Raw genomic sequence first — 71,614 nt, forward strand, 5'->3', positions numbered from 1 at the left:
GGAAGAATGGACTACGAGAAATGGCGTGAGCCCACAGACTACAGCATGAGTAGGCTGCTCATGCAGAGTTGAGATAGAATTTAGTGCAGAGCATGTGAGGGAAGGTGATGAGACTGTTATGAGAAAACTGTGAGCCCATGTGCGTTTATATGAGTGAGATATGCGTGCATGGGAAACAGATGTAGACATGCTCAAGCCCAGAGCATGTGCGTGTGAGAGTGCATCAGTGAGTTGTACATAAAGTGTGTTGGGCTATAGGGACAGATATGCAAGAAGTGCATGACCCCATAGTAATTTGGGTGGGCTCTGTGTGGGGCATCACATATGCCATGGGATATAGGGAGATGAGATGTGCACGGAGGGGCATGTGTCAAGAAGAAACAAGGATGGTGCAAGTTCATCAGTCAGGACATGAACACACACTAGTAAGCTGAGCATGGAAGCATGCATGCGAAGGCAAGGGGGAGAGGAAGAGGATGCCGCACACAGATAATGCTCAGAGACAGTGTGGATTACTGCTGTTAATACCTCTGGTAAGAACAGAAGTCTGCTGGCTGGGAGCAGGAGCTGAAAGTTGAGCCCCTTGTAATATTTCCCTGTTCCTGCCTGCACTAATCCCTTTGAGCCCCAGGAAAAAACTGCAGAGAAATCAAACAGGCTGTTCATGCTGCCCCAGTGTCCCCGGGATTAATTAATTTGGGATTTGTGAGAGTCACAAGGTCACGCTCCCCCCACTGGCAGAGCTAGCTCTGCAAGGCAAAGGCAGGGCTTGGCTCTGAGTCTTTCCATCCAGGGAAATGCCCCATCAGCCACGTCAAGTGGAGTAAATGGAGTAAGTCAGCCACCCTGGGAAGGCTTTGAGCACTGGGTGATGCAGGCTTACCCAGGGTGCCAAAGCACAGGAAGGCACAAGGCTGGGGGGACTGACAAGCAAGAAGTGTGTCCATATCTCAGAGGATCAGCCTCCAGCTAGGGGCAGCCACTTGGACGGATTCTGCCTGCATCTGGCCCAGTGCTTCTTGTCTCATCATCAGTACACATCTTTGGGCCAGCACAGAAGCAGAAACACATCCAAAATGGACAGAGAATCCCAAGAAGTTGTTTCATCTAAGATGTGAGCCTTTACATTCTATGGCACAAGAGGATGAGAAGAAAGGATTGAAGACAAGGCAAGATGATCTGTATGACCCACTTATCCATTCCAAGAAGGGAACTCTGCCATTTGAATATTCTGTCTTGGGTGCCAGATCCTCACTTTCCTCCACTAGTGGTTACTTAAATTATTCCGAAATTCATTTTCAGGGAGCAATTGAGCTTACAATGTGGTTTTCCTGAGTGTTTGCCTATGAAAGTGCATTTTTAAGAGAGTAGGTTGGCACAAATGCATTTCAAAGTGTAATTGAATATTTGTGGTCAATTGTCTAGGCAGTACCTGCTCAGCATTCACAAGGAGAGTTAATTCATTCTTACCCAAAGGTACTTTGGGATCCAGGATCAGCATCTGTCCCAGCTGTGCTGAGGATTTTTCTTGGATGTGGATGCTTTGCAGCCCCTTTGTAGCAAGAAGGTGCAGAGCTTCATGGCACTGAGCCCAGGGCCATGAAGGGAGCATGAAGGAAGGAAAAGATGGTGATTTCTAGCACCTGGCAAAGAGGATTGGGAAACCTGGAACTTTCCTTTGGTGCCAGGGTTGATGGAGTCATTAATTCCACCCATTAGCACCCAACACCCAAATGAAGAGCAAGAAAGAGTATCATGAAGGCAGTCCAGGATTAACACCTGGTCCTCATCCCCTAGTGAATCGCTCCTTGCCACAGTAAATAATAATCCCTCAAATACAGACACCTTGAAACTGTCCAAATCGAAGTGCAAGGTCCCACTTGTCCACATGTCAGCTTGCTCCAGGAGATTCCTCCTGAAATTTTCAAGTTCTTAAAGGAAACGTGCTGTCCCAGTCATTGGCTGGTGCTGCAAGAATGAAGAACTCTGAACAAAGCTGGAAGCTGGACTTTATCCCTCAGAACCACAATGTCCAGCCCTGGACATTCCCCTGGCTTCTAGGTCTGTGCTGTCTTCTGTTCTATCTCTGCTCCAAGCTTCTATCAAGCAATTGAAAACTCCTTATCAGCCCAGTATGGACAGCCTCAGACTGTCTGTGTGGAGAGGATGGCAGCTCCCTGCCTAGTTCTAAGGATTTTATAGTTAGAGAAGACTCTGGTAGCATGGGAAAGCCCTCATCAAACAATGACGAAGTGCCCGTTTGATGAGACCCTGGTCCCTGACCTTCAGTCCCCTGGCAACATCCCAGCTTATCCCAAAATGAAATGCTGCTGCACAGTGGGATTGGAAAAGTTAGCCAAGGCTTGGTGTAGACTATCACTGTCCGTAGAGTCCATCCAGAGTGATAACCTGGGGGGACAGAGACAAATCAGCTTCCCCCTATCTGACTCTGCCTGCTTTGATTCAATCTATCCTCTTAAAACCAAAGAGTCTGCTTTCCAATGGTCACAGAGGTTTATCTTTCCTGTAGTCTGGCTGAGGTGGTGTCCAAACTGAGAATACTGAGGCCACCAAAAAAGTGTTCCCCACACATAGGAGGAGTGGGTGGTATATAAAGCCTTTGCCTTCTCCTTGGCATGAGCAGCTCTCATGGGAACAGCCTCTGGAGGCAGAGGCTTCCCCAAATGTGGATAGACAAGAAGCAGCTTCCAACTTGCCAAAACTCAGAGCTCATTGAGCCACTATTCAGTCCTTAGGTCAGTGTACATGACATTCTCCACATCTGTGACCAGGGAACATAATTAATCATTGGTGCAAATTGCTCATGTGAAATGGTCAGGGACTCAGACCCAGAGTGCTTGTGAGTAACTCCATCCTAGTGACTACTTTGGGGTGATGGAGAAACAGAGAAGTCTGAAGTAACAAAATACTGCGTTCTCCAAGGTACCAGCCTTCCTGATGCTGGCCAGCTCTTGGACCAGCATAGCCACCTGCTGCTAGTCCACATCTCTGAGCATACTCAGCACCTTTCTCACAGCCTAGTTCTCCTCCATTCTTTATGACACTGAACAATCCACACCCCACACAGCAACAGTGGATTTTCTGCAGGGCTGGAATACATCCCCTTTACTACACTGTCTGATGCATATTGTTATCAACATGGTCATTCAAACCCAAACTCATCCCTCCTGAGCTTGCCAGGCCAGATGGTAAGAGTATGTTGTATGAAGGGTCCTGTGCAGTATCAAAAGGTGAGTGAGTTACAAACCATGTCACCAGCAGGTATGTTCCCCACTGCTCTGGACTTGATTGAAATCTGGGTTTACAAGGGCTGTGCATTGAATGTGGCCAAGTAACTCAAGGAAGGATGACTGGGGGTCAAGTGTACGAGGCTGGGTCTTTTTTCTTGGAAAGCAGCAGCACTAAAAAGGCCTTAGGCAATTGTGGAAACAACTTGAGCTGAGCATAAGCTTCCAGGACAAAGGAGAGCTTAGGTGGCAAACAGTCTTAGTGGCTTTAGCAGAGGGACAGTGAATAGAGGAGAAGCCTATCCCTGAGCATGGCAGGAGCAAGCCCATCACTGCCATATGGGCACAGCTCCCTTGTTTGCACTTCAATGAATTTGTTGGCAACATGGAGGAAACAAAGGAGAGGGCACAAGCACAAGTCAAGGTGTAGAAAAGCTGCCTCCAAGCAAGAAGCAGCAGCAGCTTTGGGTTATCAAAGAGATGCTCAAGGTGTGGCCCAGCTGCTCACATGCAAGGTGTTTGAGAGCAAGTAGGTTTTGGTTCTGCAGAGAACAGATGCAGCAGACACATATGCTTTGCATCAGGGAAAGCAATAAAATACAGGAACAAGTAACTTGGGGACCTGGTGGAACACTGCTTCTCTGGGCTTAAAGCTGACTGTCCCACTTTCAAAGCCCTGTCCTGGGTTTAGACATAGATCTGAGCTTGAAGCAGGGGATGCACTACCACAATCCTACAGCAAGTTCCTGGCAGAAGGACAGATCAGTGCATCAGAGCTGTCTCTCTGTGCCACAGTCTCTACCTTGCACAGAGCAGGGAACAAATAGCTTAGGAGGGTGTGCAAAGCACACACTGGGTTTTTTTTTTTTTTTTTCAGACAGAGCCTTTGATAAAGAATGGAGTCAGGATTAATGCAGCTGCTGCCCTCAGGCCAACTGCACTACATGCTTGTCTGCTGGAGCAAAACATTCAGGCCTGACCACCTTTGTCTAGCAACTGATCTAAAGGCTTATCCCTCCCCAAATACATGGCCCCCTGGCCTGGCTTGAATGTGTGTCTTCTCCAGCACCTGCCATTCATCTGAGCATGTCTCTGATGGCTGGTTTTAAGGGTCTGGAAGCTCCTGGTATGGCAGGGTCTGGGGCTGATATTCTGACCCTACAACTATCTCCCCAATACTGTTATCAATCTGGTGTGGCCTCAGGCTTTGTCGAGGCCAGTGCTGTCCATCAGAGTTTGTAGGGAAAAAACTGCTGGGACAGCAGCACTGCCAGGGCTCAAGGGGCATCCATCTTCCTAGGAGTCCTTCCTCACCCCCATGGGAACCCCAGGTCTTCAGGGTCTGAGCCACTGGACTGTCATTCCTGAGCTCTTCCAGAGGCACCCTCTGTATCACACAAAGCCAGCTCCCTTCACTTCCTCATGTGCATGCCCTGCCCTGCCCCACAGTCTGCCCTAGTCTGTGTTCAGGAGTGCTCCAGAAGCACAGGGATGTCTCTGCATCCATCCTTGAGATCAGCCATAAGCAAAATAGGTCTTTGAGAGACAAACACCAAGAAAAGTCCAAGTAACTTCAAAATACAACTAATGGAGGTATGGGGCACAAAGAAAAATTGAGGTCACTCATCCCACCTGGGATGAGTGAGACATGTCCCACGTGGGACATGACATGGGTCAGCACAAATCACAGAAACTGAAATGCATGTCCCATCTGTGTTTTGGATGCGTCCCAGCTGACAGACTGTGGATATCGGATTAATTTGTCCCCCACGGCTTTATCTGCTTGCTTTTCTAGACTTTAATGCACCTGGATTTTACCAACCCTGCATGTCAGTGAGTGCTACTGTTTAGTTATATACAGTAGAAAGACCCTTCCTTTAGCTGGATTTACACCTGCTGACACCCCCCCTTGGCAAATCAGCTTCTTCACCTGTTCTAACTTATAAAATTTCATTCTTGCTCAGGCTGTGACAAAATAAGACCTTGTAGTGATGGAGCTTTTGGAAATCCAAGGACACTTTTCTGAGTGATTCTCCCTGATTTACATATGTTTTTTCCTTCAGCTTGCTGCCCTGGAGATGCACCACCTCTGCAGCAAGCTGTCATCACAACCTTCTTCCAGGTGAATATGCACATGTCTATTAATACTATTTTCTATTATAGTATTGATACTTTGCTCGGTGACCTTTAGTTTCCTAGGTTTTTATTTCAAAAACCTGGTATCATATTTACATGCCTTCTGGGACAGAAATTTAGACAGCAGGGCCCACTGAACACCTAACTTGGCTCCAACCATGGTGAGTTCCATATGCTCTGGTGATTTTCTGTACCATTTATCAGCTAGTTTTTAAACTTTCCCACTTGACTCCTTGACACCCGGCAATTTCTTGTCTCTGTTTTCCTGGGAGGCAGTGCTGCAAACTCCAGAGACAGGCAGGGATTTCCCACACACCTGTGATCACCTCTTCCAGTGGTGGGCATAGGGCATCACCCTGCCCAGGAAGCATCACTGCTGGGATACCTAAAACCCCTCCCTTGAGAAACAAGCCACAGCATCTCCTTGGATTGTCTGTGGGATTCCACAGGGCAGGAACAGGTCTCTACCTATTCTGGGGGAGCAGGATACACCTCAACAAAGAAAAGGACAATTTCCAGGTGCAGATTTCAGCAATTCTCCTGCTCCAGAGGCCAGCCTGTTCATATACCCTGTTTACCCCATCTCACCACGCAGCCTGCAATATTTCAGGGTGGTAAGGTAAGAGCACACCTATGCACGTGGCTCACACTGCAGAAAAGTCTGGGTGTGCAAGGTGTGCATGTGACCCATCACCTATGGATTTCATAGCCCTCGGTGATGCAGGCAGGGAATTATCCAGGTGCAGCCTCTGCTCACACCTCTCCATGGCTATTACCACAGCAAAGTGAGTTTCTCCCATCCCAGGACCAACATTATCCTGCAGAAAACCCTTCCTCTTCTTCCCCATGGACAGGGGTTGAGCACTGGTCCACCAGGAGTAGAGCAGGTGAAGCCAAATACTTTTACTAATCCCACCTCTGAAGAGCTGTTCTCAGGTTACAGAAAACGTAAATGGGATCTATGTTCAAGGGTGATCAGACTTCCTGGAATTTCTGCAGGACCTGTTATCTGTTCCTGTAACCATCTGCAGCTGAATGTGCTGGTATGGCCCAAGTCCAAAATGCCCCCATCTTCTCAGCACCCTATCTGAGGTCTTTGAGTGAAGCATGGCTGGCAGCAGAAAAACTACTCTCTGGCCTCACACATGGGTCTCCTGACTGAGCAGCTCAGAGCACCTCAGAAACCTGATCTCCGCAGCCTTTCATGGCCCAGACAAGAAGAGACAAAGAGCTCTTGGCCAGTGGATGTGCTGAGTGTGACTCCCTGACTTTTATCCAGCCACAACCTGACACTGACCGCATGGATTCATTTAGGGTTGACTCAGCTCCGTAGCATCACTTAGAACTTGTAGCACTCCTGAAATGTCCCTGAGCCATCCTATCCCTGGAGGAGTGTCTTAGATCAGGAGGAATCCTCATGTTGTGGCCTGTTCTTTCCTAGTAAGTCTCATGACGCCTTGGGGTTTTATGCGACACTCTGGGCTGGGCTGATAGTGGAAGCTTGTCCTTTGATGAAGGCAAAAGGAACTGCAGTAAGCAAACAGCTCAAGCCATGTGAATCCAGACAATTAATATCTCTCCACACTGCTTGCAGAAGATACTGCACTCTCCACTGCAGTGCAGACTACAGTATTTTCTTCCCATCATTACTAATGCTGGCTTCCTGAACAAAGTCTTAGGGCTTGCAGGCATCACTGCAGGACTTGAGGAGGGCATTCAGGCTGGCATATACACCCTATTCACAGGCTCCCCAGCTACACAAAAGGCAGTTTTCAAGCTTCTGAGCACCTTTTCCTTTCACAGCCACCTATGTTACAGCAGCAGAGATGAGCAGAGATGCTGTCTGTCACCCATCAATCTCCTTTAAGGACCAGCAGATGCAGTTCTGCCAGCTGAAGGACACCATTACATACGCATGAAAAATGCTTCACAGAGCACTTGGGTCTAGTCTTGGGCCTGACTGGAGTAGCAGCTCACAGGCAGGAGGATGGAGCTGAGTAGCCATGGTTCACAGAGAGACCTCATCCCTGCTCTGCGTTGCAGTCACTAAATCCAGTAGCACTGCACTTATGATCCCAACCTGGGGACACGCTCTGAGTCCCTTCTGGCATCAGACACCTCCATGAAGGCCACAGTGCAACTCCGTTTCCCTGCCCAGCTCATACCTGGTCATTCATAGTCTTGTACTTCTTGCTTCCCTACAAAAGACTCTGCTTGCCCATGAATTCACCTCTCTGCTTTCCAGCCTGAGAATCTGCAGACAGAAAGAACTGCCAGGGAACCATGAAGAAAGCATCCTCTTTATCCCATTGTCCACCATCCTGCAGCCCTGACACTACATTTCTCCAGCATTTCCAGCCATTATATACATGGTGACATACATCCCTAGTTTTTCCTCTGGGTATCCTTGGATTAGCCTAAATAGTTGCCTGACAGCACAGCCAGTCTGTCCTCTCATAGAAAATGCTGCTCAGGGCTTCACACATCAATAGACAGCAATTACCCACGTGAAAAATTACAGAAAAGTCCATGGACAGACAGTCACTTTGATCTGTGCTTCCTGCTCCTCAGCAAAGCATGTTCTTTGCTAGATTTGCAGGGGAGAAAACACTTTTATGTGCAAGAAGCTGTGTCTGCCAATAGCAGCCTCAGCAGCATGAGACATAAATCTTATGGCAGAGCATCCTTAGCCAGATGAAACCATCCTGCAAGGACCCTGTCTGCTGCTCCTGGGACAAAATCCCACAGGAGGAGCTGGAAACACTTCATCGGAGCTTTCCAAGAAGAAAACAGGGGGTCCAGCTCCCCTACCAGCAAGCTCTGGTGCTTGCTGTAGACCCTGATCACCTCAGCATCTGAGCAGTGTTTTTAGGAGAGTACCATCCTTACCACTGCTATCTGGCTCCCAGGGAGTGATCTGTGTCCTGAGGAATGTGGCTCTTGAACTAAACTCCAAAGGCTTTTGCAAGCCTTTCAATACCAAACACAGGGACTGAGAAGGGGGTGAGTGCCCCCTGAGGAGGGGAGAGCAGTGGGGTGGGATTAGAGCTGGCACTAACACCCTGCTCTCCACAGCAGCGTCTGAGCAGCACAGGGAGAGGTCAGGATTAGGGGAAATCCTTTGAGACCAAAGGAGAGTTAAGCAGCTCTCTCCTTGCACACACAGAGAGGGTACCTCCAAACCTCCACCAAGGAAAAGGTCATGCTGGGAGCAGAAGTCAAGGGGCAGTCTTTGTCCCTTTGATTCAAAGCAGAGAGCAATTAGGTGATGGACTTAGAGCCTAGGGAGCACCACTCCATGCCTCCACAGCGATCTTTCTGTTTCTCTGCTTTTTTTCATTCTCCAGCCCAGCTCCTAAATCCATCTGAGCTAGGCCTTTAATTGAATTTGCCCAGCACCTTTCACTGGGAACAACTTAAGATGGTTTCAATAGAGTGCTTTTTACAGCCCCAGGACAAGTTTGACAGCAATCACAAAGAGTGGTTTAACAGTTTAACACTGAGAAATTTATCCTGGGTGCCCATTACACCTAATGTACAGTAGGTGCTCTTAAAAAATCAGCCTCTGGAGCCCTGTAGCAACCTGGAATCACAGGTTTCATAAAAAACACACACATATTTTGTGATAAGACAGAGCTTGAAGACAGGAATGCCAAATGGACAAATCACTGCCTCCAGTCTCTGCAACTCTGAGAACCTGATGGCTTATGTTTGCAACACTGAACATCATTTATAGGCTGCTTTGGATACAACTTTGGACACCCTGGCACCCCTCAAGCTCCAGAGACACAAGGCTGCCAGGCAAGCACTGTGGATAATGCAGCCTCTTGTGGGCTGGGAAGGTGCTGCTGTCCCCATATCCTACTCCATCCTCCACTCCAGTGGTAGCTTCTCCACCCCTGTATAGATCCAGGTACCAATTGCTGCCAGGTCTTTGGGAAGGTAGTATCAAACCAGCCTTACACTGCTTCCTCCTATTTGTTTCCTATGATCCTTACCTGGCAGTGCTTAATAATGAATGCACCACTACCTGTGATGGACACAGGGTGCAAGTCAGCAGCTTCATCTGATCAGATCCCAATCTCTGCTATTTGGTCAAGGATGGGAGTTCTCTCATTGTCTGGGAATGCCCACAGAGCCACTCCATGTCCAGTTCCCTTTTCAGGTCAGGTCTGAGAGGCTAAGAGCCCTGCAGGGCCAAAGGAAAATGCTCCAAATAGCTCACAAGAACCAGTCTCATTTTCACCTAGAGATTTCATTCCCAGTGCTGTCTGTTTGCATTCATCCCATGAGCTGGAGCTGGTAACATGGAAGCACCAAGGAAATTTTTAACAAGAGGAGAGCAAGGAACATATAGACCAAACTATGCAATTGATTATCCCATTAACAGGCTGAAAACATCACTTTATCCCAGCCTAGAGCTGTTTGGTGTAAACCTCTTCTATCTCTTCTCAGGCTCCACTGTGTGGTCTTGCACCCTGGACCCTTGTCCTCATGTCCCAGAGGGGACAGTGCTGAAAGGTGAGTGGGTCTAATGGGATTTGGAAGCATTTGCAAGTGTGATTATACACCTTATGACAGGGAGTGACACATGGGTCATAGGCACCTAAGGACTGAGAAGACCCCCCCAACCCAGTCCTTCCTTTTGTCTAGGTATGTGAGAGCCAAGAGCGGGTAGATGAAGAAAATGGAGAAGACATGGCAAATTCAAGGGATTTCACTCTCAACCTGCCAAAACATTGTCTCCACACTTCCTCCAAGGCAGAGATACACAGTCCAACATTCATCCTGCCACTTAGGTGACATCAGTGGCATCTTACCCTACTCCTCCCAGCACCTTGGACAAGATTTGAAGGTGGGTTTGGCTGGAGATTGAAGGCAAAGAATAGTAATAGGATTGAAGGCAAACAATAGTAATAGGATCATTGGCCAGACAGATGTTCCCATATGACAAAACAACATTTGCAGGGGTGGAAGTATGGCTGATGCACCTGAAAAGCCCGATATGACTTGAGCAGTTTGTCATGTTATAAACTCAAAGGCAGTTGACATGCCAGATGCATTATTGCTGTGTTTGTCACAGGAAGGTTATGGAATATATAAGAGCTCCATTTTATACAAAGACATGACAGATCTGCTCCTGGTCCCCCTGTGCATGTTCACAGCAGTGGGAAAATCTCACCCATGAAAGCAGAGAAGTGCCTAGGCACAACCTTCTTTCAGTATTGGACAGACTAGAAAGATTTTTGCCTCCTGATACTACCACAGTATTTTTTCCAATCCCTACTGTGCAAAAAACAAACAAACAAAAAAAGAAACAAACAAACAAAAAAAACACCCAAACCCCACCATCCAGATCTCTTTTTGTTAAGCTGTAGAAATGCACTTAAAGTAAGTGCAAAGTAGAAACTATTATCACCTAGAAACTTCTCCAGAACCCCTGAGGGCACAAATACAGGAGCTGAATTAAACTATAGGGCACACCCCTATCTAATACCTTAGCTCCAGCCCACTTTCCTGCTGTCTCTCAGTTAATGCACACTTGAGTAATTACAGATGTTCTGGGCAAACTGCAGGTTATGCCTCTAGCTGCAGCTTGTGATTTGCAAGGCAGCATATGTACAAGTTAAAATACTCATGAAGAAGCAATTTGCAAATTATTTTACATGGTTAATTATAGAAATGAATATAAAATGTAGGTTAGATGGGCCCTCTGGAGGTCTCTCATCCAAACCCCATCTCAACACGTGGCTAAATTTGTATTTAGATCTGATTGCTCAGAATTAGGCTTTGTCTAGGGTGCCAAAATTCTCCAGTGATGGAGATGGTTTTTGGTCACAGCCTCTCAGAGTCTCTTTCCAGTGCTTCACACTTCCAGGATGAAGACATTTTCTCTTACATCCCATCAGAGTTTCTCTCAGTGAAACATGTTCTCATGTTTCTCTGTGCACCTGAGTTGGCTTTTTTCTTTCTGCACAGGTGTATTTAGTAGTAGCACAGGCAGTTAAATCCCCACCAAGCTCCTCTTCTCCAAATGCAGCACACCTCTGTCCTTCTACTCAGATATCACGTCCTCCAGCCACCAACCACCTCTGTGGCCCTCAGCTTGATCCACCTCAGTTTGAAGACCCCTTTCTTCTGTAGAAGAGCCAAAATGGGTGATAAGGTCCTATTTGTTCTTCCCAGCTTCCTGTTGCATGATGATACTCCATCCCAGGATCTGCATTTGCCCCACACCTTCTAAATTTTCTGCCAGCCTCCTGAGCATGTCAGTGTTCCTCTAAACAGCTCTGACCTCCAGTGTATTTCACTTCCCTCAATGTGGTGTCACCCTCAAACTTTCAATGGTTGCATTCCCTCTGCTCATTTAGATCACAGTAACACAGAGTATCTTCATTTTGTTATCCTAAAAAGAAAATCTAGACTTTTCCAAATTAAAAAAAGGCCTGTGATTTTGAGCAAGCACGGTGTTGGTCAGTGCATTGCCCAGCCATGCCTTTGGCAAACAGGGATGGGATGGTGTCATTGAGCAATGGGACCAGCCTACCCTCCACAAGCACAAATAAAAGGATGAAACCTCCCACCAACCTGAAAGTCCACAAGTCCTTAAAATGCTGCAAAGGAAATAAATACCCATCAGGGGTACAACATGGAGCATAGGTTGGAGGGTAGGATGCTGAGGGGAAGCAATTTATCAGGAGTGCATAAGGAGGCATGCTGGCTGATCTTTCAGACTATGGTGACCTCAGCAAGAGACCTTGGTTCATGCATTTCTTCCCCCATAGAGTGGTGGGGTACTGAACAGACTCACCAGGGAATGGTCATGGCCCAAGGCTGCCAGAGCTCCAGGAGCCTTTTCACAATGCTGTCAGGCACAGGGTGGTATTGCTGGGATGTCCTGGGCAGGGCCAGGAGTTGGACTCAATGACCCTTTTGGGTACCTTCCAGCACAGGATATTTCATTATTCTTATTCTTGACAGGTTACAGCTTGGCTTCATCTCTGAGGAACTAAGATTGTACAGAGTCCAAGAAACTGCTAGACTGTAGCTCCTTTGGTATCTATAGGAAAAAAACAGGTCAAGATGGGCAGCACAGCCTTTTCTATCCTCTCCTCATGGAGGAAAAAAAAAGGGGGTCTTAAAGGGCAACAGGATCTGGGAACCAGAGACAGTCACAGACAGTAGCAGAAGACCTAAAAGGTTCAAAGGTGCAAAGATTAAACACCGCACTCCTCTTAGGGTTCCTTTAGCTCTTTCCATGATGAAGTCTTCAGGCTGCTAGCACATTGCATTATACAGACAGCAAGCAACATGTCAGTGAGACCTGTCACAGTTCTGCCTTCTCCAATACTGACAGTGTTACCAAAACATGTGTGCCATTGCCTTCTGAATGCTCCCACCACTCCCTGTCCAGATGCCAGCAACCCCGGACAGAAGCAACAGCCCCTGCACATCCGCACAGTGAGCAGGGTGCACGCAGCAGGGTGAGCAGGGTGCAGGCAGAGAGATGAGAAGGGAGCAGGCAGAGAGGTGAGCAGGGTGCACACAGCAGGGTGAGCAGGGTGCAGGCAGAGATGTGAGCAGGGTGCACTCAGGAGGGTGAGCAGGCTGCACACAGCAGGGTGAGCAGGGTGCACGCAGAGAGGTGAGCAGGGTGCAGGCAGAGAGGTGAGCAGGGTGCACACAGCAGGGTGAGCAGGGTGCAGGCGGAGAGGTGAGAAGGGTGCAGGCAGAGAGGTGAGCAGGGTGCAGGCAGAGAGGTGAACAGGGTGCACACAGCAGGATGAGCAGGGTGCAGGCAGAGAGATGAGAAGGGTGCAGGCAGAGAGGTGAGCAGGGTGCACTCAGGAGGGTGAGCAGGGTGCACACAGCAGGGTGAGCAGGGTGCAGGCAGAGAGGTGAGAAGGGTGCAGGCAGAGAGGTGAGCAGGGTGCAGGCAGCAGGGTGAGCAGGGTGCACTCAGCAGGGTGAGCAGGGTGCACTGAGCAGGGTGAGCAGGGTGCACGCAGCAGGGTGAGCAGGGTGCAGGCAGAGAGATGAGAAGGGTGCAGGCAGAGAGGTGAGCAGGGTGCACTCAGCAGGGTGAGCAGGGTGCACTGAGCAGGGTGAGCAGGGTGCACGCAGCAGGGTGAGCAGGGTGCAGGCAGAGAGGTGAGCAGGGTGCAGGCAGAGAGGTGAGTAGGGTGCACGCAGCAGGGTGAGCAGGGTGCACTCAGGAGGGTGAGCAGGGTGCAGGCAGAGAGGTGAGCAGGGTGCACGCAGCAGGGTGAGCAGGGTGCAGGCAGAGAGGTGAGCAGGGTGCAGGCAGCAGGGTGAGCAGGGTGCAGGCAGAGAGGTGAGCAGGGTGCAGGCAGCAGGGTGAGCAGGGTGCACTCAGCAGGGTGAGCAGGGTGCACGCAGCAGGGTGAGCAGGGTGCACGCAGCAGGGTGAGCAGGGTGCAGGCAGCAGGGTGAGCAGGGTGCACTCAGGAGGGTGAGCAGGGTGCACACAGCAGGGTGAGCAGGGTGCAGGCAGAGAGGTGAGAAGGGTGCAGGCAGAGAGGTGAGCAGGGTGCACGCAGCAGGGTGAGCAGGGTGCACTGAGCAGGGTGAGCAGGGTGCACGCAGCAGGGTGAGCAGGGTGCAGGCAGAGAGGTGAGCAGGGTGCAGGCAGAGAGGTGAGTAGGGTGCACGCAGCAGGGTGAGCAGGGTGCACTCAGGAGGGTGAGCAGGGTTCATGCAGCAGGGTGAGCAGGGTGCATGCAGCAGGGTGAGCAGGGTGCACTCAGCAGGGTGAGCAGGGTGCACGCAGCAGGGTGAGCAGGGTGCAGGCAGAGAGGTGAGCAGGGTGCACGCAGCAGGGTGAGCAGGGTGCAGGCAGAGAGGTGAGCAGGGTGCAGGCAGCAGGGTGAGCAGGGTGCAGGCAGAGAGGTGAGCAGGGTGCAGGCAGCAGGGTGAGCAGGGTGCACTCAGCAGGGTGAGCAGGGTGCACGCAGCAGGGTGAGCAGGGTGCACGCAGCAGGGTGAGCAGGGTGCACTCAGGAGGGTGAGCAGGGTTCACGCAGCAGGGTGAGCAGGGTGCACGCAGCAGGGTGAGCAGGGTGCACTCAGCAGGGTGAGCAGGGTGCACGCAGCAGGGTGAGCAGGGTGCACTCAGCAGCTAGCCAGTGGCAGGGGCCCACAGCCGGGCAGCCCACAACTGAGAGCTGTCAGGCAGCTGCCTGTCAGGGTGGGCTGGGCCAGCCCCTGTGGCAGGGATATCAAATGTGGAGGGCGGGAGGTGGGCAATAGTCTATTTTGGACTGAGCAGGAAGGATCTTTTAGAGGAGAGTGGCTGAGCAGAGGATGACAGAGCCTGCTGGAGGAAGAGGGAGGTTTATAAGGAGGAAGAACCTGCATCGTGCAGCAGAGCATCTATTACAATGTATGGGGAATCTAGGCTCTTCCCCACCAGTCTGGTTACCACAAGACACTTCCCACACATGTTCAGGACAGGACAACATGAGGTACTGAAACTTTTTCATGCCATACCAGATTGTTGTGCAGGGTGGGGTAACCCAAAAGAGCCTGGATCTGGCCAGGGCTAAGGCTCCACAAATAACCTCAGAAACAAAGAAGGCAGCCAAAACATGTAGTATAATCACAAATAAACACATAATCTACTGAGGTTACATTGAGGGGAAAGCACAAACCACAAGCAGACAGAAGAGAGCAACAACAAGCAAAAGGGAAAAAGGAAAATCCAATGTGAAAGACAAAAGCAAGTAAGTAAAACATGAGGGCTGCTGCTCTTCTCTTGACCCTCTCCTTGGCTTCCCTGCCTTGGAAACTACATCCTTGCAAATTTTGCAAGGAGGAGCTCAGAAACTGGTAGTATGAAGCTCAGGCAGGAGCTCCACCAAGAAACTGCCTGACAGACATCTTTGCTGAGGTGGATGGAGAAGTGCATGGAGATTTACTATTGGCACCCAGGGCAAGAGAGATGCTGGCAAAGCTCTGCACTCCAGCAATATGCTCTGCAGGGCACTTCAGTTCCAAAAAAACAAGGGTTTTGGAAATACTGTGGAAATAGCCATACTGGTGGAGAGGTTCTGTTCCCCCTGCAAATCACAATTTACACAGTAAGAAGCCAAAAGGATGCCATGAGCTGGACTGAGTGGAGACCACCACTCTCATCCAGGGAAGACTTTTCAGAGCACATTGGACTGAAGATGTGCAGATGGTCCAGAGTAAAAAAACTACAGGCATTTCCTCCTTTCCTGCCAGAACCTCCTGCCCAGCTCTGTGCAGGTCTGCAGGAGCCGATTCACAGATGAGTGCAGGCACAGGAATGCAGTGGGAGTAGAGACTTCTTTGAAGATTCCAGCCACAGCATGACCAGTGGGAATGCATAGCTGGAAAGGATGAGCTGGGAGATAGCCTCTGCTTATGAGATTTGCCATGAAATCAGTTCCTGGGAACATTCTGCCAACCAGCCACAGCTTTCCCAGCAAGGGTAAACATCCACCAAAACAAAAGATTTTGTTTTTCTTTCAGAGATATGGCAGTAAATGCAATACAAGTAATATCTTCACACACTGTGCTTCTGCGCCAGCTCTCCATGCCCTGGGTGAGCTTCAGCAGGTCCTTGTAGGGTGGATGGTGGGGGATGCTTCCTGGAGAAGTCCTTCCCAAAAAAAGGAGCGTCTGGCATTAAACACCCCACTTCTTTTGGGATTCCCTTAGTCTTTCCATGGTGCAGAGGTCTTCAGGCTGCCAGCACATTGTCTTATCCCAACAGCAACACCAGTGAGACCTGTCACAGTTCTGCTTTTTCTGATACCTGGCAATGTTACCAAAACACAGACACACTAGAGAGTTAGGCTTAGCTTTTAAGGGACCCATCTGATTAAGGGACTCATCTGAGACAAAAAAGGTGATAAGTAAAAACATGTGAAGTTGCTGACTCTTCTGGCACTTGAGGGCTAAATATCTGTCCAGGTGTAACCCATTCAGCTGCAGCCCAGACACCAGAGCAGGAGGCTCAATAACTCACAATAAAACATCCTCTCACCCTAGAAAACCTGGTCCTACCATTGGGTGCATAATCCTGTTCCTCTACATGCCACTGTGGGATCCTTGAATCATAGAATATCCTGACTTGGAAGTGGCACATAAGAATCATTGAGTCCAATTTTTAACCCTACAGAGGACAACCCCATGAATCCCACCATGTGCCTGACAGCAATTTCCAAATGCTCTTTGAGCTCTGACAGGCTGGACTCTGGACTGCCCTTCCATCAAAATGCTTTGTCCCAAGTGCTCCAGAGGAAGCCAGAACATTCTCCATGTCAGGAAAATGGTTGGCCTGCATGAGAGTAAGCCATGCTCTTCTGGGACACAGCTCCAGGTCTGCAGCAAGGCTGCTCAGATCCATTTCCTCTGCTGTGCTAACAAATATACAAAAAAACCACACCAGAATATACAGAATATTCCTGAACCACCAGCCAAACATCTCTCCTGTTAAATGCATGACCTCTCTGCATTACCAGTTTTCTGTAGAGACCACACATAATGCCCATGGATAAATCTTGCCTCTCTGGTTTCCTTTTCCATGAGGCTGGCTCACACCTTCCCCTGCTCTTCACAGGACATCATGCCCTGAGTGAAAAAGAAAAACCTACTGCTTTGCTTCCCTCCCAGGACAACCACAAAGACCAAAGCCTCAGCCCTGTCATGTGCCTCTGCAGCCTGGGCAGTGCTTAGGAAGCTCCAGCATCCATGCTGAAGGATACTTGTGAAAGAAGCAGTTCCTTTTTGCCTATCTCTGGAAAGATGGGGCATTGGGAAAGCTTTCCCCATGTCTATGAGTGCAGGCTTCTTGTCATTTTCCTGAAGGCATCCTTGACCTCCAGCCCACCCTCCATGGGACAGAAGATCAGAGCATGCAGCCAGAATCACCCTAGACGGGTCTGAACCCTGTGGGAAATTTATAAGGAAAGAGAATGTAGAAGGATGTCAGATACTGGGGTATGTGGATGCACCTGATCAGAAAACTGGAGATACGAGGAGAGTTCTGTGGGTGGACTGGGACCTGAGAGCTGAAAGGAGGAGACAGTCAGAGGGAGCATGGGAGGCCCCATCTGGCACAGGGACAGAGGTTGCTGGTGGCCTGTGCAAACACAAGAGGAGATGTTGGCAGAGAGAGGTGGCAGGGAGTCCTACCAGGGTCTGTGACTGGAAAAAGGGCTGCCGTGTCCCCAGGAGGGCAGGCAGCTCCCAATCACACAGACAGCAATACAGGATTTGCATGGAAATATCTCCTGATCAAGGGCTTTGAGGCCAGTGAGAGTGTCTTCACAGCCTAAATCCTGAGTAGAGGGGCTGTAGAGACCATGAGATAGCTCTGTATTAATAGCAAGACAGAAGTCAGGCAGGTATCAGGGGCTAACAAGGTCACAATAGACACCATGCTCCCCTGACCTGAGAACCTATTATTGCTCCAAGAAGTTAATATTTCCCATGGTCCAGATCCCTACCTCCTTCCTTCAGGATCTTGCTCTCCTCAGCAACTCCTATGTGCTGCACCAGAAGCATGTGACTTCTCAAAGGAAGGGACCCAAGGTCACCATCCCAGGAAGTGGAGCAGTTTGAGGAAGGTTGAAGAACTAGCTCCTAAAAAAACCTGGAAGGCAGGGGAGCTTCCTAAATGCACACCCCCCCCCCAGTCCACCCCATCCATCTAGTGCATCTCCCAGAGGCTCTCGGCATGCTGTCATGGAGGGCTAGGAAAGCCTTGACTCACAAATGCTACCCAGAGTAAACTCCCAGCTCACTTTCACCTGTTTCTGATAAGCTCACTAATCCATCCCCATAATGATTCTTTATTAATGGATGCTGCTGTGTTCATTACATGCCTTAATTAGTGTTTTGTGAGCAAATTCAAGGGGGTAAGAAGCATGTCACATTTTCCAGTGGGGGCTTTGCACAAAACTAGTACCAAAATAACTTTGTCTGTGAAGCTGGAGTTCCTATTTCACCCTGGCCATGAGCTGTCACCATGAGAGCTGTTTCTGCCTAATCTGGCAAGCAGTCTGGGTGAACTGAGCGGCTGCTCACTGCCCAGCCTCCCCTCCCCTCCTCCCTGGCTGGGCTCACTGAGCTTCCACAAGCCAAGATGAATTTCAGTCATGCACAGACTTGAAGAGAGATTTGTCACTGGGAATCAAAAAATCATGGAAAAGTCTGGACCACTATTGCCATGTTCACTGGAGTGCTCTCCCCCCACCATACTGTCTGCCTAGGAATGGACCTCAGGGCAGTTGGGGTTGCTGTGGTCCGTGATGACCAGTGCTGGACTAGCTGGTCACTTAGGCCTAAAGTTTAAGGAAGTTTCCTAAGATATCCCCAGCATCCTTGGAGAAATGGCAAAATCCCTCCAGAGCCCCTAGATCCGAGGTGGGAATGACCTGAGATGGCACCATCATGGAGCCCCATTACCAGCAGAACAGCACTGGCCATCACCAGCACTTCTAGGTAAAGAAGGATTGGCAGAAGCCATTTCCACGCAGTCAGTACCTCCAGGATGGGATCTGAAGCAGCCAGACCTCAGCTCCACCCAAGAGGGAAAAAAGCCAGAGCAGTTGGCTTATGTGACCAGCACCCCTCTAGGTGTCCTCCCCTGGCTGTTCCACACCCAGCTACCTACTGAATACAGCACAGTCCCTGTCCCCCTTGGGCACTTTAGGACCAGCCCCTGCTCCTCACACATCTGAGACCACAAGCAGGGACACAGCAGAAGTGCTTCAATCATCCTGATCTGTGTCCTAGAGCTGGCCACCATCCCACCAGATGAACATAGAAGTCTGGAGACCCACACCTTCACATAGCCTTTACCCAGATATGCAAACCCTCTTTATCTGGATTCGGTGAGTGCATAGATGCCAGGCCTTAGCATCAGAAATTTCCTGAATCTAATTTCATCTTTAAAAATAACCCATAATTTTTCCTTGCCATTTGTACCTGAGCTGTTTGCAGCAACAGCATGAGCATCCCCCTGGCTTGTGCTGGATCCAAGGGTCGTTATGCCAAAAAAAGGCAGAGGATACTGCTCCTGGGGGAGCTCTCTCCCATGATGCAAGCAGATCCTGGGTCTGGTGCATACCAGCCCTGGCTGCATTACAGGTGGGATCAGCTCCCCAGGTGCTGCAGTGGTTCCCCCTGCATTAACCCCTTGATATTCCTGCCAACACATTTAATTTCCCATTAGGGCTTTTCCCACTTCCCCAAGAGTGAAATGAACCAAAACTTGCCCCTTCATCATGGCTCTGAGGAGAATTTAATTACAGGGTTCAAAGCTTCTCCATCTCTTCACAGATAAAAAGGCAATCAGTGAAAGGGGATGAGCTGGTTAATAAAAGCCAAAGAAGAAAGCAGGACTGAAGGGCTGTGCCTATAGAGCAAAACCCAGCAGGAGGGAAGCAGCTTTTCTCTGGACAAGCCTTTCCCCAGTTAATAATTACAAGCCAGGCCTGCCAGTTCCAGCCCACTGCTCCACAAGAAAAGGCAATTAATTTAAGACTAATAGGATTTTTAAATCAAAATAATCCCAAGCAGGTTTGTGTGGCAGGCTGTGGATGTGCTGGAGAGCCAGGCGGGATGGAGGCTGGATTTGGCAGAGCAGATGAAGGAACTAAGGGCCAGGAGATGAAATCTCATGTTCTGCAGCCACCGGGCTGGTGATGGCAGGTCCCCATTCAGACAGCAGCCTGGTGGGAGCTCTCCTCAATAGGAGGATGGCGAGGAGTTCTCTCATTGAGCTCATGATAGTGGCAGCAACCAGACACAAAGAGGAGCCATGAGCCCATGCTGAGCCCAGACTACTTCTGGCACTGGGAACAAGGGACTCCAAAACCCATCCCCATCAGAGACAGCTGTGCCTTGGCCCAGGGACCATGACCATCTCCTGCCTCCTCATAGCAGGTCCTCCATGAGGTAAAAGCATGGCCCAGCAATCCTTATTCTGACCTGGCATGAACTGAGTGTTCAAGGGAAGTCAAAGTAGGCTCTTCAGATACCTTCAGCCTACCTGCCAGAGCAGTTGGCTTATGTGACCAGCACCACTCAGGTGTCCTCCCCTGGCACAGGCTGTTCCACACCCAGCAACATACTGAAGCAGCACAGTCCCTGTCCCCCTTGGGCACTTTAGGACCAGCCCCTGCTCCTCACATGAGCAGATCTGAGATCACGAACAGAGGTGCCTTCATCATCTGGCATGCTGTCAGACCCTGCAGACACCTTATGGCTGTCTTTCCACCTTCCACCCCAGATGGGTTGGTACAAAATCTCCTACCAGTCCCTTCAGGAGTCTCCAGCAGCACCCAGACAGACTGAGCTCAGAAAAAGGGAGCAATGCCAGCCTGTGTCTGAGGAGAGGGCTGGGAGGGCAGGAACAGGGGACTCAGCTGTTGTGGGAGTTGCATGGTGATGGTGGGGAAGGGACAAGCACAGGGGCCCTGCCCTAATCCCCTCCTTGGCAGCCAGAGCACTGCTCAGTCACCAGCATGTGTTAGGAGATGCTGGAGATGAAATCCATGTGGAGCCACACAGCACCAGAAGTGTGTCTAGAAACAAGAGAGCAAAGTGCAATACTATGGGCTGTGCTGACTGGGATCTGCAGCCACACTGGCCAGAGCCATGAATGGGGTTTGACCCAACAGTTACTCTCTCTTCACACTATAACCCCAAAAGGTATTGGATTTACCATTTTTTCAAGGGTAGATTACTTTAAGTCTGACTGACAGAGTCTCTCCTGAAGTATTTTAGCATGAACACGTCACTTCACTCCAGAGCAGCTGGAAGTATGGGCTCAGCCTCAATAGGGGTTTAAATGTCACAGTATGTCCTCATGAGTCTGGGTTTTGGCATCTGGTGTCACAAGAGCAATCCCCTGCTGTGTCTGTAGTGACTCTGGGGACACAAGGATCATCCCATGAATATTTGGTGGCATCAGCCCATATGGAAGCATCTGCCACTTGCAGTGCATTCTCAAGGCAGGAAAAGGAAGGCTACATTGAATACATACCTTTTCTGTAAGTGTTTGAAAAACATTTTAAAGAAAGTCCCCATGTAAAAGGATTGGCATTAAGTCCTCACAAGATCCCAAGAAGCTCAGCCTGGTAAATAAGGACTGTTGGTGTCTGTGCAGTGTCCTTAATCAACCTCCATGCCCCTGGGCAATGAAGAACCACAGCACTGAACCACAGCGACCCTGTCCCCTGGCAGGTCCCCAAGGGAGCTCTGTTCAGACTGGGGGCTGAGGTCATGTCTCACACACTATATCCACTATATCTGTCTCCAAGACAAGACAGATACCAGGCATGGAAAATGTTAAAGAGGAGGATGCAAAAGAGCTTCCCAACACCAGAATATTCCTTCTTTGACTTTTCTACAGTCTCAGGCTCCTAACCTGGGTCACACAGTACACTTCTCCCAGTCTTATTTTGAGAGATTGTTTTTATCCAATATCCCACTTTCTTTAGGAAAACAAACCCCAAACACCATGCTAGGGATAATTCTAGCCTCAGCTATGAGAGCTGGCAGGGTTGCAAAGCATTCAATGGCAAGTCTTTAATTGTGGGAAACACTGAGTGACCTTTGTGTGATGGGTGAAGTTTCTCCAGGCAAACAGAAGGGATTTATGGACCTGGCCACAGGCCAGGCAAAAGCTCCCATGAAATGTCTTTGTCACTAACTACAGGAAGGACATGACCTATGGCACTGCCCTCACAGGCCAAGGGTCTGCGGCTTGTCCTGCATGATGATCCCACATGAATGAGATTAAAAACCAGGGATGTTGCTAGCATTAAATGAGTTCTAGCTAGACACGTTTAGAAGGGAGATAGAGGAATGGAAAAGGTTGAGACCCCAAACATACAAGACTGTGACTATGGAGGAAGATGAATGTAGGCTGGTTTGGTCCTACTACAAAAAGTTGTTTGTCCCTGCAAAGCTGATGAAGAAAGCTGTCCAGATAGTAGGTGAAAATAGATCAGCAAACAAGAAGGAAGATTCTGAAGGCCTAAGGAACTGTCAAGGCTCCCCAAATCTTGCTGCATCTTCTCATGTAAAAACATCACTGTGAGAAGGAAAATGCAGTGGCTTGTAAGATGGCCAGAAAGTCACAGAGAAAAGGCCATGTGGTTCTAGTAGAGGAAGGAAAATAAAGTCTTTGTTGCAGATTTTGATTAGGAGAGAGTGGAGCATCATTCTACTAATCCAGCACCAACAGCCAGACAAGGGAGCTCTGGTCTGGTTGGTTGTTGATGGGAAAGCAATTAGCTGTTCCTCTTCCTCTGCAGGAGTTGTGTCCCATCTGGACATCATAAGAAAGCCAAAGCCAAACAGGCACAGTGGGCAGAGGGTCGTGAGCCTTTACAAGTTTGGAACTGGGCATGAAGAAAGTTTGGGGAAAACACAAATGCAATGTTTATTGGAGCAGGAAGTGGACCTCACAGCCCAGGTGCAGAGACAGGCCAGACTGCTATTAGAAAGCATCACCCAGCAGGGAACAGCAGGAGCTGTTTCAAGTTGTGGCTTATGCCACTGTGGGGAAAACTAAAAGCTAGCAAGAAAGGCAGAAAGAAAACATGCAGTGGTTCCAAGATACAAAGAAGCAAAAGTCTCATGGCTGGAAAAAGAGAAGACTGTCGGGACATGACATAGAGCTCTACTGCTGTCTTGGGGTCAGCCAAGCTGAGAAGCCCATTCTCCTGGGTCAATAACTGCAATTGGGTTTGGGATGCTCAGAGGACCAGTGACAAATGCTGGCTACAGGCCATTCAAATAAACAGTAGGCAGCCAGTTGGCCAGTGGCCACTCAACCAGCCCCAAGCTAAAAAAATACAGTAAGCTAGTAAATTTAGTAACCTAAAGAGAAACATTCCACTACCAACCAGCATGCAAATAAGCCAGAAGGGGATATAGAGCTGACACAGTCCCCTGTTCAGCTTTTGATATTCAGTGGCCCTTATCCAACTGGCTGCCAGTTGGTTATTTGCATTGGAACAGGAAACAAATTTTTCTTCTATTTATACTGCTTACCTCAGGAATAAACTAATTACTGTTATAAAATCCCATTCCCACAGTGTCCAGCATACATCTGTAACCTCTGGAAAGGACAAATGCACGCAACTTGCCAGCTGGACTGTTCCATCGAAATGGCCAAATCCCAATGCTTTTTTGTTGGCTCTCCTGACTGGATGATGAAGTAAAGCCTTCCCTGCAAATGCCTCCGCTGCATCAGCTGTTTACCTTGCTTATAAACAGATCACTGCTACAAAATTCTCTTCCAAAGCTGTCCAGCATACAGCAAGACAGCCTCAGGATAGAGAAGAGGAGCAGGGAGAAATCTGCTGGTGCTTCAGTTCCTGTGGCCAAGGACAGGGCCAGCTGGCTGTTCCAAGTGTCCAGGCTGTGGAGCAGCTGGAATGGAGGTGGTCTGGCCATGATGAGATCCACACATGCAGCTAGATGGAGTTTGACAGCAAGACAGCCCCACATCCCTGTCCAGCTGCTGGGATGGTCTCCACTGGAAATGGTCTCTGACTGTGATAGCAGAAGGGCATTTCTGAGGTCCAGCACTGGCAAAGGACTTCAAGTCCCACCACAGTGGAAGCCATCCCATCCTGTGTACATATGCAAGTGTCACACAATGTGCCCTTGACAGACAGACCCTGCAGTGGGAAACACATTTCCTAGCATGGAAATCCTACCCAGTACCTTCCCACCAGTTCACACTCAAAAGCAAGCACCAACATCAACTACTGCCCTGTGTGCATGAAGGGACCTAATAGCCATGGCTGTACCCAGAACTCCCAGCTAGGATGGACCAAGCAATGCCCAGCAGTGCAAGAAGAAACCAGTCATCCAAGGACACTGAAGTCTGGCCAACTCTCAGTTCTCATTTTGGAAGACTTGCCGTTTCCTTCATGACCCAGCTCCTGGAATCAGGGGATTACCAAAGGAAGACTGAGTTCTTCCTCTGCATCAAATCCACAGAGGTTTTTTTACAGAAAGCTGCTGGCAGATGGCATCTACGAAGCATGTAGAGTGTTTCTTTGCTTTCATCTAATTTTTACAACCAAGCTTGCCAGGCCCTGATGCATGAACACATTGCAATCACATGCTAAATCCACTTTACTCACTGCAAGCTCCCTGCTGCCTTTGGCTCCCTTCCCATATAGACCTTGGCAGAGACAAGATGTGCTGTGGTTCTCTCTTGCCAGACCACCACTCACCTGAGCCAGCAGACCCTCAGATCTCTGTTGTGGTGCCATGCCATGGTGTTTCCCCTGCAGATCTTTGCAGTTTCACATGGATTTAGAGGCCAGGAAGAAATTATGGGTGATACTCAGTCCCCTGGCCGAGTTGCCCACAGGTTTTGGCACATGTAGCCACCTAGCCCAGTCTGAAAAGCTGCTCCAGAGGGCTGGGAACAGGTGTAATGAAGTGCATGTGGCAGGGGGGCAAGTTCACAAGGAATCCTGAACTATCTCCTTCTTGGGATGTACCTCATCTGGCATTCTCCCTGCAAGCTTGTGAAGGCAGCCTACAGGAACAGACTAGCAAAGATTAGGTGAGAAGATAAGGAGAAAGGTGAATGGGGGGATAAGGAACACAGTGCTAGCTAGGTATTGCATCCATAGGCTTTTCTTCTGGGATGTGAGTGGAGCAGCAAGGATAGGCCTTCTCTAGGATCACCTTGTTACTGAGAGCTGGTGATCTCCTCTGCTTTAAGTACTTTAGCACTCTTTGCATGCCAGGTGAGACCAGGCAGAAGTGCATATGCATCTTCAAAAAGTGGCAACACATTATCAAAACTGTACACGGCTGCAAAGGGCACAATGGGACTTTTTATTTTTTTTTTTTCTTTCTGTGAGGTGGAGTATTCCTTTCAACCATTTAGAAAACAAGTTTCTATTCATATATATGGAGATGCCAGGAGGAGCTACATCAGGAAAGAACACACGGTTGTGCAGAGCAGCCTTTTGATATCAGAGATAATTATTTCTGAAAACATTCAACTTCTCTTTCTACTCCTAAGTGTGAGCTGTTTTCCATCTCCATTCTCTTCTGACATGTTTGTCTGCCTACATACAGACAATACTTTCCTGCACCTATGGCCCACAGCATCAGCAGAAGGAGAATAAGAAAAACTTATACAGTTTGGATGAAATACCAGTTATGACCCACACCAGTGAGCCTGGTCTGGATGAACCTCCCAGCACTCCGTGACTCTGTCATAACAATCCACAGTCAGCCCAGCAAGGTGCCCTGGCAGTGATCCTCATGGTGGGTATGAAATCCAGGAAAAGGCTTGGGCAATATTTTCCTGAACAAATTCCTATGGAGGCTTTGCCTCAGGGGCTTTAGGACCCACAGAGGGTCTTGGAGAGCAGCTCTAAGTGTTAACGGCCTGGGTGAGGAGATGCTATGTGGCTACAGTTCATCATCCAGTCCCTACTGGAAATCTCATGAAAGTTGCTGGCTGACATAGTTGGGCCATGATGCCTGTTCATCTGCCAGGTATCCAGACAGATGAAATGAACTATAAAGAGACCCAGACAGATAAATCCAGCCCAAACAACTTGCTGAGCTGACCAGCCAGGCCCTGGCAGAAAGCAAGGCTGACAGCAGCTGAAGGGTCTGTCCTGGTCTTCCTTGGAGCTTTTGGAATTCCAGAAGCTGGAACAGGAGAGCAGAACTCACAACTGCAGAGAAGGATTGCCCTTTGCAGTTGGGCAGCATGCAAAAACAGGGCAATGGCAGCCTTAGTGGTGGGGTAAGAGGAAGAGCTGTGCTGGAAAAGAGAGGCAGGAGAACATGGACATGTGGAATGGAGCCAGCTGAAGATGGACTATGGGAAAAAATGAAGATTTGTCATTGCAGATGTAGGCAAGGCAGGTGGGATGGGTGCACACCTGGCCCTGCAGGAGGAAAGCAATAGGTGAAGATGGCATCAGGATGGGTGATGGATCAGTGATGTTCCTGGATCCATTTGCCAGTGAGGTACTGCCCTATTAGCCCTCCTATCTCATGTCCACCATGATATAGCTTCTGGTCATGAGCGGGGATGGATTAGAAAGGCAACTCCCATGATGCAGGAGGCTGGAGGATCTCTGTCATGCATGCACCAGGACAGAAGGTTCCTTGAGCTGGCAGCAGATTGGAAGCTCTGTGCTGCAAATTTTGAGCTATTTCTGACACAGAAAGCCCAACCCAACAGAAAACAAACCCCTCTCACCACCCACAGGTCCCACATCCTGACAACTTTCCTGTGGTCTGAGCAGAGACAGCATCTCCCTAGGGGCTGAAGTCCACCCCAGAAGGAGAAAGAACTTCTGAGGCTGGGTGAAAGTTAGTGGTGCCTCCAGGGATTTTGCCACTGAGCTTCCCACATGCAGAACCATAGCCAGCTTCTTCATGCAACATCTCTTCACAATGATGCTCATCTGAAAGAACCCTGAGCCTCCCTGAGGATTATTCATGATAGTCAGTTGGACTCAGACTCAGAGCTCAAGGCCCTTTCAGATAATCCTAAACAAAAAGATAGAAAGGTGGAAAACTGGGCAGAGAATTTGCTTTTAGAAGATATCCCTTGTCAGTAGGTCCATGGACAAGCTACACAACAGCCTTTCCTCTCCCCAGGAGATTACAAGGTGCACAAAAGCCTCTTCCCTCAGCACACTGAAGACAAAGCAATGTCTACAGATCTGACAAAACACATTTTTGGAACAGTCCTCATGCAGCATTTTGGCAGAGGAAGAAGACCCAAATGGCTCTCAACAAGAGAGAAATGAAAAGAGAAATTAGTGTGACTAGGACAAAAGGTGTTCAGAGGGACAGCTCTGTCTTGAGAATATCTGATGGCTCTGAAGCCAGCCCTGAACAAAGCAGAATGGAAAAAGGCCTCCTCTGCACTGGCCATGAAAACACACCTGGTGAACACAGCTGGGGAGTCCACATGAGAGCATCTCTATTTTGGTGTTCCACAGCCATTACTGTGGCCATGGAGATGGTGGAGTGTGTCACCTGATCCCTTTCCACTCATGATCTCAGTCTTGTGTCATACCTCCTCATCCACACACTGGGGCAAGGATGCTGCCTCACAAGTGTGTGACCTTCTCTTCAGGCTCACCCTACCACAGCAGCAACACCAGCACCTGTCCTTCATCACCAACTCTACTGGCCAAGCATCCAATGTTTCCTCACACATATCTGGAGGCAAGTCACCACCACATGGAACAGGCAGGGCCCAGGACAGAGAGGCACTCAGAGCGGATTAGATTTGAAATTGGGTTAATTGCGCCTTTCCATCATTTATTTAGCTTGGGATATGTCCAAAACACATGAATGAAATCCCCCCCATGCACACTACACTGCTGACAAGCGGATATTGCATCTGGTTTGAATATGGCAAGTGGCTGCAGAAGCAGAGACAGTGTGGACATGCTTGAAATACAACACATGCCTCCACACGCTTCCAGCCCCTGTGGACCATGTGCCCTGCAGTTACATCATGCTGAAAGACCCCACCCTGCATCCCCAAACTTTCTCCACCATCTTCATATGCCATCATCTCAGGCCATTGCCAACCTGACCCACATCCCTGACACTGCTGAGGAGTTCATAACCCTGGCCAAAAGCCAGGAGTGAGACATGGAGGAGGAGGAGGAGGAGGATAACCCCTCAGAGCAGTGGGGGGTAACATCCATAGGTTGGGCTGTTATGGCCAGGATGGCTGTGGATAACACAGATGAAATGGCAACCTTCTTTGGAATTGAGAAAAGTTAGGAGGAGAGATACAAAGGGAAAATAAAGCAGGGTGGATGCCAAAGTTTTATTTCTCTAACCCTCCCCAGAGCCCCCTGTCAGCCCATAAGCAGTGACATATGATCACTGTGGGGACTGCATGAAAGCACTGGAGCCAATTTGTCCCCAGGGTGCTGAGGCTGGCTTAGGGGAGGTGGAGCCAATGCCAGAAGAATTTCATCGGAGGAAAGTCACCTTTGGTCTGATGTCAATGGGTGTAAGATGCTGAGGGGAATGCTCTAGGGCAGCACCAAAGAACAGAAGATGCCCTTAATTCCCCCTTTATTCTCATGCTGATCTGCTGTCAGCAAAGGTTAGGGATCTTGTGGGGACTCCAGTGAAGCAAGAGACCCACCAGGACTCTGCAAGTCTTCAAGAAGACATGGGAGTTTGCAAGAGTTGCCTACATAGAGCCCTTTGACTCATGGTGCCAGGCAGCTGCTGGCAGTGCAAGAAAGGATAAATGGGAGGAAGGATGTTTGATGAAGGGGCGCCCTGGCAGTGCTAAGTGCATGTGATGCTTCTCTTTCTTGTTTTTTTAGGAGAAGATTGGAAAAACTCTGGCCTATGTTCAGATGTCCCATATACACTCCCATTTTAGTCCATCTCTCAGGAAAACATGTCCTTGAGGTACAGTGGTCACTTTGCTGGTCCCTGTAGCAGCACTGTGCCCAGAGGACCAGGGTGGAAAGAGGGTCCAGCCATGGAGATGATGGACATGCACTGGTTTCCCTCCCAAGCACTGCTTCTGGCAGGTGGCCCCTGGTCCACCCCTCCCCGAAAGCCTGGCTGCCTCCTCTCAACTCCTCTCACCATGAGCACCTACAGAAGATGAAGATGAAAAAGCCAGAAGCTTCAATCCCAGTGGTGTGTGGTCCGTAGCCACTGCCTGGGGGACAAAGGGATTCCATCAGTTGCCATTAGCATCCTGTGATAAGTTTTCTCCAGTTCCCATCATGGCACAGAGAAATGCCAAGGTCCAGGCCAGGAGAGCTACATAGGACCCTTCCTCCTCCCTGCAGAAGAGCAGAGCCCTGATTTGCACAGGTGTTGAGCACCATCCATTCCCAGCAGCCTTCAGGGCTGTCACAATCACTCAGCCCATCCCAGGATCTGGCCTTTTTTCCTCTATTCTTTTATGAAGACTTTATTTTACAGCTTGTTAATTTGTACTTTTTTGAGTTTTTAACAAGGATCAGGGGCCAAGTCCCCAGGCAGTCCACTGGCCATGAGAAATCTCATTTGGTATCATATAAATTATTTCAGAAATTACTAATATTGCATCTATTGTGTAAATACTGACTAAATGTTTGAAAAACACAAATAAATACGAGCTGAGTTGATGGCTGGAGCAGCTGCCTATGAGCTATTCTGGGCCCCCAGGGGGAAAGAATCCACATTTTAAACTAATGTGTAAATATGTAACCTGCCTCCATCCCTCACCACATCATCGTGAGCAGTCCTTGGAAGCAGCCCAGTCCCTCAGCTGCATGGCTATGATTTAACAGCAGTTATAAATACATCTCATCCACTGGGCAACTGCACAAACAAGAGCTCACCTGGCAGTAAGAGGTCACCTAAAAGGCTCCCATGTGAGACCACTGTGCATGAATGGGTGCATGGTGAGGGGAGATGCTCAGTGCTGGTCCTTAAAGCCTCCCCTGTGTCCTGGATCTCATCAGCCCTGTCTCACAGATTTCAGTGTTGCATGCCAGAGCCAGGTATGAGCTAATGGGCCGCCAGGACCAATGAAGATTCTGCCTCCAAGTCATGAGCTTCCTTTCCTGGGACAAATGCCTTCACTCATTTGCAATCTGTTTACCCTATTCCTCATTGTTGCAAGAAAGTCAGAGTCCTCCATAGTCATGGTCCTTCATCACCATCCAAAATTCCAGAGCAACATGCCCCCTTAGCAGAGGGCAGAAGGATACACCCAAGGACTGGGTCCCCACATTCCACTGCCTCTCAGTTTGAGATGCTGGGAGTTTCCAGCCCTTCATTGCAAGTCTCCAATACCCCCTGACGCATCACCCAGGACTGTCTCTGAGTTGAATGAGGAGCCCTGCTAAATCCTTCCCCACCCAAACCAGTGGCACTGTGAATTGTACTCCTAGCACAGTACATGGAGCAGGGAACCACAGACTGCAGGTGAAGTAGAGGAGACAGCTCACATCCCTGGGCTTTACCTTTGATGGACATGGGATGATCCTGGTTTTTACTTAGCATTGTTTATTTGTGACCTTCCCAATCTTTTATATTGGATTTAACCTACATCCACTACTCATTAAGGTACAAACACCTCTGGGTTATTCCAGAGCCACAGAGCTGCTGCAGAGGACAAGATCTGCTAAACAGGCCAAAGTGACTGCGTAGGGAAGATTTGCTCCTCAGAGGATGAACAGCAGCACAGAAAATGTGGTGCCAGGTTGCATCATGGGTTCCATCACCCAAGACTGCAGAGGGAGGTATTGGCAGCCACTGGGCCTCTAGCACCCTGTCTATGAAGGGGAGGGAGAGGAGAAGACGGGCCAGGAAGATATGAGTCACGGCAATAAGGTCATTGCAGTGAGAGCCAGTCAAGACTCTCCTGGGAGAAACGCCTGTGCCCTAAGGTAAAATGGGTCATTTAATGCCATTTCTCTTGAGAAAGATGAAGATCACAGTATGGTCAGCCATTTTCAAAACATCAGGTACTTTTCAGGCATGGGATGCCAGCTCCATCTTGGTCACAAAGAACAAAGCTAAACTGACATGATCCCCACAGGACCAAACATTACAGAGAGGCTTTTCCAAACTTCTCCTGCCCCATACCCCCTCTCTAGCACATCCAGACAGATGATTCCACACTGATTTTCTTAAATTTTTTCAAGGTCCTGCAGATCATCCTAGTGCAGCGTATACTCTTGAGCTTGAAATCTCCCCAGGGCCCACCACGGCCACAGACTCCTCAAAGCCCCTGCAGTTGCTAGAGGTGTCCAGACTCAGCCTAGCAGGAGCAAAGTCCACCCCGCCAACCCTTCTAAATAACGTTTTTTGGGTCTTACATGTCACATCTCTAAGGCTTTACTTAGGTCCAGTGCATCAATGCATCAAAGACAAGCAGATGAGGGACTGGGGGAGGGTAGCACAGGATCAAGTTATGCATCAGGGCTCAGCCTCTTCCCTGTAACTACAGATTAAAACAACAAACTCAGAAGGACCCAGCCTTTGGCAAGGACTATGAAGAACCAGTGTTTGACAGGTTCACAGTTCACAGGCACACCCAAATAAATAGCATTGTTTATAAGGACTGAAAATTAAAAATTAAGGACTGTGATTTTCAAAGCTCCCCCAAGGAGCCCTGACATTGAACTCCCATAAAAATTAATGGTATGGAATCCCAGCACTGTATTTCTCTGGAGCGATAAGAAGAGTATTCATTGTGCAACCAATTGCTGAAATTAATAATAATTTATACTAAATAAATCCTAAGTAATTTCACTACTATGGACAGTTTCAGTTAGCAATAAATATACTAAATAAAATATCTACCATTTCAGTAGGAGAAACTACTGTAAAATTCAGCAAATTAGCTAAAACAATGCAAAGTAATTTCATTCCTTATTTTCTGCTGGGACTTGAAGCTACCCATTTAAATTTGTGTACTCTAGTTTGAATTTTAAGTTGTTTTTCCTTTCAGATGCAAAAGAAAATTTGTATGGCTGATTGAAAAACCTCTAAGGAATATACAGGTGTTCCCATGTTTTTTGACAAAATCATGATCTGTCAGTCAAAATTCACAGACCATTGCTTTTTGCAACAGCCTTGGGTTTGGCCAGAGGGAAACATAACCAGGGGAAATGTTGATGCCAAGACTTCAGCCTTCCCTAGACATGTTTGCTGTATTTTTTCATGTTTACATGCACCTGCAGATGCCCCCACCATTGCCCTTCACATGTGAGAGAATCATTCCATTTTATATCAGTCAGCTTTTTTAGGCCTTTTGTGTGGTTTGCTGAGGATGAGATAAATGGTGCACAGGTTTAGATATGCTACATGAAACCCCTCCACCAGAGACATGCCATGGAGTCAATGGATCCCATCCAAACACACACACAAACATGTGCTCTTCAAGTCCCACACCCACCCAGACCTGCCTTGTCCACACTGTCTGTGTTCAACGTGAGAACACCAAAGCCACAGATGCCCCACTGACATTCACAAGCAGCCAAAAGGGACACTTCTCGCCCCATCCTCAGACCTTCATCTATCTAACAAGCATCTGTAAGACATCCTATGCATCAAGTTCCATGGTTCCAGTCTACATTCTTCTCTGAACATCCTATTCTTCTCCCCACTGCATGTCTATAGCTGGGATCACACCTCTGCCTTCACTCAGCAGATGGACCTTGCAGACATGCAAAAAATTCCGTCATTTCCAGACAAACAGAAGATCATGAGCACAATTGGTTATCATTTTCATTCTCTTTTTAGAGGAATTTGATCCTCAATGTTGTAGCTTCCAAAGCTGGTTGAAGAATTAAGCACTGATCCCATTACAATTTAGTAGGAATCCTGTTCCATCCTCTATTAGATTCCTCTGAGACCCTGCCCCACCTTCAGGCCTCAACAGAGGAGTACACACAGGATCAAAACAGCTGTATGATTAGAAGATACTGCAGCTAAGAGCCCTCAGGAAAAGGTCTGTAAGCAAAAAGAAGCAGGAGGCTGCAGGTCATTAAATCAGACATGCATACAGCCTGGCTACCCCATATTAGCGATACTTTTTTAAAAGAGATGCCATAGTAAAAGGAACAATAAAGACAAAACTCTAGAAACTCTTCCTCTCATTTGAGCAATTTCTGGGTTTTCCCCACAGTTCATATCCCACCATACTTTATGCCCACTCCACATACTGAGCAGACCCAATGCAGAGTTTCCAGGATTTTCAGATCTGGAAAATGCCAACTAACCTCCAGAGTCAGACCAACGATGAGTGGGAAGAGCAAAGAAGAAGGTCAATGCATCACACACCACAGCCACTGGCTTCACCATCAGAAGTGTCAGAGAGTTTGATGTGCATGTTTCCTTCGTGTGGTAGGGTGTGAGCTGGCTGAAAGCATCACTGGCGATGGAGTTCCACAAGTTCCGGGCTGGTCATGGCGCATGCTGCCCACCGGATCACTGGGCCACCGAGTTTGCCCCACAGGTGGCCGTGGCCAAGTTCCATTACATGTGGCTGTGTCCCCCTCTAGTGGCGTGTCCCAGCCAGCACGGCCCCGGCCAGTGTGGCAGGCCAGACGTGCTCCCTGTGGCATGGTCACCATGAATTCGTGCTGCCATGGCTCAGGTGCTGTACTCGTTACAGCAGGTACAAAGAGGACCTCCAAGAGGATATGCTGCTGCTGCTGCTCTGTATGAGTGCCATCCTCCATCAGCATGGCAGGGCAACGTGTTCCTGTAGAGAGACACTGGCCCATGAAAGCGAGCAGGATGTTCCCAAGTCCCCCAATCCTCTCCAGAGCTGGACTAGGAAGGGCTGGAGGATGGCTTGAAAAATGTTACAGAAAAACATTACAGTGTTACCAGCCACCAGCCGAGTTTGTAGCGCTTCCCTGCCTCTCTGAAGGCCTTTTTTCTGGGAGGACTGGGATGATTAAATGGAATTCCCTTCCAGCAAGTGTTGCCAGCAGATGGAGGGATAAGTGCCTGCTGCAAAGCTAGTGAGATGCCTCCTCATCCCAACAAGGATGTAGCACTCCTTATCAGTGTTAATTTGTGTAGATTTACTCAGCAGTTCTTGTTTCATTTTTCCCTATCCACTTTATCACAACAGGGGCAGGACTAAAACTTTTATCTTTGCTGCATTTATAGCTGTCAATTGTGTTTAGTCCTGAAAAATACATGTGGTCTGTCTCCTCCTTAGTGTGTGTGCTGTGGGACATCACTGTTCCTACTTTCCTAAGCATTTAGTATTTTTTTCTGGTTGATTCTCTTAAACAACAATTCTTTCACATCTTCATGGTTCCATATATCCTGGTAGAGTAAAAATATTAAAACTACCCTGGTTTCCCCAAGAGAGTTGAACTGTGTGGAACAGGTATGGTGTTTCCTTTGGTGGGAGGTTAAGACCCCCTCTTGGTCTTGAAATTGTGCTAAAGCAAGTGACCATAACAGCCCTAAGAGAAGATGGGATACCCTGGGAATCTGCTGAGCATGCTGGAATATAGCCAGATAATTAAAAATTCAACTCCCAAAAATTTGTTTCTTAATTGGGGGCTTCAAACTAAGCACCCTCAAAAACATAGCATCAGAGGGTCCACTGAAAAGAATGCTGTAAGTGCAGCAGGCCCTGTTCACATCACCATAAGGCGATTGCCATCATCTCCTGAACTTCTGGGGTGGAACTGCTTGGATAACAGTGCTTCAAGTATTTCTCAATTTTCTTTAAAAATAGAAATTCCCCAAATGGCAGAAATCAGTAATCTGAAAAATGAAGAAATTACCAAAAAATGCAATTTGTGAAGGGGAAAAAAAAACCTAAAACTTTTGAGCATTTTTCTATTCATTTTAGCAGGCCTGAGTCCATGCACACTGGTCACTCTGTACTGCTCATCTCAGCTTGGTAGAAAGCCAGAGAGATGGTTAAACATCTTCCCTATAATTTTCCCTCAATGCCAGATGTGCCCCAAGATAATTCCTGAGTCATGTAACATTTGTAGGCTGTATGAAGCCCATAACTTTGTTCTAGAATGGGAGATGACCCATATCTTGATGTCAACATCTACAGCTGGGAGTCCTTTGAGACTTCTGAGTCATCCACAACTTAATTTACAAATTCTGGCATCAGTGACAGCAGCTCTGTGGGCCTGGGTCTCTGGATCTTGCTCTTCCAATTTCCCCTTCAGAGACAACCAGGGAAAATGCCTCTGATCAGCAAGTGGTTCACAAATCTTGCTTTTTAGTCCTCCTCCTAAGGGCTGACAGGGGTGAGCTCATCTCACCCACTCATACACCAAAAAAAAAAAAAAAAAAAAAAAAAAAAAAAAAAAAAAAAAAAAAAAAAATTCAGTCTTTGGAACTTTGGCATAGTCTTCTCTATAGCTTTGCCAAGCCTTGCGACAGCCTCTGCAAGAATAATTTATGGGGGACAGATGAAGGGGCCAGCATTTCACCATGGGTTAAGAAGGGACCCTGGATGATTATCTTACAGTTCACATCCATTTTCCAGGTAATTACACTTATGGAAGATGTGTCAAACTCTTTGTGGTGAGCTGCCCTGCTTGAGCTTCCTACAGTGTGCTGGGGATCTGTCTTTTGCAGGATGATGCATCCTCAAATCACAGCAAAGGACACATCTGGGGATCTCAAAAGGATCCAGCAGGCCAACAATATCCTCCAGGCTATCAGGCATTTCAGATACAACAGTGGTATGCTGTACATCTTAGCACACCATTCCCATCTGAGAATTCAGTATCCCCAAGACCTTCCTTCCCCTGTGTGTTCTGTTATTCCTCCCTCTCCAAGAGAAGGAATAGGGACCCATTTGGGGTAGGAACCCACTGGAGTCCAAAGTTAAAGGACACTGAAGAAACCTAGGGAGAAGAAACATTGCCACCTCTCAGCTTAAGTTACTAGATTGTTTACTGCCTGGAGGGTCAGGACATAGTACATTTCCCTTGATGTTGAGCATCTGCCTCAGAAAATACCTGTGTTAGGGAAATCTTGTGCCCATAATGTCCCTCTGAGGCACTGCTTACCCAGACATCTAAGGGTGATGGGAAGCTCACATCCTCCATTTCTAGTGCTGGATTTCTGTGCCATGCCTTTGTGCTCCTGGCATCTCTTCTTCATCAGCTGTGACTCCAGAGCATCTCTGTTAGTGTGTTCTGACTTGCCAATACCATCCTGGTAGGGCTTCTGCATTTCAGCAGTCAGTGGTCCACCATGTGGCTTGGACATTTTGCCATCTTGGAAACCCACAATGCTCATCCTTTGTCCAGGGCACAAATTCCAAATGCTACCTTTGGATGGGAGAGGACCTTGGGTCTAGCAGGCCTAAAGAGTGTCTAGTTCCTCCTCAACAGCCACCCTTCCACTGGCATTTGCCCAGAAGCCCCCAAGGAGTTACTCTGGAGTTGCAGCTCCCGTCATCAATGACACTTGGCGTTGCTCCACCATCTATCACCATCCATCATCTGGTCACTGATGCAGGAAACAGGTACATGGATAACACAATCCGTCACTTTTAATCTCCTCTCCACTTCCACCTGCCCATGGCTTGTCCCTCAAACATGTGAAGTTCCCCTGCTCTTTCCTCCAGTAGTTTCATTCTTTCTCACTAACCTGGGACTGTGAACATGTGCCTTTCTGATCCCACCTCCTCCCAAAATTTCCTGCTCCTCTGCATTTTGTTTCCCTGGTTCTCTGGTATTTATGACTTATATATTTATTCTGCTCTGAAGAAATCCCCATGCTGCAGAACTTAGCTGGACAAGCTCCCTATGCTGCAGCAACCACGTTGTCTCCAGAAGCATTCCCAATTGCAGGGGACAGGTGATAGATTCATCATTGCAAGTGCAGGACTGATTTCCCATGTGACGTTTTTCTGAAGTTCAAGATGGATTCACAGATCATAGATCATACATACATACATACACACACACATACATACACTAAGATACAGACAGAGATTTATTGAGAGATGTATGCATCATCATAAGTCAAACATATACAACTACCCACAACCATAATTTGCTTTAACAGTCTCATACCTGGTGATTTCTGTTAAGAGTTTTGCTGGTGCACACCTGCCTTAGAAATTTAAGAACCCCTCTAAATTCAACATGCAAAATGACACACGTCTGACTGATCACCCGTCTTCCATGTATCTCTTGCATCTGCACTTTTGAACTTCTGATCCGCAAATTCCTACTTATGTGTAGTCCACAGAAAGTAACTCATCAACCTGGAGTCTGTTATCAGTACAGTTAAGTTGCTTTACAAGGGTCCGCATTGCCACAGGAAAATTTTTTAGACTCAGCAAACCGAAGCAGGTTGAAAATCACTGACCTGAGGTTTTGGGATTCTAGAGAATGTCTAAGATTATTTAGAGGCTCTGCACTTCTAGACCTGAAATGTTAATAAGAAACTATTGACATTAGTTGGGATGAACACTGCTATATTGACATGAGAAGGAAGCACAGACTGAGGGGGAGAAAAAAAGGTCAGTGTTTGACAGGTGGGATAATAAATCGTGTTTTTATGACCAATGCAAAATGCAGTGGTTGCATTGCTATATACAGTCCACCAGGTAAATCGAGCCTCTGTGTTTCCTTTATTTCAATTAGCTACGAGTAATTTGCTGAGATATTCAGGGTAATGTGTAACTGAGAGGTTCTGAGGGCTGTTCCCAGCCTACAGCTACAGAACCTGACACCTCTAAGCAATGTGGAACATTTTTAGCCTCTGCTGGAGGCAAAAACTGAAAGTTAGACAGCACAACCATAATTCCTCCTCAATTGCTGGGATGGTTTCTGCCAGGTCCTTGTCCCACAGCCACGCAACCTGGGTGGGAGCTGGGGTAATGAGGCTGCCTGAACACCCTGGGGGAGGCTGGTTGCAAGGGGAGTCTGTGCTACACCTCCTCCCACCCTTCACAACCAACTCAGGCAAACAAGCAGATCATGTTGGCGTGGAAAGTTTGCCCAGTTGTCTCTGATCACAGAGTGACTTTTATCAGATGGGAAAGCAGTGGCTGCCTTCCTACATGGGTGTTAGGCAGCTTTTGTGTCTGGTCTTCTGCACACCTCCATAAAGCCATAAAACTCTGTCTTTTTTCCCTGCCATGGACATTTCAAGCTTCACTGATTAGGTTTGCATTGTATGCAGCTATTAAAGCCAAACATTTACAGTCCTTCCAGTTTTGCAGGATAATTTCAGAAGCAACAGCCCCAAAGAAGTCCTTTTCTGTAGTTGAATAACCTGATTTGTACAAATATTTTAGCAAAAAATCTGGGCTATTCTGATTTCTATGTGGCTTCCCTTCCTTCCAAAGAATAATTGTGCCAAATCTTCCAAGATACAAGATAAACACAGTGGTTTCACTTTATTATAACAAACAATAGATTTTTCAACACTGCCTCACCAGGTCTCTCATTCACCTTTGTCTCCAAAAGGTTTCGTTTTCATAATTTTGCCACCCTATTTACGTAGAAATGCACTGGACAGCTGAGGGGATTTTACTTTCTCTTACACTTCCTGTTCTATAGTTTAATTAGTCATTTCTGAGAAGAATTTTACTTAAAATAAGAGATTTCCCACTGCAAGAGAAAACTAAATAGATTAGCCCCAGACAGCCCAACGCTTCTGCAGGAGTTTCATTCTTGATGTGTTTCAGGAGAAACAAGGACTTGGTTCAGGAATCAGGTTAAATTATCAACTCCATTTTGGCAAAGAAGCTGGCTCAAACTTGGTATGACTGCAGCAACCTATCCCTTGGGTATCTCCCAAAGTCCAAATCTGCTTCTTTCTCCCAGTCAGGAGAGAATTCCCTATCCACACAACTGCATCACCGATCTGACACCAGCATGAAAACGTTGCACAGCCAACACTTTGCTCCATATGCATCTTCACAAAAGGAACAGACCTCCCAAAGATGCTTCTCATATCTCAGTCTCCTGTTTCCTCCACTTGGTGGATGCAAACTGAGCCAATTGAAGAGATGGTTCAACAGAAACACTGGGACCTCTTGAAGATGGGTGTGGAGGGAGAAGGCTGTCCCCATTTAAAGAATTCACCAGTCAGGGCAGGGAAATGCAGCTAATGTCCTCCAAACGTAGCCATTCTTTGCTGTAAGACCAGTGTCTTGTCATTTATCTGATAGCCAAAGACAGGAAAACCTCTGTCTTTATTGATATTTCACATGGCTTTCAAATGGCTTGACAATGCAACTCTTCATCCTCTTTGCCAAATGAGAGGAGGAATTCACACATGGAGAAGCAGAAACCCTGGATGAGAAGCAGCAGAAAAATTTGGTCCTGGATTTCTCCACTGGCCCAGACAAGCTCATTTGTCTCTTTCGGCCCTTGTCATGGGACAAAGCTTGGAATTTCTTTCCAGGCATAGCTTTTCTTGCTTCCAGAGATTTAAAAGATTTTCTCCATCAGTCTTTTATTCACTACCAGTAGACCAAATAATCCAAATCAGCACCTGTCTTTTCATTGATTTTCTTCTGCTCCTTCACACCTCTGGTTTGTATTCCCAAAAGGCCATGTCTGCATTACAAAACAATGCAAGCAAGGGAATCATGGCACTGAGGGTGAAATGGTAGGGAGTTGTCAGGGAACATATCGCAAAGCCTAAAACAAACTGGCCTTACCTCTCCTATGGCTTGGGACAAGATATCCCTTGCTCTTTGCCTAGCCACAGTCTGCAAGTTACATGTTGGCTGGGCCAAAACCATACCAGCAAGAGCACCAACAGGTTGAGAGGTGCAATGAGAGAGGTGGAGCAAGACACAGCCCCATGACCTCCTTGGTCACACACAGGAAGAGAGATGTGGACATCACTTAGGCTGAGCACCTTGGCAATGGTAACACCACCTGGGATTGTTGTAGGTCTCATTGCTCTGGGGAAATGTCATTGCAGCCTTCCAGTACTTACAGGGGCTTATAAAAAAAGAGGAAGAATAACCTTTTAACACAAGCAGATAGTGACATGACAAGGGGAAATGTTTTAAACTAAAGGAGAAGAGACTAGTTTAGATATTAGGAAGAAATTCCTTACTAAGAGGGTGGTGAAGCCTGGAACTGATTGTCCAGAGAAGCTGTGGCTGCCCCATCCCTGGAAGTGTTCAAGGCCAGGTTGGATGGGGCTTGGAGCTACCTGGTCTAGTGGAAGGTGTCTATTCCCATGGCACAGGGTGGAATGAGATGATCTTTTATGTCATTTCCAACCATAACCAGTCTGGGATTCCATTATCTGCCACATCTATTGAATGTGAAGATAAGCTGAAGACAACTCCACCACAGGTCATGAACAGTCCAAGGTGTTCACCCCTGCCCTGTTCTCTCCTGACCATCACCAGTCTGGAATACCCTTTGCAGTCCTGGTGGCCTCCATCCTCCTTCCATCCTGCTCAGCTGAGCATGACTCTCCCAGATCCCACAGTGGGGGATGAAGTCTCAGTGGTCTTAAATGCCTGGAGGTATAATGAGCACTGGAAAGGAGTGAATTAGGGTGTTATGTATCCAATCAGTCTGAAATCTCATTTTCTTCCTGGGCAGAATGAGTAGGGCAAAGGTTGCAGACATGAGCTGTCACTCCAGTGTCGACTGTCTACATGTGCACTGCCAGGTATATCCACTTGTCCAGCACCTGGATCAAGGTTTGTTTCAGCAGTGCTACACACTGCTTGGTGTGGGTGGCACCCAAGTGAGTGGGGAAATCGGTTGGGATATATTTTAAATGCCAGAATCTGGAACTGGATAACAATATCCTCTGAAAACAGTACAACCCAGGGGACAATTCATTCACAGACCTGTGAAAAAGGATCTATCTGAGCAGTGGAAAAGTTGGCTCTTTCTGCAATTGTATGGTTTGAAGGTATTCACAATATCTGGGGATGTTCCTAATTTCCCACACAGACAGCACCCACAAGTTCACCATAGCCACTCATTTTTCCCAGAGAAATTTTGATGGTGTGTTCAGAGACAACATCCAAAAGAAAAGTCCTAAATCCCAAGCCACTCTGTATTTTTTTCAGTGCCCTATTTTACAATAAAATTGGAGGACTGAATCTTACCAGCCTCAATACCAGATTTCAGGTGATGCCACTGAAGATTTATTTTAACTGAACGCCTTCTGAAGACTCATACAAGTAAATGCACATTCCCAAGCAGGCTCTGGACTAGGTATGGGGTTAAAGGCATCCTGCTGCAGCTAAAAAAAGGCTGATCTTGATGTTCCAGTGGCCATTGTGATGTGTTGAGCTGCCAAGGTGAGCATGGGTTACATCAACTGCTCACTCCCTGATTGTAATGGACTGAACACAGCTCTTTTGTCAGAGCAACTTTCATATTTGCAAAGCTGTTTCCATTTGTGAACTGCTGTCCTATACATCCCTACTCTGACCGGTCATCAGTGCCACTCAGAAATGTTTGGATAGTTTGAAACAAATTTCATCAGAAAAAACATAGGTTTCTGTAAAGGAGTACAACTGTCCTGTATTTTCTGGCATGGAGGCCCCCAGAACAGCTTCTCTTTTCTCCAGGACAGGATTAATACATGTACTGTTGCTGAAGTGTCCAATAGTTATGTTCCTTTAAATCCAAAACAGAATTTATTTCTATTCAGAGCCAACTCCCACAGCCTCAGATTCACCCATGAGTTCTCCTTTCCTTTTTTTTGCAGCTCTTCTCCCTAGTACATGGTAGAGACTATCCTCTAGATTGTAGACCACCCTACTTTCAATCCCATTTGGTAAGCCCATGGGGCATCAGAAACCTGAAAAGAACCTGTAAAATACTTCTCACAACCTCCATGACTGATAGTACCAGTCAGATCCAGAAACTGAGGAAGAGTGCTACCTGCCTGCACATACTCTTCAGTGGAGTTTTGTGAGTCTCAGATTCAGTCAAAGAGAGAAACTGAGAGTCTCTAGCCAGGCAGAAGCCTGGGAAAGAGTTGGAGAAGAATGTAAATAATTCTTTATCTGTCTTGTTGTTCACATTGTTTACAGTTAAGTTCTATCACTGTTCATCAAGCACTCTGCACCAATGGTGAGGGTTGTTTCCACTTCAGGACCAATGGAGTTGGTCCTCACAAAGCTCTGTATAAAAGAGCGGTGCATTTGAATAAACCGGAGTTTTACTCTCAGCAGCCTTCTGAGTCAGTCTTCTCATTCCCGTCCTGCCTTGACAGCGACAGAGTTTGTATTTACATCACTTATTTCCAGAGTCTGGCTACAATTTTTCATGGACTTTTGCATGCTTTGTTGCTTTCACATTGGTCTCTGAGCTGAAAACCCCTTCTTGTTACCACTGCTTGCCCTTTTCCTTGACTGTGATATGGTGACGGTAATTTCTCTTTGAATAAAGACACACCTGGACAAGCCTATGAAACACTCCTGGGGTGCATTTCATTCCTCTTCCCATCCACTGAAATATTTAGACATCAAAGGGAGTCTCCTTATCTAATGCGAGTTTGATGTTCATTCAAGCAACACACAGCCAGTAACAAAGAGCAATGCCTTGCAGCCTGGGGTGGTCAGCAGGCACTGAGCTCCAACCCACACTGGCAGTGACAAGGGGCCTTCATCACCAGCTGCTGTCCTGAGAGGAGTACAAAGCAGAGGCCCTGTTGGCCAAGAGGCTCTGCAGCAATGCACAGGCCAGGAGACCTGCTGTGTCCCTTAAACATTCCCCTGGATCTGGGCCTTCCTCTCTTCCAAATCAGCCGGGCTTCAGGTTTTTAAAGCACCTTAGCACCTTCTGAATCAGAGGCCAAAAGAACCTAGATTCCAGAAAGCTGTAGGTAATGACCAAACAGTGTTTCATGGGAATCTTTAAAAAGACCAAGGAACCCACATCCTTGCAGTGAGTGCCCATTTCTATAGTCTCTCCTCTGTTCACACGCATCACCCCCTCCCCCCCAGAGACTGTAAAATAAACACCCCTCCTGCCCTAGTGCACTATTATCATCTCCACAGGCAGCTCACACTGCACTTCCTATCAGGGTGACTTATTCCAGAGGTTTTTGCATCTGCCTACCCTCTGGTACGGGGGTACCGCTCATCAGCCCTGGACACTCTATCCCAAATGCATTCTGTGGATGTGATCACACACTGTGACTGCTGCAATTGTCTGGCTTTCATGTTCTCCTGCTGGTTAAGTCAGGACAGTCCTCTCTGTTCCACCTGCTGCAATGGAAACAGGACTTGAAGGTGCTGCAGAACTAGGTGGGCATGATCATCATCCAGGCCAAGAGAAGTCTCAAGAGGTCTTCCAGATCAATGTCAAGTACCCACGGTACCATCCTGCCACCACAGCTACCCCAAAAAGAGCATCAGGGTGCCCTGAGCCTGCCCGCAGCACCACCCACCCTGGCATTAGGAGCATTTCTGCCAAGAGTGCTCTGTGGGCTGCAGATGTCCATGAAGCAGATGCAAAACCATGGGTCCATGCCCACCCTTCTGGCTTCTGTCTGATGTTTCTCCTTGGAGGAGAATAACGCATGAGAGGCCCAAAAGTATGACATTCCCATGGACCCACGTGGCTCCAGCCAGCCAGCTACAGCCCTCTAACCTCCCATTCCCCTTAGCCTCTCAATTAGTTCTTGCCTTCGTGACAAGTTCACTCAACACTCTGAGCGATTAGAAGCCAGAAGGCATCAGCTTTGTCTCAAATGATGAGCCAGATTAATCAGCTCCAATTGCACTGAATTACCCAGATAGGGCTCACAGCAACAACCTCCAATTCACCAGCAAAGCAGCCAGCATCCTGCTTTCACGCAGGATAATCAGCAAGGATGTGAAATCCAGATGAATGACTAGGTGAGGGTGTGCTTCTGCCTGTCAGGAGCTGGACTATAAGTCATAGCACTTTGAAATTAAATTCTCACATTGACAGGGAACTAATGCAGAGATTTTAAAGTAGGTGTAATAAAGTTAGACAGGCATATGTGCAGCCTAGTGCAATCTGCTGTGCTTTGAATAAATGTGCTCCAGCTACAGGAAAACAGGGTTGAAAAGACAAAGGGAATCTTGAATAGCTCCAAACCAGCTTGGCAAGATTTTAGAGATGGTAGCAAGAGGTTTCAGTACTGGACCTAAGTAACAACATTGTCAAGAGGAGATTTGATGCACAGTTGTGGCTGCCTGGGATCTTGGATTTCAGACCAAGCAGCCAGCTCATGTTGCTCCTGGCTTTAAATTAAGCCATTTGTGCCTATATGGATAGACAGAGGCATGGTGGATGGAGCAGAGATAGGGATCCCCACCACATCTCCTGGCCTCAGGGTGGTTAAGCCAGTGTGAGGAACTCTTTGGATTTCCCAAGAGCTGACTTTTCAAGAGGTGAATTTAAGCCTTGATATTTGTTCAAGCATCACCCTCCATCTGTGCATTCTAGAGCCTGCCACCCTCTGCTGTGTCTGGCAGCTCTCCATGGGGCAGCCCTTACTGAGATACCAAGAGGGTTTGCAAACTCATCCCTGTTCTATCTCCAAATGTTGTTTTCCCGATAGAACCCCCAGAGATATACCCCAGATAGAACCCGCCCAGAATCATCTCCTTAGTTGCAAATTTTCAAATGCACTTTGGTATTTACAGTGAATCCTCAGAAACTGGAATCTTGGAAATCACTCCAAGTCAAAGGGGTGCTTATTGAAGAAGGCAGCTGGGCGATGCACTCCAGGCAGCGCCAGGACATCTCAGGGCTCAGCGTCTTCACAGCCACCAAGAAATTACCCCAAAAACATCAAATGCGGAAATCCCCGCCCTTCCCCTCTGCGAAGGTCCCCCGTCTCTCCCCGCGCCCAGAGAACCCACCCAGAGCTGCAGCAGCAACGTGGGGGATGCTGGCGGATTCCCCGCTGCCCTCCACGTCGCTGGAGAAACTCCCAATGCCCTCGCCGCCGTCAAAGTCCCCGACGCTTTCTCCGGTGCCCTCCCCGCCGCTGGCCCGCCCCGGGGGTGTCCTCGCAGTGAGTCCCGCCCAGGGAGCGGCGGAGTCGAGGCGGCCTCCGGGGCTGCCTCCGCCCCCGGCCCGCCTCCGACGCGCCGCTCCATCCCGGGACGGGCCGGCCGCGCTGACAGTCGGGCTGAGCGGCCGCCGGGGGAGCATCAGCCGGGCAGCGCCCGCCGCTCCTGCCCGCGCCCACCTGTGGCGGCGGCTGCCCTGGGCGCGGGGCGGCGGGGGCGCTGCCGCCGCCGGCTCCGCGCAGTCCCACCCTGCCTGCCCTCCAGGATGAGCCCGGAGTATTTTCTGCGCTCCTTGCTGCTCATCATCCTCGCCACCTTCTCGGCCAACGCCAGCAACTGGCTGTGAGTAGCCGCGGGGCGAGAGGGGGAATACGGACACGCCGCAACTTGTTGGTAGCGCCGGGGACGCGGAGCAGGTGCCGCGGGATTGGGCAGTACCGGGCGCGACCCCCTGCGCGATGCTACTCGGTCCCCGGCGGGGCACAGGGCGCCCGTCGCCGTCGCGTCGGTCCCCTGTCCCCGCTGACCGTTGCCGCCGTGACGGTGGGGTTGCAGTCCTCATCCGCAGGCAGGTGGGCGGCAGGGGATGCCGACTCTCCCCAGCCGCTCAGTGGCGGTGTGTTATCGTGGCTGATGGGAATGGGGCTTGTTATCCAGCCCCTGTCCCACTTTTTGTCCTTAAGTTATGAATCCGGATCACACGGGGATCACGGGTGGAGGTCGGGGCATCGTGTCGGAGTGGGGCCTGGGTGTTGGCGAGATGCCACGCGAGGGCCAGCGGTCCAGGGGAGAATTTGGCAGAGCTGGGGCGGCCAAACGTGCTGGACCCGGGGATCTGCAGTGAGCAGGGCTGCCCACACCTCGGCCCTCAATTTCCTGTAGGAGGACGGGTGTCGGGGGGCTGTTGCACGCCGCAGAGGAGCCCGATGACATCGGGAACCCGCTGAACAAACACTGAAATAATGTGTAAGGTAAACAGGGGCGGAAATCGTTCTGGAAAATTCCTACGTGTTTGCCAAGGCGGTGGGACTACTTTCTGAAGAGGACACCCCCCCTTCCCCCTTACCGGGTCAGAGGGGATGGAGCATGACAGCACTTTCCCACCTAACTTTGAACGAAGGCGTCGTTTCTTCCTAATAAATCTGCTTTGGTGGGAGATGGTGCTTCCCCTGCTGCCCGTGTTGCAGGCTCACGGGAGCTAATTAGTTGCCGTGCACGCACCCAGCAGACCCACTCTCAGGCTAGGAGCGTGGGTTGCCTCCATCTCCGCTTCATGGACTTCTCTCAGCAGGAGCAAGTACACCACACAGGATGAGGAGTTCTCGGGGTTGTCAGCATGAAAGATCCTGAGTGTCGTCTATCCTAATACAGGTGCTCAGGTGGGCACACATCCCCTGAGCAAGGAGTCCTCTCTGCATCCAGATACAGCTCCTGCCTTTACATTTTGACTCGCTGGAGGCTGTGGGATGTGGGTGGTTTTTGAAGGATGCTCCCCAATGCCTGGGGAAAGTGCCAGGTCAGCGGCACTCTCCGAGTGTCCTGCCTGTGGGAAAAGGTGGCTGCCTGGCATGCGTTAGTGCTTAGTCCTTCTCCCCTCCTTCTTTGCCAGATGGAGCGACTTGCATGCCACACGTCTCTAGCAACTGGTGGGTGGATCATAGCAGCTATCAAGGTGGTCTTTTAAGCTGTCATGCTTCTGGTGAAGGTATATTGGGAACTGTGGGAGTGTTTTTCCTGCAGGAAGAAAGTCCTGCTGAGGTAGCTATGTGAGATGATGGTAGATCTCTGGAGAGGAGCAGCTTCGGCTGCCCTGGGACGGGCATGGCGGAAAGTGGGGATTTCATGAGTGAGGTCAGCAAGCTGCCCCGCACGGATGTGCAGAGGTGGAACTCCCCTCGTCCCCGGCGCCGCACGCAGCTGGAATAGGATTTGGGAGAGAGGCGGAGTGGTGATTCGCCGCACTAGTCAGGGAGGGCTGTGTGCAGCCGTCCGTGCTGGCAGAGCGAGGGTGGGCGCGGGGGGCTCGGCAGCAAAGAGCGGAGGGCTCATTCCTGCCAACAGGGGAGGAAAAGCAGATACATTTCAGTGCGTTTCAAAGGAAGGGGGTCAGCTTTTTTTGGTGTTGCAAATGTATGATGACAAAAGGATCGTCGTCGTCGTCGTCCCCCCCTCCCTGCCCCGCCCCAGTGCTTTTTATTCTTTGCCTTTAGGATTAAGACAATTCCCATTGTTTATCTTCTCACATCAGAAACAAAGGCTGCCGGAGGCAATAAACAGAGTTAGAAGGATCCCAGGAATTATAAGATATTCGAGGAATGAGTGTGCCTCGTATGTCTTCACATGTGTGGGCTCAGCATGCTTGGTGTTATCCCAGGGCGCTGCCAGCTTGTGCCCGGGATGGATCCAGCCTCACCAGGCACATAGTTCTGCACAGAGGTGTGTGCATGGAACAGCAGCGTGTGGTGAAGTTTGCTTTTCCAGAAACCTGCTGGATTAGAGATTAAGTTCTCTCCCCCTAAAGCTCCTTTCGACCTGTACAGACTCGCATCCCCCAGTGCTTTGGAGATACGCTGCTTGCAATGCTTGAGCTAAGGGCTTCTTTAAGCCTGGTTTTGTGGGGAAAGTGCTCATTTTGGCAATGAGCTGCCCGATCCAGTATAAAAAGGAGATGATGTAGGGATCTCTCAAAGAGATCACTCTGCTACAGTGGCCGCTGAGCTGAAAGGGATTTCCCAAATATTGTCATTATACAAACCAACCTACTTTCTCCCTGGTTAGGAAGCAAACCTCAGGTGTTTTTTCTCAGTGTTTTGAATTTGGGGAGTTGCTGCTTGCCTTGTTGCCTATCTAGAAAGCCTCTGTTCTCCAAATCTGAAGAGATGCTCTGTTCCCACTTCTTCTGAAAGCCTCAGGCTTGCTCTTCCTTCTGCCTTTGGAGGCTCTGATTTGCCTCCTGCCTCTTCAGGCAGAGGTTTGTAAATTAAATAAAGGGCTGTAGATATAGCCTTTTACATCTTGTTGGCTGTGCACAGAAAGGTCCCTCTGGCTTCTGCTTTATCTCTGAAGGAGTCCAGGGCTGTGCTTTTTAAGGGGAAGCAGATGAGTTACTTTGAAAGTGACTTGCACTTTGTACACTCTTAAACCCGCAAGTGCAGTGATGTGGTTGAATTTGGAAGCAAGCCCTCTTCTGCTCCAAACTTATCCTGATGCTGAGAGTGTTTCATTGAGACTTCTAGCCAAACAAGCATCATTCCACAGCTGGCACAGGAGTGCCAGACTTTGGTTTCAGTCCAGTTGTTTAGTTAGTTAGTTATTAATTTATTTACCTGTTTTGGAGAGATGGAAGTCCATGTGAAAAAAGTAATGTGCAAAGTGGGTTATGGATTTAAGCATCCACTAAATGCATGAGGCACTGGGGCCCACAGCCTTGCTCTCTAGCTGTTCAGAGGGTTTGAATCATGAGAGAACAGAAACAGGATCAGATACAACAGGGTAGGGTCCTTTAGGGGTGAAACCCCTGGTTATCAAACAATCTGGGACTCATTATAGCCTCTCTCCATCTTCTTGCAGCTAAAACTGGCTCTGGAGGAAGCTCTCCATATGGACATACTTGGTCTGAGATGTGGTTATGCTGTTTTAGAGAAGGGTGTACCACCAGCAGCTCTGTCTACCCATTCTTTACAGGGATTTAAAATTTCCATATGGGCTTGGAACTTGGCATAAAGGGCTAGGAGCACAAATGGGCTTTTAAAACCTTAAAAAAAAAAAACCAACAACTTTAATATGAGTGCTATGGGAAAGCTTGAAGGTCACAACAAGCCTGGCTAAGCAGCTGCTCTCCAACCAGTCTCAAGGGCTGGTGAGGAAGGGATAAAAGGAGTTTGGATTTCCCTGGCCTCCTTTCATCTGAACATTACAAGGTACTTCCATACAGAGGGCCCAATTCTCTGTGCCCATCTCTGCCAGCTTAGGAGTGGGGATGTTGCAAGAGCAGCCGAAAGGCTCGTTTTGTTTGGGTCATTATGTAGTGCTGAGGATTTGAGAGGAAGCATGCCTGGGTCCTGCATTTGCATCCTTCTGGTTTTAAACCAAGCTTTATTTTTTTCAGGCGAGTCTCCATAGCTTTGATAGTGGGGAGAGATCACTTCACCTGGAGCCTGGCATAGTTTAATTCTCTACAACATTCTCTGCATTGTCATTGCAATGCTCCGTCTTCCACCTGGTGAGGAACCAGTCCAGCATTTTCCCTTCAGATGCCATGCTGCCGTGGCACGGATTTGGCAGATGCTGCTAGCTCTAACACAGAGCTGTTCTTGCCAAGCTCCACTCCCTTCTCCATGCTCCTGGTTTTTGCTGTGAGGACAGTGTCAGGAAGTTTCCCTGGTCACATCTATCTGGTCCCAGCAGCTGGGGTGGTGAGTTGCACCATTTGGGTTTGATGAGAAATTTCCTTACTTCGAGAGGTGCTGTGGGTTGGATGAATGGCTTTCCACTTCTGGGATGCTCAGGGCTCCTTTGCATTGCTCTGGGGATCCTGTCAGATCCACAAGGTTGGTGCCTGAACCAATGGAACCTGTTCCCAAGGCTGTGAGGTGGGAAATATATTTTTATTTATTTGTAGGTCTTGCCACTTCTGACAATATCAGCTAATTTTAGCTCAGTGGTGAAAATAGATTGGTTGTGGGTTGCACCCTGCAGGTTGCACCTAGTGGTTCTAGCACTGGACTTTCAAACAAGTTTGGCTTGTCTCTGAGCAATGGTCCTGTCTGGCAAACACCCTTTGGAGCTGCATTTGCAAGGGTGTAGGAGGGCCCCATGTTCTGTAACTCCTCAGTGGTGATGGGCATTTCTTTCCTTTCCCAAGAAAGCCTCAAGTAAAATTACACCCCTGTCTTTCATAGCAGAACCTAACTCTAGGGAGGATGGACAGGAAGGAGATAAAACCACTCTGCATGCCAGGCTGTGAAGAACTGGATAAGCTCCAAATATGAGCAACAGCAAGAGGCAGGTTTCTCTTTTGCAATGGCTTGATGTGACTCCATGAATCAAAACTGGACTTTTGCACTGAAGTAAAAAAGTGTTTATGTTACTCTGCTGAGAGCTACTGTCTGCTTGATTAATTCATCCCTGTAGAGATGTAGAGAAATGCATTACAGCCACTTTCTTAAAATTATGAAATTGCTGAGCAATCCTGGAGGTTAACAGTTTCTAGGAGATTCTTCTGTATTTCCTTACAAGTGCAATGACAATAATTGGTGATTTTTTCTTAAAGCTTGAAAACTTGCAGTCATCCAACGCTGCTTGAATGGTAGACTCTGCTCTGCATATTCAGTGCAGGTAACCTCTGCCTTGCCTACCCAGGGATGTCTGTCCCCAACACCTGTGGGTGATCCCTAGCAGCATCCTTCAGGCTCTCTTGGAGATGCTGCTATGGGCTATTGCACTTCACAGCCAGGAAGCTGCCTTGCAGGATCTGGCTAGCTCAGCAGAACTGGAGCCAGTGTTGTGCTTTCATGGAAATGCTTGGGGAAGAGTAATTGAGTCTCTTGGCCAATGGAGAGCAGCCTGGGGTCTGTTGAAAGTTGGGTGAGATCAAACTAATCCTGTAGAAGGCTTTTTTTTTTGCCACGTATTTGCAAATTTTGATCAAAACTTAAAACTCATCAGATTTTCTGCAATAAGGTCTTGCCTGAAGCACTGCAGGAGTTGGCCTGCACTTGCATCCCCTTGCAACAAGGCCTAGGTGTTGTACCTGAATCCAGGAGTAGCTGCTATTGTTTTATAAAGGAAGTAAAGGAAATTTCCTACACATTTAAAGCAGATTTCCAAAACAGATGCTGTTCAGGCTCTTCCCAGCTTCCATCCTGCTCTCCCCCATTAAAAAATGGAGATTTTGCCCCTGCATGCTCAGAAAGCCAAAAGCAGCACTGGCTCAGGACCAGCAGCTGGCCATCTTGCTGTCCCCAAAGACTTGTGATGGGGGAGGTAAGCCACCACCAGTGGCTGAGGTATTGTTTTTGTTGGGTGTACATGGTGTTAGATGCAGAGTCCAAGGGACAGGGGACAGGATTGGAAGTGTAGGCTCACCTTGAGCTGAGGGGTGGAGGTACAGGCATAGCACTGCCTCCTCCTGGGTGACTGTCTCGGCAGCTATTAATTGGAAATGAAGAGTAGGTGGGAAAAGCAGGTTTAAGCCAAGAGATGGTGCCCTAGCTGTGACGGGAAGGACTGAGGCAGACAGCTGTATTTCTTCCAAGAAAGAGACCAGACAGGTTCTCAGGTGATGACTTGTAAATCATAGTTTACACTTAGAAAAACAGGATGTGTAATCCCAGGAGAGTGATGCCTGGTCCCTGCTACAGAGCCAGTAATTGGACAAGGGCAACCTTGCAGATCTCCCGCAAATCCTGACAGGAACATGCCCAAACTGGCAGGCTTGAGGAACCATGGATGGTGGGCCATACTAGCCTGGAGCTGTTGAAAGAAGGAGACTGGAACTAAGCCAAATGTAGGACACCATGAGAATCGTGGGAGCTGTATGGCCTGCATGGAGCATCGTCTAACCTGCCAGACTGAGACATCTTTCCATGGCTTCACTCACCCTGCTTGGTAGGAGAAAGCAACAAGGCAAAGATAAAACACTTCGCCATACCTGCAGGATGGTTTCTTGTAAAGAGCCATAACACTAGTCAGTACCTCTCCCTGCCTGGATATCTCTATGGAGACAGATGCATGCAGGAATGCATGGGGTTTTTCCATGGATTTTTCACATTATAAACAAGCCTTTAGTTCTTCCTCAGAAGAAACTTGCCTGCATGAGCTGTCTCAATCCTTAGGACAATCCCAAGTGCTGACTGCTGACTGTCCCTGCACCCTCAGGAGGCACAGAGATTGCTTACTGACCCCTCCACAAGCAGGGGGATGTTTGCTGCCTCTCAGACAGAAGCAGAGCTGCATCATCTTCACAGTTCAAGGCTTGGACAAGCCTTTTGTGGCCTTGGCCACTCAGGCTTGTGGGAAGGCTGAGTATTTGCTGAGCAGGGTGAAGCTTCTGAGCCTGATTTGAGAACATCTATTAACTGGTTTATCAGGGATAGCACTGGCTTGGGTCTGAAAGTTATTATCTTCAGGAAAATATTCCCAAAATGAGACAATACAAAGAGTTCACACTTGAAACTCATTTGTTTGAAAAAACAGAAACACCACAGATCTCTGCTTTCCCCAAGGTATCTTCTCTGATCCACCTCAATTGAGTATTTGTGAATGACTGAAATTTCCATACCTTTCCGTGGCAGGGAATTTTCTCCCCTCTCCTCCCGGCTCTATCTGCCAGATGCTATGGCTCTTTCAGTGTCTCCTTACCATTTCACCAATTATTCTTCCTCATGAAAGTATTATCACAATTTTTACTTAAGCAGAGCTTTCTGACATCCCCCACCTTTCCAAAGCTCCCTGGATTTGAGATTTACTTACTTACCACCTTGCAGAGTTCATCAGCTGCAGCTGCTTAAATCATGGGGCTTCAATCCTGGTCTCAGTACTTCAGATAGATAAAAAGGAAGGGCTTTTGGTCAGTTCTCTCCTAAATCAATGACTCTTAAGAGGGAGCCTGTTGTGCAAGTGGCTTGCCTGGATTTAAAGGCAGGAGAAAAGAAATATACAAGGCCATGATGAAGCAAGAAGACAGAACTTAAAAAAAAATATTTGGGCAGCAGCATTCCTCTTGAAACATTTTTTGCCCAGTCTTGGAAAAGGAAGAAGATATGCCATTGTTTGGGTTTGTTTTCCACAAACTGGGCTGTTTTGAGGCTGCATGTGAGACTTAAATTATAATTGAGAGCTCTGCATAGCAATCAAGATGTGATGTCATGATGGAGGATATGCATTGAGGCTTTGTAGAGAGCAGGAGCTGTTTGTTGCATTCCTCCTGCTATGCCTGTCTATCTGTCTGTGCAGGTAGACAAAGGCTTTGCCTGCAGATTCCACCACTTCAGCCCAGGGAAACAAAGTTTGAAGCAAAGTTCTTGTTAATGACCAGACAAAGCGCTAGAGTCAGGTTTCCATGGGGACTGTGGGATGCTGCAGATGTGTTTGGTTCCTGACAGCTTTGGTGCTCCACAGCCCTGAGAAACATGAGATGGAAGCACCTCTGAGTGCTGACAAGAGCAGAGCATGTTTCCCAGTTCTTACCTAACTCTTCATCTGTCCCAGAGAGAGGAAGGGGATGAGAAGTTCCTATCTGATGCTCCTGAATATGGTGTGACATGATGCCATATGAGAGCCTCAAAGCTGAGGTCCTTCATCAAAGGTCCTTCCTTAAAAACCTTGCCTCAACCTCTGGATCCTGAACCAGAGATCAGGGTGGGAGCTTCCTCCCCCATTAAAAACCTTGTCTTTTGGAAAGCAGTGATGGTTCTTCTCGATGAGTAACAAACTAGTAGCATGATGGGGCCACAGCATTTTAGGCACAGTTACCTCCATCTCCACAGAGGGGCTGGCAAACATAGGCTGAGGAGGGGTGATAGGACACAGGACCTGTCAAGGGGGAGAGAGGCCAGAGCGCTGTTCTGGATAGTTTCATCTTATTTGTCTGCATTGCAAAACAAATTACCAGACATGTTCTTGCAGAGCTGTACCTATCTTTGAAGCATCCTTGGCCTTTGTTTTATAATCCTAAATAGCATTAAATGTGAGTTGAGAATGCACCTTATCAGGTGCATCTCCTTGGAAAAGCTTGAAAGGCTTTTGTCACACTTTCCTTTATGAGTGCTTTGAATTTATTATTCCACATTGCCCGGAGAATCTCAAGCAAGGAAATATATTAGAAAAGGAGATGATGCCCCATCCTGAGCAGAGCTGATAATAATATGGGTGCTACATCTGTGTCACAGAATTCTTCCACCAATATGTCTGCACTCAAAAGAGGCACTGACTCATCTGTAGGACCAGTCTCACAGCTTTGAAGGAGCTGCTTGCCTGGCATGATAAATGCTAGGCAGAGGGGGAAGCCAAATCAGCACAAGAGGTTGGTGCTGGAGATAGATTCTGATTTTTTTGGCTTCCAGGCTCAAAGCTCATCAATAACCCACATTGTCTTGAGCTGAATCTCCCCCATGCCCAAACTGGAATGATGGCTGGACCTGGGAGGAGACAGCTGTTACAGGCACTCTGTGTGTGCTCAGCATGCAACATCTTCAAACCTCCCAGAGGTGGTTTGGTGCCTTCACCCCAGGTTAGCCAAGTGCAGCAAGACGGGAGAGCAGCAATTGTTTCACTAAATGTCTGGGACTGCACCGCAGGGTTGGGGTCACCTATTGTGTGGTGTGAAGGCCAGCCGAAAGGTGACAGTCCTGAGTGGGTCTGTCTGAGTGGCCACAGTGGGTTTTTCAAGCCACCAGTGTGCATCAGGTCCCGTCTTCTGCAAACTGGGCTGTCCCTTTGGAGGAGCAGGAAGCCTTGGACAAAGATGATTTGCTGGTATAAAAGCTCTAACAGCACTTGGCTCTGAAACCCCAGCAGCCTCTCTTCCTGCTGTGAAAGCATTGCCTCAATGATCACACACAGGGAAAACTGAATACTTTTGACATCTTGCCATGCATCTTGCCACTCCCCACGGACACCATGAGCCAAGATAGCTTTCTCCCTGGCTCCTATGCCCCCCCCACCCCCGCCCCCCCCAGTTGTGAGCATGAAACCAAGCTGGTGAATAATTCTGCTGATCCACAGAAGAGAAAATCTTGTTCTCTCCTCCTGGAGCAGACTGGCAGGGTTAATGGGAGGAAGAGGCTGTGGCAACTTTTGTGGCTGAAGTCAGCAGATCTGGCTCCTGGGACACATGGGAACAGGCAGGGAGCAGGAGCCACTTTTGCACAGTCACTTCTTGGAGACAAGCAGACCTTCAAAAGAAAAATCCTTTGCAGGATGTTGCAACTTGGGAGGAGGAGTTAAAAAACCACACAAACAAAAAAACCCACAAGTTCTGCAGGGCTGGGAAATGCAGAGCCAATGAATGAAGTTTCCAAAGAGCTCAGTACTTGCAGCTCTTGGTGCAGACAAGGTAGCAGTGTCAGACAATGCTGGCAATTCCCAAGGCTCAGTGTGGTTAATGGATGGGTGCAAGTGTGAGTTACACTTGTCCGATGCAGGGGACCCTCCATGTCCACGACATGTCAAGACTCCACTATGGCAGTGTCATCTGAAGTGGCTACCTGCAGCCAGAGGAAGAAAGACGTCTCATACACACCTGCCAACACAGTCACTAATAGTTGTAGAGGATATTGGATTATCACACAGCTTCATTGGAAAATCTGACTGGGTCTATCTTAAGCTCCTTTTGTGTTCCAGAGGTTGGGGCAGGAGGATGGAACTGGGAAATGGGCAAGCATGGACACCATGCCCACAGCACAAGAAGGGGTGGAAGGTTGAGTTACTAGGATGTGCAGCAGGGACCATCATGCCCACACATTGGACAAGGAAATGCTGAGAGCTTTTGAGATGCTTTTTCTTCAAGGTGTTTGCTCCCTCATTCCCCTAATATTGACACCCAAGAGCAGCTCTGTGACTCTTACTGAGATGGCGCTATGGAAAGCAGAACACATGGTCATCTCCACACATGGCCAGTCTTTTCCAAATCAGCAAAGACCTCATGGCCCTATTCACAAGCTGGGCTCTTGGAGGAGGTGCCCAGCCTGTGCAATTTTGCCCTGGCAGGCTCCTGATTCTGTTTCCCTGCTTCAAACCCTGCTTGAATCCCAAGTGACAAGAAACCTGGCAGCTCCCAGAGGCCATCCCTACTGCTGGGGTCTGGGGCAGCTAAAAGCAGCCTCCAGGAGGGAAGTGGTTTGGGGGGCAATGTTTGCTGGTTATGAGCACACAGCCATGCTGTGGGAGCACTGTGGCAGATGGAGCTGGCAGCCAAGTGCCTGTCATGCTTGTTTTGGCTGACTTCAGAGACCTCTGGCTTTTTCTAGTAGCACTTGGATATGCCAATACTCAGGAGACCTGACCAGGCACTTTCAGACAGCGCTGAAAATACCTTCCTTGCAGGCAACAGAGGCAAAGGGGAGCCAACAGCTGGACTCCCCAAGAGACAGGAACTAGGCTGCAGAGGGATGGTTGTTTTGCTTGGGCTTGTTCTCTGTCAGCCAGAAATGCATCCTGTAGAGCCACTGCTGTGGTACATTTAAGGGTGACCCCCAGATGGGCAGCAGGTCTCAGCTATGGAGGGGGTAAGAGGTTCAGGCTCCTTGCTTTCTGGAAGGCTGAACATGTATCTCAGCTGAATATGGGCTCCCCCAGCCCTTGCCTCCTAACCTGTTGTGCTGGTGTCATGGCAGGTACCTGGCAAAGCTGTCTTCAGTGGGGAGCATCTCCGAGGAGGAGACCTGCGAGAAGCTGAAGGGCTTGATCCAGCGCCAGGTGCAGATGTGCAAGAGGAACCTGGAGGTGATGGACTCGGTGCGACGTGGAGCCCAGCTGGCCATTGAGGAATGCCAGTACCAATTCCGCAACCGCCGCTGGAACTGCTCCACACTGGACACCTTGCCTGTCTTCGGCAAGGTGGTGACACAAGGTGAGTTGGAAGGACATATGTCTGGGGTGATGCTGCTGGGAGAATGGCTATAAAAGCAGTCTTGTGGGCTGCAGGTGGGATTTTGCCTGCTTGCCCCTGAACTGGTGGCTGGAGAGGGTCAGGAATAGCCCATCCAGTGTTGGATCTTGGGGTGGATGGATCCCTGTGCACTTCAGTGGGGCTCTATTCAGTATGTTTGGTACAGCATATTCAGACTCCTGCTGCTCCTCAGCTCTCCTGAACCTTTTCCACATCCATTGATAAGGACATGCCAAGTTTGAACAAAGGTCCTAAAGTCACCCTGGTCTCATCTCATCCCCACCAAACCCAGGAGCTCCACTCCATAAAGCCATGGGTACATTTACTCAGTCTCTTTCTGGGCAGTGCTGAAGCAGTGGTTGCTGCCAGGCTGGCACATGGCCACTCTTGAGCAAAGCATCAATGGGGGCACCATCAAGAGGATGGCTCGGTGCCACCTGGCATGGGAAGAACATGTGGCAGCATCATCCCCCGCCACGAGCCTTCAGGGCTGGATATGGCTAGGGCAGCTCTCAGCCCCTCTGATCCCAGCTGCATCCTGATTTCTCAGAAGCACAGGACTGTAATCAAACCAGAGAACTGGAGTGAGAAAACAGAGGGGAAAGCCCCTCTGCAACCCCTTAAGATCACTGAAGCATCCCTTGCCTCCCCTCAGGTGTTATCTCTGAGGCACTATCTCACCTCCCATCCCAGGACCCCTAGACCAAAGCATTCCCCCGGCTCCTTATTTGGCTTTCTTCCCTTCAATGCCAGGGTGAAGAGCTCTTCTTGTGAAGGTTCAGAGACTGGAAATACCAGAAATACCAGAAACTAAAAGTCGTCTCTTTTTAGGCAGCCACAGCACAAACCGGCCAACATGATCCTACTATTAACCTTGATTAACTTGGAGGCGGTTCAGTCCCACACTGGCTGGGTCCTCCCCAGCCACTGCCAGCTGAGCCACCAAAGTCTGGGATGCGACCACCAAAGTAGCTGCCCTCTCTCTGATCAGCAAGCTGAGTGATGCCTGCTCACAAGCCATTGCCCCTCTGTACCAATATGGGACCACCCCAAATACCAGCCCTCCTTGCTCAAAAATGGAGTGCTTATGCCCTCAACCAGCCTTGGAGTATAGTCGGGATTATGTGTTGCTAAAGCTAATCCCTGCCCTGCTACTCTGTGTTCATGCCCAAGGATGCACCCAACTTCCCAAACAAGTTTTTCTCAACTATGTGGCACCACATAGGTAGACACAAAAGCTGGGACTGCACTGCACCCTGGACACCGGTGGGGTTGTGTGAGGTGCTTTGGGAGCAGAACAGGGTTTTGCAGGGTATTTTGGGAGGCACTGTGAGCTACACGACCCTGTGAAAGAGGATGGCAAGGATCTGCAGCTCCAGGTAATGTTCCTGGATGTGGAAAACAGATAGCTATTTTGGATGCAGGAAAGATTTCATGGCAGAGCTACCCTGCAAGCACAATGCAAGACAGTCTTCCATATAAGCTCTGGAGAGCTCTGCCCACATTGGCCGTGCAGCCTCTGTCTCTCCTATTGCCAGGTTTTATCATTCACCCATCATTCATGTTTTTAATGTTGTGGAGCAGTTGCCAGCTTCTTCACTATTGCACGAATGGGCCCTCACTTCTGCAAAACATCTCCCAGCACCCAGGGGTCTCTGATGAATCAGGTCCAGGCTTGGCACTAAGCAACAGCATCCCTGGGGATGGGGACAATGAGGGTCCTGCATGTGCTGCCTCTATCTTAGGAGGAAGTGACAGAGCAAAGGATTTAGCCTGATAGCTCTGTATAGCATGTTTGCCAAGAGCTGTCTTTCAGACCATTTTTTTTAGGAGAGTTTATATGCTACACCAGAGTTAAGAGGGGAGAGGAGAAGAGACACATGTGGCAGTCTACCTGCCTTTGGCCACCAGGCTGCATTGCCTCCAGCATTCCCGCTCGTGTTGCCTCAGACTTTCTGCCACCTTTCCTACCATGGTTTGTGCCATTGCAGGGACACGAGAGGCAGCATTCGTCTATGCCATCTCTTCAGCAGGAGTGGCCTTCGCCGTGACCCGTGCCTGCAGCAGTGGCGAGCTGGACAAGTGTGGATGTGACCGCACAGTGCACGGGGGCAGCCCACAGGGTGAGTGTCTGAACAGGGAGCAGCTGCAGCTGCAGGGGGATGCAAAGTAGCCAAAATACCTGCAATTCAAACTCACCCTCTGGAGCCATCCAGAAAAGAGGAAAAAGTTTAAAAAAAACCAAAACGCTGGTTAGTCCATGTGACTGCCTTAAAAGACACCTGGGTGCATCACCCACTGGACTGAAAACATTTTGTCCATGTGTTCCCCAGGGCCACACTCCCTAGATTCCCCTGTTACCATGTGGTGCACACTGGTAGGTAGCAAGACAGAGAAGAGGGCAGGGCAGCTGGATTTTAGGAAGAGCAGGGTTGGAGAGTGCAAGCACTACACGGTGGCAGTACCTGTCTCATCTGTGCTCTCTGCCTCAGGCTTCCAGTGGTCGGGCTGCTCCGATAACATCGCCTATGGTGTGGCCTTCTCGCAGTCCTTCGTCGACATCCGTGAGAGGAGCAAAGGGGCCTCTTCCAACAGAGCATTAATGAACCTCCACAACAACGAGGCAGGGAGAAAGGTAATAGCAAGGAAAAAAAACCTAGGCAGTTGGCACCTCTCTGCAGCATCACAGCCAGGCTCTGCAGCCACAGCTTGAGCCATCTGGGCTTCTTTTAATCCCATACCCACCCAGGAGCATTTTCTGCACAGCCCTCCCAGGCCCTATCCATTGCACCCTTCCTGCTATGTTCATCCCGCACTGATTATCCCATCTTGTTCCTTGTGTCTGTTCCCCCAGGCGATCCTGAACAACATGCGGGTGGAATGTAAGTGTCATGGTGTGTCAGGCTCATGTGAGTTCAAGACGTGCTGGAAAGCCATGCCCCCCTTCCGCAAAGTGGGCAATGTCCTGAAGGAGAAATTTGACGGTGCCACAGAGGTCGAACAGAGCGAGATTGGATCCACCAAAGTGCTGGTACCCAAAAACTCCCAGTTCAAGCCACACACAGATGAGGACCTTGTCTACCTAGACTCCAGTCCCGACTTCTGTGACCATGACCTCAAGAATGGGGTCCTGGGCACCAGTGGGCGGCAGTGCAACAAGACCTCCAAGGCCATTGATGGCTGCGAGCTGATGTGTTGTGGTCGTGGTTTTCACACGGACGAAGTGGAGGTTGTGGAAAGATGCAGCTGCAAATTCCACTGGTGCTGCTCCGTCAAGTGCAAACCCTGCCATCGGGTGGTAGAGATCCACACATGCCGGTGATGCACAGGGCAGGGCACCCACTTGTATCTTCTTTAACCCACCCTGCTTCTCCCTTGCCCCACAGCCAGGACTGAGGAAGTGACCCAGATGCTGCAGGGAGAGCACAGCTCTTTACAGAGACAGAACCACAGAGAAAAACAGATTTAAAAGAAAAAAATATTTAAAGTTTAAGAAAACTGATCATTGTTGCCTTTTTTTTTATTTTATTTTGTCTGCTTTGCTGTATGTATCGCTGAAGCCAGAGCCCCTTGGTGTCCTGTGCCAGCACAAACATTTGCTCTCTGGATGTCCAGGAACCTGTGTGATGCCAGCTCCCATCAGATGGGTTCCTGCTGTTTTTGGAGTGCAAGTGTTTAAGGCAAGGGTAGTACAGCATTTGAAATCTTGTATTATAATTATTCTGGTTTGTTTAAAGGCACATGCTGAGCATCCTGGAGAGCTGCTGGCCTGGCTAAGCCTCAGGAAGGGCAGGAGCACAGCCAGCCTATGTAGCCAGGTGCATTGCAAGGGACAGGCAGGTGGTGACAGGGTGGCACTGTCTTCCAAGAGTTAAGTTCCACGTGGAGCCCAGCTAGGGTGATCAGTTCATGAGGGCAATGTGAGGCACTCCTGTACCTCCTTGTTGTAGCATGCTCGAAGGCCTTCTGGGAATGGATGGATTTTGGAGCAGCTCCAGGGACTGCTCTGATTTATAGAAGCTCTTCTTCAATAGCCTAAGGCTATTGGAGAACACGATGGTCCCACCATGCTCCCTTTCCCCCATCTCTTCTCCAGTACTTGGTTCCACTGGATACAGTGAAGGGCAGTGATACCTGCAATCCACTGACACTTAATGGAGCTGAGAGCGAATGGGAGAAAACCAAGTTGATTTCTTCTCCTCTGTCAGGTAATTGTTCCCACCTCACAGGCATCCCACAACATCCCTCTTTCTCCTCCATGTGCCTGTTCTCCTCGCTCAGGAAGACACCATCCTGATGAATGGTGAGAAATGCAAAAGTATAAAGTGGAGCAACTGGGTGTGGAGGAATGCTGGTACTCTGTCACTACTGCTGTATCACCCTTAGAAAGCCACAAGAGAAGGACTCAGCCAGAGGAATGCTGCCATGTGTGTCCTGGTCACAGAGACTTAGTCCAACAGGGCCCCAGCTGTCCTGTCCTGCTCCCTGGGACACTGCCGTGAGGATAAGGTGCTGTCCTGCCTGCTCTGGCTTCCCTCTGCCTAGGACTGGGTTAGTGCAGAGTCCTTGCTGTTGGGCTGCAGTACGAAATATTTGGAGAAATAAGCAGAGGGGCACTGTGAGGGAAGGTGGAAAGTGAACCAGTTCCTCTCTCCCTCATCCACTGGTCTATGAGTCAAGAAGTAAAAAGGAAACAGAGAAAAACCTCAAAATGACACCTCAAGCCAACAGGTGAGGCTCAGCATTGCCGAGCCCTCCTGTGTAGGAGGGAGCTCCCTGCATGGTCCAGGAAAGCCCAGAGCTGTGGCCATTGCCTTCCCAGCTGAAGGAGGGGGTCCCTGCAAAACCTGCAATATTCTTGCTCTTACTTGAGCGGGAAAAGGTTGGGGGAACGCATGGGCATATGTGAAATCCCATCTGTGCCATAGCAGTGATGGGCTGGGGGAGAACCTGTGGCCACTGGAAGGTCTCCAGACACCATCTGCTGACAAATTACTTGAAGCAGTGCAGGGTGCAGGAGGTTTGCGTTCGGGCAAACCCCAGTACACCCTAGCTGCCTCTCTCTTGCCTGCTCAGCACCAGTTACAATAAACCTCCAGTAAAATGTGCCAGATGGTGGTGAGGGACACCCTAGGTGAGTCCTGAGGTGGAGCTCCATGGGTTGATCCATTTCAGTGCAAACCAGAGATCTCACCAGAGCAAGGTTTGCCTCTCTTAGTTGGCCAAGGGTACAGCATTAAATCCCTGGGGGAGGAGGTGGGGGTGGGAGGTTGCAGAGGGGCAGGTGGTGAAATCTAAGCTTTGCCTCCCATGGTTCCATCTCATCAGCCACCTAAGGCTGCAAATCCTCAAAAACCTGAGAGACAGTTCTTCCCTTTCCAGCTCATGCAGAGGAGGTCACAAATCTCAGGCCATTGGCCAAGTGTTCTGCACCTTGTCCATCTAGGATGAGAGCCAAAGCTGAACAAGACAATTCAAATCAGCATGGAGATAATCTCTGTACCTAGGATTTTTTCAGGCTGCAATGAAAGCTAAGCCCTGCAAATGCCACCCAGGGTTAGTTTGGTTCTGCAGCACTCTGGTTCTTCTCATAACTGTAAGTTTCAACACCGCAGGAGGGGTTTAGAAATGTGTTTTCATATTTATTTTGTCTATTAAATAGTAACTTTGTGCTGAACAAGCCATGGGGTTTTCCTGTCCTGAAATCAGCTCCACTGGGCTGTGTAAAACCATAATGTGCTGCAGACACCTCATGGTTGCTGGTCTCCTCCAAAGAGTCCTTAGCTGGGAAGAGAGCTAAGGTGGTGGTGCCTCCTGACAATGCAAAGAGAACACTAAAGTTGTCCCTCCTCTAGTTTCTTCTCAGGAGATGCTGGTATTTGGATCACAGATGGCATCCCTCCTTTCCCATGAGTGCAAGTACAGCTTGCTTCTGCCTTAACTACTTGACACACCACTGGCTTAAAAGGCAACTTATTTTAGATCTCAGTAAGTCTGTGACTTCCTCCTGTGGAGAGGGCATCAATATCCATCTGCTTAGAACAGTGTTCCCCTGTCCTGCCCACAGCCAAGGAGCCACAGCTACCTTGTGTGCTGCTGGAAGAATCCTGCCAGTGGGCTCAAGGTGCATTTGAGCTGGGAGGGAGCGAAAACTGCTCATAGATGCCAAGTCAGGGATCTGCTGCCTTTTGCCTCCATCACTGTGATGCAGTTTGCTGTATTTGGAACAGATGCAGTGCCTGATACACAGGTATGCTCCAAGCTGCCCACAGTGCGTTCTGCTTGTCCCTTGTCCTTCCCCCAAGCCAGAAGCTGTATCCTTTTCACACTGTTCCCTACAGTCTGAAGCTTCTTGCTTCAGCTGGGGCTGCTGCTGGGTCCAGCTGTACACCCTGCCTCATCTTCTTTCTTTAGCTGTAGCTCTCCATTTGCATGCTCTCAAAGCTCACCTTTTCATAGGCTCATGGTAAAACCAATGTCTTCTCTCCCTTTGGCCTCTGTGGTGGCAGGGCTTGAGGGATATTTTGTTAAGTTTAACTTGTTGCAGAAAGAGCATGGTAGGATGGGAGAAAATGATGCCTGAGCCTCCCAAAAACCCTCACTTGGAACAGCTTCTCTCTTCACTTGGTGGATCACACTCCTTCAGGACTTCTTTTCCCCATTCCAGCTTCAGCCTCAGGTAAGGAATTGTCTCCAGTGAAAAAAAAAAAGATGCCTCACTCTTCTCCTGCAACAAGGTGTTTGGAGACACTAGCTTCTCTGTGACCATAGACAGAGCAAGATATTTGTGTACTCCTCTTCCAATGCCCTCTGCCTACTCCACCTGTCCCCTACATTCCAAACACATCAGACTACATCACACTATGTCTCTCCCCACCACTGCATCCTGCCACATGCTCGGCCCTATTCCAGCCCCACAGGCCCAGCACTAGGTCCTCATCCATAGTCCCCCAACACCTTCTCCTTAGTAAGCTCATCCTTCCTTTGAGAACTCACATGCTGACATCTCCACCCAGCCTCTCCCCATCATAAACCTTCCTGGATGTCCCACTGCCAACTCGACATCATCACAGCAAAAATAGGACATCACTTCCAAGTCCTCTCCACCCTGCTCTGAAGGGTAAATTCATTTTTTTTTTTCCCTTTCCCCAAATTCAAAACTTTACCACCATGATCTGCTTCTTCTGTTTTCTTTGCCTTTTCTACTAGAAAATCCACCTAGGTGTCAGGTACCTTTGGTCTCAGCTATTTCAAACTCTGGGCTTCACACATCCCAACTCTCCATCCCAGATCCAGTCCAAGCCCGGCACAGCCAAACACATGTGCAGAGCTGGTATTTTTCTCCAGCTGTTTTGACCACATCACCCTCGTGCCCTTTATTAGGCAAGGACACTTCCATCACTCACAACTATCTCATTCTCCCTCCCTGGGCATGTTCAGCCTCACCCACTGCTCCTTGCAAAGCAATTAAATCACTGTGGGTGACATTAATGATGCTGATGGAGCATAAGTTAGTACTCATATCCTTTCCCTCCCCCACACCATCAGTGAACATTACAGCAAATCCCTTTGCATATTCCTTCAGCAATGAGCACAGTAACTCTTCTGCATCTCCTTCTCTCCCTTTATCCACATGACTTTACCAGCTGGCTGTAGGGAAGCAAAGTGACGGAGACAGTAGGAAAGTGTCTAGGACTACCAAAGAGATACTTCAAGGACAGAATGGTGTCTCACTGTATGGGCAGGTAAAGAAGAGGCTCAGTTCTCCTTAGAGTTGCCACACCACACATGTCATGCCACCTATAATTGGGCATGACAGGCATCACGTCAGTCTGGCACAGGAGAACCCATGCTGGGGTGACCATCACTTCCACCTGTACTTGCTGAAGATATCAGTGGTGCCTTGGCCATGCAGTGGGTCCTTCCGCAGCACTAGGCTGCAGCACAAGGCCATGCTGAAGGACAGACACCCAGCAGAAGCAGAGCCTTTACAGCAGCATGATACCATGACAACAGGAGGGCACCCAGCCAGCGCTCCTCAGAGAGGCCTCCTGACCCTGACTGCCAAAATCCTACTTTAATCACAGGAAAATAAATTGTGCAACCTACCTTGGACTGAATTGTAAGACTCTGTGGGTGGAGGGGAGAAGGGGGCAGGATCTGGGCTGAGGATCAGGCCCTGCATCACAGTGTTTAGGCTTGACCACACTAATGCCAGGAGCTCAAGCAGCATCTGCACCAGGCTCTGCCCTCCTCAGCGCTCACATGTGTGCCGAGGGTGTTTCTGCAGCCACCAAGCCACCAAGCTCCTTATCACGGATCCAGAGATGCAGCTACATGCAAGTCCCATCCTTGTGCCTGTGTTCAGTCCTCAGGAGCTATGATCTCTCCTAGGCTGGCTTCCAGACCTGGCAACACATTCCTTCTCACATCCCAGATCTGACCATCAGTTATTTTCTCAAGTGCATGTGCAAGGAGTGTTGCCTAGCTGAGCTCCATACCACTGTGGATCCCAAAACTGCTCTTGGCAGTGCCTCAACACTAGATACTTGGTCCAAAAGAGCTAAATGATCCACCATGATCCTCTCCTTCCAGCTCTTCATCACCACAAATAAAAGCACAAATTTCAAGTCTTAATTAGAGTCATTTGCTCAGCAGTGCAAAAAAATAATCCCACCCCAAACCCCTCAGTGGCTATTGAGCCTACTTGTCCCTCTTGGCCCTGGTCTAGGACAGCTGTTGCATTATCACAGCTTTGCTCCCATAATTTACATGGGTAGATACTGATGGGACCATGGGAAACTATTTTAAGCTAAAAGAGGTGAAATTAGATTGGGTGTAAGGAGGGAATTCTTTACCCAGAGGGTTGTGAGGCTATTACAGCAAAGCTTAATAAGAAGAGGTGGGAAAATGCAATAGCCTGTCTCTTCAGGTGTCTCAGCTTCCTGAGCTGGGAGTAGCCAAATGCAGTCCATGAGGAAGTCTCATCACCACCTCAAGCCCTTTCCAAAGGAAGACTATCAAGCAGGGTGGCAAAGCAGCCAACCAGCAGGTAGGTAGTTTGTCTTCATTGGTGACTATTCTGTAATATAGGATCTGAAACTATGATGGCTGGTCATCTCTCACCTATCTTATCATCCCTAGGTACCCATAGGTGATCTCACAGAGCTACAGAAACTACTGCCAGAACAATGTGCCTGCCATTTGCTCACCAAATCGGAGCACAATGGATTGACTTCTTCCCTACAGCATAATCTGAGAAACCATTAGCTTTTCCAGCTCCCATCCTTTGGTTTGCAAGATTATTTCATCTACATCATTTTGCTGGTTAAGAAACAAGAGATGCATGACCCCACAACATGCCAAGGAACTGTCAGAAAAATTGCTGTGGCCAGGAAAGAATGTAGGAACCAGAAGTGCTGCTGCATCTTCCCTCATATCTACAGCTTCCACCAAAGACGCCCAAAAGAGCAGCACCTGATAGCATCAAATTTACAGCTTCAAAGTCTCCACTTTTCTGAAGGAGAGGAAGATGGTGTATAAAAGTGTATCAGTAAATAGCTCATGAACCCAAGAATTAGAACTTTCAAAAGGGAGTTTTCACACTGCTTCTGAAAAAATACAGTCCAGGCATCCTGTTGTACTGCAGAATTTCTTGTTAAGCTACTCTCCAGGAAGGAAGTTGCTGCAGAAAATTTAATGTAGCAGGGTTATAGAGGCCTTGGCTGTAAAACAAGATGTACAAGAATGGCCAGAGAAATATAGAATATGTTCAGAACAGAGCAGAGGGTCTAGGCACTGTGGTTACTATGTAGCTTAATTTGAAATGTGAAAAACCATGGAATTCTGGGGGAAAAATAAAAAGGAACATCAGTATTCATGTGACATCTCAGAATTACCGGGGTAACAGACCTTGCACAGACAACTTCCATGAGGCCAGTACAAAGTGATGGTCTGCCTGCAGGCACTTTCAAGGACACCATGAAGATCACAGAATCACAGTGTGGTTTGGGCAGGAAGGGGCCTTAAAGCTCATCCAGTTCCACCCCCTGCCATAGGCAGGGACACCTTTCACTAGACCAAGTCACTCCAAGCCCCATCCAACCTGGCCTTGAACATTTCCAGGGATGGGACAGCCACAGCTTCTCTGGAGAGCCACTGCAGAATGGTTACACTCTAAAAGGGTCTGGGACCACAAGGGAAGAGTGGGACAGACCAGATCTCCAGGATGCTGTGAAGAAAAGTAAACTTTGAGATGACCATGGGAAAAGGCAGAACAACCAAAGTAAAGAAACAATAGTGGAAGCCCCACAGATAGCTCATTTGAGACCTGGCCTGGGGTGAGTACTCAGCTACCTGACTAGCTGAAAAATATACCACCATTTAATTTCCACCAAGAAACCTAGCATATCTGGGAAGGCCTCAGAGCTGAGTTAGATGCAAATTAAATCAGTCCTTTGTGATATTTTTTCTCAATAAAGTCACTTCATCATCTCAATTTTCCATGTGACACAGTTAGGAAATGTCAGGCTGGTAAGAAATGTCACCAGGCTTATGGTGATCTTGGAGCCCCTCCTTCTGGGGAGCCTGGAGGTTCAGGAAGTCAAGGCATCAATTACCCATTGGCCTTAGATTTTTTTTCCTTTACCTTCTCTTGGTTAGAGAAGGCTGGTGTCTGTCATTGTACCTGTAAACCTCACAAAGGTTGGAACACATTCCTGGTCTCCTTGGTGGGTGCCAAAGGCACAGAAACCATGATAAGAAAAGGCACTCATGGAATGGGATAGCATCTTCCAACATCACAGCTGTGAGCTGCCATCCAAGGGCTTTGTCAGATGAAGGTGCTGGAGGCAACAATATACAATTTAGGGGAGCACAGATGATGATGAAGATGTGGCTGAGGACACAAACAGAGATTTCAGGGCTGTCCAGGCAGAAGGTTCCAGGCAGAGGCAATGGTTGGAGGTGTTGCAACTCTCTGAGTTTCTCAGCCAGCATGAGCTGGAAATGTCCCAGAACCAAGTAAACAGCCCAGGAAAAGTTGATCTCTGGGCTAGTGGGGATGGTGCCTGGAGAGCAGGTGAAGACAAGTTATATAAGTCAATTAAGAGTGAGGGCAGTGGGGTACATCTATTATAAATCTTCCTGCATGGCTCTGCCACAGTTCAAGAGCAGCCCTTTGGAAGTGCCCAAGCTCTCCCAGCAGAGCAGTTTCCCAGCTGCAACCCATGCATCTTCCCGTGGTGCCAACACTCTTTCGCCCACATACTTCCCCATGAAGAAAACCTCCTAGTACTATGGAGGCAAGAGCAGAAGCACCTGGTTGGGCAGACGGAAAGCAGTTGTTTCAGCACTGCTGAGGTGCTGGGGCCACCAGAGATTTGGGGGGAATGCAATTCTTCCATCAGTCTGAGCACTCACAGCACACTGAGGAGGACGCAAAGGATGCAGCACAGAGTCAGGAATGGCACTGGGTGTTCCACAGGTCATCTGAGCACAAGGGCCATTCAGGGGCATTCTGAGTACAGCAACAGACTCTGCACATGTTTTTCCAGCCAAACCCAGCTCAGGAGGGTCTGTTCTGCATCCTGATACAGCAGAGGCCCTGAGCTTAACTCTAAAAGTATAATAAAAAGCCCCTCTAACAGGCAAATTCACAGTGGTCCTAATGATACCAACCCCTTTTTTGTCCTTTGCAGTAACCAATGGGAAAGCCACCTCAGGCTGGTTTTGCCACATCCTATTTCTGTCTCCATCTCTCATTTCCTTCTATCCAATATTACCTTCCAAATTCCTATTCTGATCCTTGGATAATTCAAACATATTGCATTGCTTTACAAACTGTGTTATTTTATCCCTTTCACCTGCCACTTTTCTTTTAGATAAACATTCATAACTCCCAACGTATCACTTTAACTCTTTGACTGTCACTAGAAATTGAGCCAGCTGAGACTTTCACAGGGGAAATTCTTTCTTCTCCTTTTCTTCTCTGTTTTCTGTGTTAAGCCAAGCAAAATCTTACTTGCCTTAGCACTGTCTTCCAATCATTTCACTTAAACTCTAATAGTTTTACCAACTTCTCACCTTTTTGTATCTGTCTAGGCCTCACTTGTAGTAGTAAAGCTGTCTTAATCACAGCTCCTTGCCAAGACCTACTTATTTCTTGTCCCAGCCATCACCTCTCAGGTTGTGAAGGCACTGGGCTGTGCACAGGATATGAGATTCAGATACATGCACACCCCCAGTATATCTCACACCACTTTCCCATCCCAATGAAGTGAGCATGGACAGCACCATGAGCAGGAGCTGAGCAAAACACTACCAAAAGAGGAGCATTTTCCTGATGTTCCTCCCACACCACTGCCATCACCCAAAGTCCAGACCTGCCTCACCCTTGCTGTTGGATCTGAGCTCAAAGATGCTCCAGCATCACATCATGCAAATCAGCAGAGTTTGGGCAAGTCAGAAAAAAGCCATGGTGGAGCTGGAGAATAACAAACATAGCAAGGGAAAAAGTTGCAAGCTAAAGTTCCTCTACAAACAAAAAACAGGAGTACTTCAGTCCTCATCCTCACATCCATCATCCAGGGATCCCTGTTCAGTTCCTTGGGCTTAGTTGTGCCTGCACTCCTCAGGACCCAGATCCACCTCCTGTAAGCGTGGGATCAGCTAAATCATCTCAAATCCTTCAAAACAGCTAATCCACTCAGTCTTCCCAACCTTAATCTGTTTTCTTTCCCCTAAATTCCTTCAGGACACAGGACCAAAGGGGGTTTTTGTTGGACTTTGCTAAAGCAGAGTTTTGCTGTTGCTTGCCAAACATCCTGCTGCATATCCTACTTTGACCAAATGCTGGGCCACCACAGCCAGCAGCCTGGTCCTCTGCCTCCCATGCACTACTACCATGTCCTCAGTTTGGATGCCATCCCAGTCCCAAGGGGCTACAAAAACTTGTCATGTACAAAGCAGATGAAGTGATGTGGTGAGAAGGGACTTGAGCACAACTTTTCTGCTCCCATGAGAAGATATCTCCTGACATCTATCAGTGGATGCTGTCACCTTCTTCCAGGGCTACCTTCACTGATCTTTGGTCACCATTTTGAGGAAAAAGACCACAGTATGAAGGTCTTGGGAGGTCCCACACTAACCATGGACTTCCCGGCCTGAGCGCTCTGCCATGAAGCCCACACACTGCATCACCTTCTCACCAGCACCACTCCAAACCAGATCTCAGGGTCTAACAGTAGGACCCGATGGACTACAGCTGTGCCATGAGGGATGGCTGTCTGGAAACAGCTCATAAATCAGAGGGATCCCACTGCTCTGAAAACTGCTGCTGGCTGCTTTGTCATGAGCCTCAAAAGGCTACTGGGAGGTGCCTGGGTTAACAGGGCTGCTCCACTAAGATCCTCTGGCTCAGCCAAGGGTCCCTGATGATCTGTGTCACAATGCCTATCTGAGTCATCTGTTTCCTTCCAGTCACTGAAAATGGCCTCAAAGTTTGTACAGATGGTGCTTAATCCCCGTTTGGATAATAGGTGTTTGAACTTTTAAAGGACAATTACTGAAGGAAAGCAGGAGCAGGGAGAAAAGGGTGGAAGAGGGCACAGGCAGGATGACAGGATGCAGGCCAGCAGGGAAGCCAGCCAGGCAGGGCTAAGCACCCAGGAGGGATGAAACCACAGAACAGGCATCCTGGTTTAGCCCACAGAGGCTCAAAAGCAACAGTCAATGCTAAATCTCAGAGGCATGAGGACCAAGGGACCATGTCCACCCTAGAGACTCGAGTCTGCCTGGGGTTTTCAGTCCTTGACCTGGCACAGAGCCCTCTCCCTGCACACTGCCCTGGGGTCAACATGCCTTGGATCAGCAGCATGATCATGGCTGCATGAAAGATGGTGGTAGGGTTAGTGGCCTCTTCACAAGGCCAGGATAGCACCTGGTAGCACCTCCTCCTCCCCTAGATCCCACACAGCTCTGGGAAAGGACATCCCCTACCACCTGGATGGACAGCTAATGCTGCAAGAAACAGTGCTGAAGTGGACCTCCTCAAAGGGGAAGGATGGTGTGTCCAACCTGCAATGGTAAACACTCAGCAGCCCACAACCAGCATTCAGGATTTGGGTGCTAGCATGTCTGGAGGTCCCAGAAACGCACTGTACAACGCACAGGGTGTTGCTTTCAAGGCCTCTCCACTCTTTGTCCTCAGCTGTGCTCATATCAAGGTGAGTGAACTCTCTCACCACCCCAGCACTATGTCAGGGACCAGGTACAGTGGAAGGACAGGAATGGAGGGGGTCAGCTCATGCTTGAGCAAGGGAGAAGGCCTTCTGTGGGGCAAAATCTTCCATTTCCCCCAGTGAGAGCACTGTGGAACTTACAAACAAGCATGAGAGCAAACCTGGGTAAGCCAATGCAGGAAAAACCAGCAGGGCTTATGAGGATTTGGGGCTGGGAAAGCCTCTTGCCCACCAGTTCTCCTCTCCATCCTAGAAGAGATGATGTGCAGCAGGGAAGGGGGTTGCTCTCTCTCCACCAGAAACAGAGCATCACATCTCCATAGTGAAGCTCCTGAGAAAGAGGGTCACAGCCAAAACACCTCCACTCCCTGCAGATTCAATGGGGCTGTTGCAGCCAGGAGATGTGAGATACCAAAGTCTGAGAGCACTGAGCAAAACACCATGGGGCCAGCCTTCCTCCCCAGCCATGCTTGCTGTACCTTCCATGCATCTGTTTGACACAGCCCCACACTTCTGAAGCAATTAGCAGCTGAACTGAATTAATTCCTAGCATGCTGGGTCCAACACAAACAGCACAGGCTGGCCCATGCCCCACACCTCCATGCATTTTTGAGGGCCTGGGTGTGCCTGCCAAGAGCAACACAAATAACCCACTGCTTCTCCAGGTTAAGAAGCAGCCCTGGAGGACTGGAGCATGATGGCTGAAGCTGAACTCTGAGGCCGGCTTCTATGCCCACAGAAAAGCAGCCTCTGTTAACCAGTGGGTCAGGAGGGAGGCAAGTACAAGGGTCTGTGTATGCACTGCATCTCCCAGGGGTCTGGGGAAGAGGCATGAGGGCAGGGGGCAGGCAGTGAGGGAACCCCAAGC

General features: G+C 48.8%; 1 protein-coding gene across 1 annotated transcript; it reads left to right on the forward strand.

Annotated features, from left to right (window-relative positions):
- Positions 1 to 45,071: 45,071 nt before the first annotated feature.
- WNT4 (Wnt family member 4) lies at positions 45,072 to 60,008 on the forward strand. The gene is made up of 5 exons (XM_021533756.2): positions 45,072 to 45,237; positions 56,232 to 56,467; positions 58,498 to 58,629; positions 58,999 to 59,141; positions 59,361 to 60,008. Exons 1-5 carry the CDS (start codon positions 45,161 to 45,163, stop codon positions 59,826 to 59,828), a joined length of 1,056 nt encoding a protein of 351 aa, XP_021389431.1. The 5' UTR covers positions 45,072 to 45,160; the 3' UTR covers positions 59,829 to 60,008.
- The last annotated feature ends 11,606 nt before the right edge of the window (positions 60,009 to 71,614 follow it).

The sequence above is a fragment of the Lonchura striata genome, chromosome 24 (genome assembly GCF_046129695.1).
Source record: "Lonchura striata isolate bLonStr1 chromosome 24, bLonStr1.mat, whole genome shotgun sequence".
NCBI lineage: Eukaryota > Metazoa > Chordata > Aves > Passeriformes > Estrildidae > Lonchura > Lonchura striata.

Excerpts from the sequence above, each read along its gene's own strand:
- WNT4 (XM_021533756.2), top strand. The coding sequence starts at position 45,161 with ATGAGCCCGGAGTATTTTCTGCGCTCCTTGCTGCTCATCATCCTCGCC. Across the intron at positions 45,238-56,231 it reads GCCAACGCCAGCAACTGGCT|GTACCTGGCAAAGCTGTCTT; the intron begins GTGAGTAGCCGC and ends GTGTCATGGCAG. Across the intron at positions 56,468-58,497 it reads CGGCAAGGTGGTGACACAAG|GGACACGAGAGGCAGCATTC; the intron begins GTGAGTTGGAAG and ends GTGCCATTGCAG.